This window comes from Cygnus olor, chromosome 16 (assembly GCF_009769625.2).
Source record: "Cygnus olor isolate bCygOlo1 chromosome 16, bCygOlo1.pri.v2, whole genome shotgun sequence".
Lineage (NCBI taxonomy): Eukaryota > Metazoa > Chordata > Aves > Anseriformes > Anatidae > Cygnus > Cygnus olor.
This window is the reverse complement of record NC_049184.1, coordinates 12,834,590-12,895,067: the sequence shown is the minus strand read 5'-3', so window position 1 is coordinate 12,895,067 and position 60,478 is coordinate 12,834,590. Positions and strand designations below refer to the sequence as shown.

At 50.2% G+C, this 60,478-nt stretch overlaps 1 protein-coding gene and 1 long non-coding RNA gene across 4 annotated transcripts; one reads left to right on the top strand and one right to left on the bottom strand.

The window, feature by feature from the left end:
* Positions 1 to 241: 241 nt before the first annotated feature.
* Positions 242 to 14,569, bottom strand: LOC121079143. Of its 2 annotated transcripts, none has more exons than XR_005824897.1 (3): positions 14,500 to 14,569; positions 625 to 769; positions 242 to 310 (listed from the first exon to the last, which is right to left on the bottom strand). It is a non-coding gene; the product is annotated as an uncharacterized LOC121079143 (long non-coding RNA). The 2 variants fall into 2 exon arrangements; XR_005824896.1 differs by lacking the exon at positions 242 to 310 and adding an exon at positions 430 to 536.
* On the top strand, positions 13,264 to 25,843 carry GATA5 (GATA binding protein 5). 2 transcript variants are annotated; one of them, XM_040576026.1, is made up of 7 exons: positions 13,264 to 13,556; positions 14,273 to 14,875; positions 16,948 to 17,114; positions 22,525 to 22,650; positions 23,534 to 23,621; positions 24,138 to 24,262; positions 25,029 to 25,843. In XM_040576026.1, exons 2-7 carry the CDS (start codon positions 14,356 to 14,358, stop codon positions 25,182 to 25,184), a joined length of 1,182 nt encoding a protein of 393 aa, XP_040431960.1. In that variant the 5' UTR covers positions 13,264 to 13,556; positions 14,273 to 14,355; the 3' UTR covers positions 25,185 to 25,843. The 2 variants fall into 2 exon arrangements, with proteins under 2 accessions (XP_040431960.1, XP_040431959.1); XM_040576025.1 differs by having other exon boundaries at positions 14,273 to 14,923.
* The last annotated feature ends 34,635 nt before the right edge of the window (positions 25,844 to 60,478 follow it).

Genomic DNA, 60,478 nt, shown 5'->3' with positions numbered 1-60,478 from the left:
TTTAAGTGCGATGAATGATATTTGGAAACCTCACCACTTGGGTTCGACTGCACGAAGCAGTTTTTGAAAGTGGAGGACAGGGCTGAGCTTGGCTGAGTTTTCCTTGTGGTGCTGCCATGCAGAACTATGTGTTTCCCCACAAACACACCCATGCAGGTTTTTTTCTAAAACTTTGAACTCACCTTTCCTGCAGCTCTCAACGGAAATACTATTTTAACCTCGCACGGGGCTGGGATTAGGGGTGCAATCCTCACTCTGCTGCCCTACGTGCCAGAGGAGCTTCATTCACTCTGATACTCATTGCCTTTTTCTGTGGCACATTATAATAAGAGGGGAAAAAAAAAAAGAGAGAGAGATTAGATTCATAAAAAAGCTTTCATTGAAAATGGGTGTTAGAGAGGTCAGCGGGACATAGGGCCAAGCCCAAAGGGAGCTTGACCCCGTGATACCAATGTGGAAACTGGCCCCAGCTCCTTCCTTCTGGAACCGCCTCATCCTGCCCCGCCCAGACCAGCGCCCAGACCACGCTATCGTCCCTAAAGAAATAAAACCTTTTTTTTTAAATTGCTCTTTGAAGTGATCCTGCTGGGGAGCAGGAGAGCGCCTCGTGTAGGGTCCAGGTACCTTGGCTGCAGCTCTCAGCAGTGGGGAGATGGGCTGGATGGGGCCAGGATGTCCCTCTGGTGCCTCGGGAAGTGGTGATGCCGAGTGTTTCCATTGCCTGATGGACTCAGGGTGCTGCCGGTGAAAGGAGTGATGAGATCCGGGTCTGAAAGGATAAGAGAAAAATCCCACTGGGCCCCAGAGGCAGCTCTGCAAAGCAAGCGAGCGGGGTATGGGCTCCAGTCCATCTCCTCTCATTCACCCCTCCTAAACGAGTCCCTCTGAGCCAAAGCTAAGGGTAATTAGCAAAGCAAATGTGGGCACGTTTCCATTCTTGGTGCCTGGGCTGTTTTGCATAAGTTCCATGGGTACTTCTCAGCTCTGCCAGATCTGCACCTCCTCTCCCAGCAAAAGGGACAGTTTTGGAGCAAGAGAGGAGAGCAGGCTCTCACAAAAGGGTTATGCAATGCGTATCGCTGGGCTACATGTGTTCGGTGATTGCAACAGTCATGAATAAGGTATGAGAAATTGGACATGATATTGCATTTCCTGTTCATGCATCTGTTGGATAAGCTGTTTGGAGCCCGCCGCGTCAGCCAGGGATTGTTTCTTTCCTACATCATGGCAGTCACGGTGTCTCTGCTCAGTTGGGCTCTGTTACGTCTGGTGATGGAATGAGAGAAAGAAAAGAAAAAAGGGACACATTGAAGACAAAAGCATTTAAGCCTAGACATGTCTGTGAGCACATGTGTGACACATTCATGGGCTGGTTTGTCAGAGGCAGGGATGTAAAACCCGTGCCCCCAGTCGCACCGAGCAAATCAAAGGGTGGAAGAGAGAAGAAATTCCTCAGCTCTGGCTCTGCATGCAGATCTTGCCCAAATGTTGCCGTTGTGCCGCTTCCCCTCCCGGCAGCGGGGAAATCTGCCTTACAGACCAGCTCCCTGCGGACTCCACGTCTCTGGTGAGCCCCCAGCCTCCCAGTGAGGGCTGTGCACTGGGACCGGTGATGGTCCTGGGAGGGCTGCAAGTGAATCCTCGATGCCAATGGGAACAAATTCATCCCAGACTGGGAGAGCTCCAGGCTTCTCACCCTGGTATGGGATGCAGCCAGCACGTGGATGGCAGTGGAGAGGAGAGGAAGGGACAACGGGATTTGGGCACGGGTGAGTTTTGGGGCGAGGAGCAAGCAGGGATGCGAAGGGACACTCCTTCCAACGGAGGCACGATGCTGCTCTGTCTCCCAGCCATGCATCAGAGGTGTTTTGATAAACTGATCGTATCCACAGCTCAAGTGGATACAGGTTTCTGGAGAAAGTCCAGTGATTTTCAGCTCCATTTGACAACTCCCACACAGACTACTCCCTTTCTTTCCAACCAGAAGTGTTATCCCACTTCTCTTTCTTTACCTTTTTTTTTTTTTTTTTCTCATAGGGAATTAAAAGATGGAATAGGAAGGAAAACAAACAAACAAAAAAGCCAAGAAAAAAAATTTGCCTTGAATTGAGTAGAAATAAGCCCTCTCCTTTCAAAATGGAACTGAACAGATGAGAAAGATCTGAGAAAATGGGATTTAATGGGAAAACTGCATGAAAAAAAAAAAAAAAAAAAAGCATTTCATTTCATCAGAGATGTTTTGCAGAAACACCTGTGGCTTTTCCAGCAGCCCAGCTCCTGTGCCACCTGTCCTGAACATGGGTGCGCAGGCACAGATGGGGCTCAGCCCACATCTCCAGCCTTGAGATCGCTCTGTGCGGAGAGCTACACACTGTAAACAGCTCCTTAACCTTCCATCAGGCTTGGGCTCGGATAAATATTTCGATGTAAATGGGGTATTCGTTACTTGACGGCTCAGTTGGAAGCACCAATAAGTGGTGTGCATTTCAGCAAAGAACAGAGCGGGAGCACGCTAACCCCATGTCCGACACCGTGTCCATGGGTCAGCAGTCCCTGCTCCTTGGGCACATCCCAGGCACACCCAGCTCCTGCCCCTGCATTTCTCTCTTTCTATTGCACTGAAACCATCCACCCAAGGGCCCTTTCCAGACTGGTTCATTCATTACAGTTTTCATTAAAATCAGTGCATCTTAATACGAGGTCTGCTATAATCACATAAGAATGAGGTACCTGGATCAACACGGTAAAACCGTCTCTTCATTGAAGTCATTATAATGCACAAGTAACCAGGATTAGATCTGCCATAACAGTCCAGGACAATAGTGATTGGGTACAAAATTGAACTAAGGTAAATGTTTAAAACAATGGTTTATACAAGAAGTAGTGGAAATAATATCTCCCAAGAATGTTACCTGAATGATAAATGAAAATGGAGTCTCAAATAATAATAACAATGTAAAACAATTTGTGAAGCCTTTTCTAAGCAGCACCCTGGTTAGATTCCAAAGAAAATACATGCAAAAATATTCAAAAACCCATGCAGTACATTGACTTTGGCCAGCTCCCAGCTCTTGGGTATAAAGCTTTCTCTCAGTGTTTTGCAAGTAAAACAAGTTCTTTGAATGAGGGCCTGATGCAGGCTGCTGAGCATCTTCTCTTCTTACCGGTGCCAAAGTTGTCCATGGTTTGTAGGACAGACTAATGCACAAATCTAGCACAGGCCAAAAAATATTTATCCACTAATGAAATCCATCATACCAAACACACAAAGAAATGAGCCTTTCAGGGTCCACCCCTCAGTTGTGCAATGCCTTTGTGGGCTTTTTTGTTGTTGTTGGTTTTCTAAATGAAAAATAGCAGAGGCTCAGACGCTTCAGGCCCTGCTGGAAACTCTTCCTGCAGCGGAACCGCTCGCCCCGAGCCTGCCCAAGCGTCCAGCCGTGCTCGAGGCCGGGGCCAAGCCCTGTGTGCTGTGCTCGTGGGAGCAGCTCCTGCCTGGGAGCCGCTCCTGGAAGCACCCCTGCCCACGAGCAGCCCTTTTGCCTCCGAGCACGGAGCAGGACTGGGCTCTGAGCCCTTAATCCCCGCGGTAAGAAGTGGAACACTGCACACAAGATGCAGCAACAAAACAGATTTAGTTCAAGGTTAGTCTCAAGAACCCTTATCTGATCACTGACAGTAATTTATCATGCAGAACCCATCATTAGTGTCAAGCTGTTTTATTACCCACTAACTTAACACTGTTTTACCAAGAGTCAAGTGTGATGTCACTCATGTTAAAGTAATTTACAGCTAATAGATATGAGGTAGGAGTCAATGCTGGCTTGCTGAGTTCCTTTCATACCCGGAGCTTGCTACTTTCATTTTGCCCAGTAAGCAAATGAGAGAGCATCGAGAGGCGATAATAAAGGGGAAACATCCACATGCCTGTGTGCCCATGCACACCCAGAGGATCTTTAAAATTTCCCAGCATCTTTTCCCTTCACATACAAGAAATCATCCATATACATGAACTCTGATAATGCAGAGTTTAAGTGGCTGGTAAGATTTAAGGCACAATAACGAATATTTGGTTTTGTGGGAGAAGAAATGGATAATGCTTTGGTCACCTGGAGGCTTCGGCACATGAGTGGAAAGGAAATTTCTCCTGGAGTCACATCGTGTACCCCAAAACTGTGAATTCTGACTCACTGGGAAAGGGGATGTTTGGGATGATTTGTCGTTGCCTTTTCAGCGATCTTAGTTTTCAGGGTGAGAGTTGCCTCCATCCAAGAGTGGAGAGAAGTTACAGAAACCTCGGTAGTGGGTTTTGTTACAAGAAGTGGAGACGGTCGTGTATGAACATTGTTTTCCTTCTCTGCTTTCCCTCTCCCTCCAGCCAATTCTGCTCAGTCCTAAGGTCAGCCCCAGTGCAGGCTGTGTTTATAAGAGAATACATTTCCCATTTCCAAGCACTTGCCATCTTCTCTAATGAATCCTCCTGCTGACGTCTCCAGGATCCATATTCTTAGTCTGCTAGACGTTCAGAGATAATCCTGACTAATGTGTATATATTCAAAGAGGTTTATTGTGGAGAATTGTACGTTTGGGATAAGGGAAAGGGCATCCTATATCAGTTCACCTCCCCGATCTTATATCCATTAAAAAACATTTTAAAATGCTGTATCTGCTGTTATTTCCCCTGAAAGTTCCTAAACTATGGGTTATTTGCATGGAGACTTCAAATGGTCCAGGAGCTGTGACCCCTCAAGACATTGCACTAAAGCCAGAGAAGGTCTCTTGGGATTAAATTTTAACAGTTGTTGGGATCTCAGGTAAATATCTTGCTCTGACAACACACCTGGACTGTAAATCATTGTAGCATCACTTTTGTCAGCCCTGTCAATAACTGTCCCAGTCAGTAAATTGTGTTTGATCAAACAGCTCTCGGAAAAAAAAAACGCTTTCAATGGTGACCTCGGCTTCAACCCGCAGAGCCGATTGTATGCAGATTGCCCTACGCCCCCTGAAAGGAGGACCCCGAGTTTGGCTGTGGGAAGGGCCCAGCTGACCAGATGTGGGGCTGAAGGTTTGGAAACACTGGACAATGGCTAAACTCTAGAGATTGGCCCGGGTACAGTCAGATGGGATATAAACACTCATAATTTTCTTCCTATCCATGGGGAACTGAATAAAGTCTTGCCAGGACTTCTGCTTCTGCATATCTTAGCTTGCTTAAAATCGTTCCAGTGGCTTCTCGTAACACATGGCTTTGCTCAGCTCGTTCCTGTGAAATCTCAGGAGTGAGCAGGAGATTGTGAGTGGCCCCTGGCCGCGTACTCCCCTGTGCACCCCTTGCACCACAGGACCAGGGGGCTTCCACCACGCAAGGAGAAAACAGCTGGGTCAGACCAACTATGGCTGTGCCTAAAACTCATGCGGTGAAAAGCATAGGTTGTGCCTTGGTTTTGTATTTGTGAGTCCAGAAAAGTAGAAAAAAACTTTCTTCCCTCCTTCTCCCCAACTCCAGAGCACTAAAAGATGAAAGCCACCCCATCTCCAGAGCAGGTCGGCTGCCCAGAGAGAGCAAGAGGAGCTTTGCTCCCTGCTCTGGCTGAAAAGGCCACCTCTCCCTCTTCATACCACCTTCCCAACTAATTGGAGCCATGTTTTCATGCCAAAGCAGATGAAAAAATGCAGCCAGTGAGGGCTGAGAGGGTGAAAAATGAGGCTAGGCAAGGTCAGAGATGCAGCCGAAGAGACAGAGAGAAATGGCAAGGGGCGTTTGGTGAAGTGGAGAAGAAGGTTTGCTGGCCAAAGCGAAGGCAGTTGAGGTGTGGCAGAGAAGCTGTGAGAGGGAAGCACAGCCTGTGAACACAGTGAGCAAAGGTAGGAAGATTATTGGACATAGGGGTATTAAAATGAAATGTAGCAAAGCAATGCAGGGAACATTAAATTTAGTTCTACTAGATAGGAAAGGCTGCACAATTCACTTGTCACATCCCTTCAGTACCTTGCTTATGAGAAGTCGCAGTGCCATTTTCCCCTCTTGGAAGATTATTTTTAGACATATAAAATATGTGAGGAGAGAGGTGCAAAACGAAAATTAGCCTATAATGCAGATAGCGTCCCAAATTCATCCCTAGGGCATCTTTGTTAACTTCAGTGGAAGCCTTCCACCAGAGATTAATCCAGACCTGTATTTATAAGCACATATCTGTACAGTGCCAGTGTTTTGAGTCAATAATTTCATACCAGAACTGCAGTGGGAAAAAGAAGTGCTTCTACTTGCAGATACCACAATTAAGCAGAAAATGACTGTTAATATTGCAGCTGACGTTGGTCTGAGATTTTAGAATATGTGAAAGTCTGTCCCCGTTATTGCAGAGCCAAATAAAACGCCAATAAGCAAAATGAGGGGGAGTCACATGTTGGGAACATGATGCCTTCTGGTCCTTGAGAATCAAATCTGCCCAGTCCCCTGATTAAAAACCAGACTTCTGCAGCCACTCAGACTTTGGAAGAAGAAAGCATCTTCCATGAGGCCAGATTCTCAAGTGGCTGGATTTGCTAAGCACTTAACATGCTATTGTTTATTTTAAAATCCAATATTCCTCACCTCTATCCACTCTGTACACATATAAAAGGATGGAAAATTGGGGATCTGGAGTCAGAGTGGATATAAAAGCCCAAGTGGCTTACCCTAGTGAGACGTAGGCTCCTCCTAGCCTGAAGCTGTCTGTAGAAGAGGCAGACAGACCTGCTAACAGTCCTTCAAACCCTTCCCACATGTCCCTGGGAGCAAGCAAGCACAAAGAACCAGAAACATCTCCAGATATAGAAGGGGACTGCAGAAACCAAGAGGACGGTAAGGCAGGAACAGCCTTGCAGCAGAGAGGCTCCTGCAACTGGCCCTGAAGATTCATCTCTGTTCTCTGGGTAATTTTGGAAGAGATGTCTCTAAAAGAGATCCGTGTTCAGGAGCCTGAGACTGTCCAAAAAGTTAAAACCAAATATTAGGGTGAGTGGATGCTCTCTTATTTTCCAGATATGACCTTTAATTTCATATTGAAAACAAAAGTCTTTCCCCCAGGAAGGAGGATTGGAGCAGTACCTAGCTGGCAAGCAGGGCAGAGCGCCGCGTCAGACAGCAACTTCTTGGTCTCCTCTTTTCTCCCAGGTAGACGAAAACAGATTCCACTCCTACAGAGACTGAAGTTCCCCAAATTCAGTAGTGCTTCCTAAAAGTCAAGGCACTCCCAAAGAATAATGAATCTGTCTTTGCTATCTGGGTTTTTGTTTTTTTAATCCTTAAGATCTCCCCATTTTCGTTTCTTCTCTGTAGCCCACGTAGCCAGGTGCTTTGTTTACGTGAACGCTGCTATTAATATTAGATCTCACAGCTCCAGAGTCTGAAGCTTTAGGAAAAACCACCCAGTGTCATGGGACTTGAATTAAAAAAAAAAAAAAGAGCTCATATCCCAGAGGTGTCCAGCTGGGAGATTCCACTTATTTATGGGAACTCCCTAAAAAGATCTCCAAGGGATTTGGGCACCAGTGTCCCATTTCCCAACATTTCGCAGTAACATAACAGTCCCACTTCCCCTGCATGGCACAGGAAGAGCAAGCCCCTTCACATGTTTCTCCCAACCATGTAACAAACAGGTTACATCATGACTTTGGTCGCTGAAGCTCCTCGCTTTCCTCCCTCCCCCACGCCAGGAACAATGGCTAACTGTTCTTTTTCCATCTATAAATTTGTCTGAGTTAACAGTTCCCAAGATCTGGCAGCAAGCTGGAGCTGGGAGTGAGCTGAGAGATAGGAGAGTGACAGTCTGAAATGAAACACAGAGCTGCTGGGCCTGCAGCCGTCAGACAGGAGCCTGGCTCCCTCCCTTAAAGATTAGCGAGACTCCTTCGCTGGAGCCCTCCGCATTCCCCAAAATCCTAGCAACAAAGTGCTGTCTCTCAGCCGCCAATGAATCATGTGAATTTAACCTTTCACCTGGCCACAAGGAGGTTAATATACCAAAATAGCCCCCTTTTTTTTTTTCTTTCTTTCCCTGTTTATTGCCTGTGAAGTGGGGAGCGTGGTGCAAACCCCGCGTTGCTGGCAAGGCTCTGAAGGTGGTGTAGGGCCAGAGGTTTCGCTCGCTGCTCTCCTCCAGCACAGGGCTGGCATCGCCAGCACCAGCCCAGGAGCTCAGAACACATGAGTCATGGTTTATTCAAAGCAATAGTTCCCATTTTCAGCGTATGGAAGATTTCCACTCTCACTTGTATTGAATGATACCTGCAGGGCGTTTCGGCACGGCCAGCGTGGCCGGTGGCGCGCCGTGCCCTCCAGCCTCAGGCCAACGAGCACCTACATGCACAGGAACTTGTAGACACAAGAGGCGTCCCCCCAGCCCGTGCACATGGCCGGATCCTGAGTCACTCCTGGCTCCTGACTGCTCAGCGAAACTCCTGGAGACTTCTCAGGATCCTCACCCCCCAAAAAAAAATTCTGAGTCCCCGGGCTGGGCGTCCTTGTCCCACAGGGCCAGGGCAAAGCTGGAGCTCTTGGAGGGCCCTGCGTCAAAGAAACCTGCAGAGCTGTCTGCCCATCTGCAGAGGTGGTTTTGGCTCTCCTGGTGCACTCCCAGCAGTGGGTGCTGCCCGTGCCCAGTGCCCCTGCCCTCATCCACCTGAGGACTCCCTGCCTGCTCCAAAACTTTCTGTTAAATCAGCCTGGAAGGAAAATGCAATTCAAACAATTAGGATTTTTTAACAATGCATGATAAAAAATGATGCAAACGAAGGTCACTTTTAGGAAGCCTGTGCTAAGTTATCCATCTTTGGGGGGCACAAATTGGCTGCGTTTGGTTCCCAGTAGACACTGAAGGAAGTGGGGTGATTTTTGTAGCTGTTGTGGACTTGTCAGTGGCTGGAGGAACGGCTGAGGCTGAAGCATCCCTGTACAATGGCTCTGTTAGGGGACAGCAGGCAACGTCAGCTCTGTGGAACCTCTGATTTTCCGTGCCAGTGAAATTCTTACAGGCTAAGGAACAAAACAGGATCTCAGAGTAAGAAGGCAAAAGATTTGCAATACTTCCCCCCCTCTCTCTCACAGCCCCCTTCCTGAGAGCCACTGCCACATGCATATAGCAGGAGATAAATATTTTTTGGCGGAGCCTGCTGTTTGTTTAACCCTTTTGAGCCCAAGCCCTCTGGCATCCCCTCACTCCTCCAGGCACAAAACCCTGCTGTCCCTGCCTGCTTGGGCTGGGGCAGCCCAGTCCTTGCCCACGGCCCCTCGCTGGCCTCCCCCAGCCCTGGCCGCCTCCATCCCCTCTCTCCGCAGCGCTGCCTTACGAATCCTCCTGGCCACAGAAGGTCCCCGAAACCCTCTGGGAAGGGGCCAGCCTTGGAGACTGGGTAGGAAGGGGCCGGGGGTAGGATGCAGAGGGCGGCTGGGATACAGAGCAAGGGATCGGGACCACGGCTGCAGACCGGGGGATGCAGAGCAAGGGACCCAAACCCCGCCGGTCCCCTCCCGTCGGTCCCCCCCTTTCGTAGCCCACCCGGGCCGGGGGAAGCAGCCCCCGGGGAGCTCGTCTTCCCCTCCGGGCTGTTCGTTCGGTAACCGGGGGCAGAATCAAAAACCGGCCCGGTGCCTCCCGCCGGGGCCGCAGGGTCCAAATACTCGATGGGTTTCCTTTTGCAGCAGGGTGCCCTGGGGCAGAGGGCTGCGAGCCGCCTCTGAGCCCTGGGGGAGGATGCTGCGGCCCGTGAGAGGTGGGGGGAGAGGGGAGGGGGCTAATTTCATTAATTGCCACCCTCCTGATGAACAGAGAGGGACGTGAACCCGCGATTCCCCGCTCAGGGTGCGCCTCGCGTCTGGTGCGCAGGTCCGGGTACGTTTCTGCCCTTCCCTCTGCACTTTTTCTTTTTTTCTTTTTTTTTTTTCCTTTATTTTTTATTTTTTGGTGTGTGTTGGGTTTTTGTTTGCTTGTTTCTTTGTTTGTTCTGTGGTTTTGCTTTGTGTCTTGTGGTTTTGTTGTTGCTGGAGGGGGCTACTGGCCCCCCTCGGGACCGCGCAGCGCGCTCCCACGCGTCCGCCCCTGCGCAGGGCTCACAAATCAGCCGGAGCGGGATTAGGGCCGAGGGGCCGGGGCGCCGGGCAGTCTGTCCCGGGGCGGGGGAGCCTCACCTGGAGGGGTCAGGCCTCCCCCGGGAGCAGTGCCGTGCCGCGCCGAGCCGCACCGGCCCCGCTGCGCAGCGCCCGGCACTGCTTGGAGCCAGCCGGCGGAAAGCTCTGCCTGGACGGGGGGCACGGGGACCGGGGATCCCTTCCTTACCCCAGGTCCTGCCTCTCACCCCTGCATAAAAGTGGCCTGGAAGAGCAGGGCCAGGTCCCACCCAGCCTGCCCGACGGCAAGGGATGGGGCTCGGGGGGCAAACTCCCGGCGGGTGCCTTCGGGTGGCCCCGGGCTCCCCTGGGAGCCTTTTGCCCGTCCCCGCTCCAGGTGAGGATGGAAGAAGAAGGTTTGGTCTCTCCGAGGGGTCCGGGGAGCACCTGCCCCCGTGCTTCCCTTTGGGTTTCTTGCCTCCGTCCAAGCCTCGCCGTGAACCCGGCTCCGCGGCCACGTCGAGCCACCCCCCACCCCGGGTCTCACCTCGGTCTGGGCACGTCGGGGGGGCCCTCGGTGGAGCAGGGAGAGCCAGGGAGACCCTACACCTTCCCGCGGGGGTTGCCCGCACAGACCGGGCTCCCCGTGTCCCACACCCCGACGTGACTTCCTGGGGGCCGGGCGAGGGCTGCGGTTCACCTAAAGCATCCCCAGGCCCCCCCCCCAAAGCAGGACCCGGGCACCGAGAGCAGCCCAAATTTCTACAAACACCCAAAGCGCAAACACAGGGAAATGTATTTAAGGAGCCGGCTGCGGACCCCCACGCCGGGAGCCTCACCCCATGGTGTCAGCCCCGCACCCAGCGGCTCCCCCGCTCCGTGTCCAGCTGCGGGCTCGCCCCCAAACCCGTACCAAGCTGCACCCACGCGTGAACGTGTCCCCACGGGTGGCAGCAGCCCGGCCCGGTGCCCTGCTCTTCCCGCAACACGCACACAAGGTCTAACCGCCACAGCCTCCGCGGGGAGGCTGCGGAAAGCTGCCTCCGGTTGTGCTGGAAAGCCCCGGGGTGGGAGCACCTGCCCGCAGCCCTGCTGCCGGGGGGGGGTCCCGCGGGACCCAGCGCCCCTCACCGCGGCCTCGGGCGAGAGCCCGGCACCGCCGGGAGCTGACCTAAAGCCTCTGCGGGGAGAAATCGGGTCGAAAAACGGGTAAATCGGTTGTGTCTGAACGCACTCGCACGCGCAACACGTCTACGGGCAGGTTTTGGCGAAGCTCCTCCGGCGTCAGTGCGCTCCCGGGGTAAATCCCTGCGGATTTCGGCAGCGCCTCGGGTCTTTCACCGTTTCCACATTTATTCGAATGCCACAAGCGACCGGAACGGGCGGTCGGCGAGCGTTTCTTTTAACGCTGATTATTTTTTAAGAATAAATTCCAATTAAATAGAGCCTTGAAACGGCAAGGAGCGCGGCTGCGGCACGGGCGAGCCCGACGGCTTCGCCCCGCTTTTCCCAACCGAAACGAAACGAAGGAAACTCCGGCGGGGGCTCAGCCACGGCCCCCGCGGCTTTGGGGCTGGATTCCCGCAGAGACGTTTCTGCCCTTGCCGCTGACCAGCAGCATCCCCGAGCTGTTATTATTATTATTTTTTTTTTCTGTAGTGCATTTTTTTTTAATTTCTTTTCTTTTCGGTCTGAGGACGCAGGGACTCCCCGCGAGCTGCAAACGGCCGCTTTGTCCTGAACGCAGCGAGCAAATAAATACGGATCCCCAGCCAGTTGCGCTGCATTATTCCGAGGGAAATAGCTGGCATTCCTGCCCCGGTTTATTTTGGAGCCGAAATTTCCCACCCTTCCCGCAGCGCCGGTCCTTAGCGGAGCCGGGGCTGGGCGCCGGGACCCCGCCGCCGCTGCGGGGCTGGAAGCGGGCGTCGGGAGCGCTCCCGGGGGCCGAGCAGGGCCTGATCCTGACGGCGGAGGCCCGAGAGCAGAGCGAGAGCCCGGGGGAGACCGAGCACGGCTTCTCCCCGTTTCTCCGAGGAGCAAAGAGCCGGCGTGCAGGGAGCCCCGCGCGTCCCAAGGGCAAAGGAAAAAAAAAAAAAAAAAAAGATATGGCTGAAATGGTTTCCTCGCTCCGGAGACCGGCGCCGCACCGGAGCAGAATTAAATCCGCCAAATTAGCCGGGCCATGCGGACAGCGGGGGTGTAAGTGTTTCGTTTTCCCCTCCTGCCGCCCCTTCCTGGGGTCGCGCCGACGGGGAAAATTAGGGAAAAGTGGTGGTTTTTTTTTTTTTTTTTTTTTTTTTTTTTTTTTTTCGTTTCCCGGCCCTCTGCGGGTCCCCATCTCAAGGCCGGAGCCTCCCGGCCGGAGGCTGCAAGAAGGAGGCCCCGAGCCCCCCGGGGGCACGACCGCAGCCCTGCGAGGGGGCACCTCGGGGCTGACAGGGCCCCGGTGGGACGGTGTGGGGCCGGATAGACGTCCTGGGGCCGGGTAACTGCTCATGGGGCCGGATAGCTGCTCATGGGGCTGGATAGGTGCTCATGGGGTTCAGGGCGGCTCTGCACCGCCGGGAGGCTGCGAGCATCGCCCCAGCCTCGGCAGGGCAAGGAGGGGTGAGAGAGAACCACCCCCCCCCCGCCCCAGCCCCGGGATTATGGGGTTTTGGTGCAAGGGGGGAGAGGGAGAGCTCGCTGGGGGCACAAAACCCCCTCGCCACGTCCCCTGCTACCCGAAACCCCATATAGGAAAGCGTGCCCAGCCTTCCCCAGCCTCAACCGCGGCCGGTTCCTGCGGGAAACCGGGGTGAGACGAGGCGGGGGGGGGGGGGGGACGACGACGACACACGGCACCCCCTCCTCCCGGGCCCCCAAAAAAACACCTGGGGGAGGGCAAAGCAGGGAGCCTCCCCCACCGGGTCGGTCCCCCCCATCCTTACTGGGGGATCAGCCGGGGGGGGTCCCGGGGCGCACCGTGCGGGGGTCGCGCTGCCGGGCTCATGTCCCCCCCCCCCCCGGAGGGAGCGGAGCCTCCGGGCCTTACCCCGTCGTCCCCCCCGGTCCCCCCCCCCCCACGGCGGGAGGAGCCCAACCCCTGCCGGGACCGGGGTTACCCCGCCGGCCGTCACGTGGGGCCCGGGCCCCGCCGTAAAGAGCCGCCGCCGCCGCCCCCGGCCGCCACTTCCCCGCCGGGCGCAGCCGGGGACGCACCCACGGGGGACGGACGGACGGACAGACAGACAGACAGACAGAGAGGGAGGGATCGAGTCGGGGGGGGATAGCACCGGCCCCTTTCTGCTCAGAGGCCGCGGTTGTGGTTTTTCTCCCCTCCCCCGGAAAGTTTATTTAATTTTTTTTTTTTTTAATTTTTATTGTTATTATTTTATTATTTTCCTGGGATTGCCCTGGATGGTCTGAGCGCAGCTTCATGCCCACCCGGCCATGCCCGGCTCCGCTCCCGGCCCGCTGCAATGTGAGTACCTGTCCCGGAGGAGCGGCCCGGAGGGGGGGGGTGGGTTACGGGGGTTGGATGCTCTTTTTGGGGCCTGAGGTCCCCTGGCTCCGTGCGTCGCGGAGGACTTGTTTCGGTCGCTTTATTTCGCTTTTCAACCAAAAATGGGGAGCGCTGGCGGCGGGGGGGCACCGGGGCTGCAGCACGGCCCGCAGCTCCTTGCCTGCCGGGGCCCGGGGCTCGCTCCAGGCCCGGAGCTCGGAAAAAGACGGGAAGGGAAAGATTTCAGTGGAGAAAAAAAGGAAAAAAAAAAAAAAAAAAAGGGAAAAAAAGATTTGTTTTTATTTTTTTAAGGACCCTTGGAAATGCCGGGGCCGGGTGGGCCGTGGAGCGGAGGCCGATTCGCGCCGGGGCTCGGCCGCTGCTCTCGGCCTGGCGCCGCGGGATCCCCCGCGGGATGGAGGGGAGCAGAGGGAAGTTTAAGGGGGAAAAAAATAAAAAATAAAAATAAAACATAACACACCCCCTCCCCAGCTTGAGGCAGGAGAGCGGCGCTTTCACCGCGGGGCCGGAGGCTCCAGGGGTCCCAGCCCCACAGCCGCCGGGCCGGGGATAGGGATGGGGTCAGGGCTAGGGATGGGGTCGGGGATGGGGATGAGGATGGGGTCAGGGATGGGACCGGGTACGGGGCCGGGGCTCCGGCCTCGCTGAGCCGCGGCTCTGGGCTCTCCCTCCAGGTGCCTCTGAGTGAGCCCCTCGGCACCGTCGGGGCGCAGCCGGCCGGGCCCTGAGCAGCAGCCGCAGCCACCGAGGACGGACCATGTATCAGGGGCTGGCCCTCGCCCCCAGCCATGGCCAGCCGGCTTACTCCCACGACTCCAGCAATTTCCTGCACTCGTCGGCCGGCTCGCCCGTCTACGTGCCCACCACCCGGGTGCCCTCCGTGCTGCAGACGCTGCCCTACCTGCAAGGCTGCGAGCCGCACCAGAGCCACCTCGGCAACCCCCCGGGCTGGGCGCAGAGCAGCGGCGAAGCCCCTTCCTTCAACGCCGGCAGCCCCCATCCGCCGTCGGGTTTCTCCTACCCCCACAGCCCCCCGGGCAGCAGCCCCCCGGGCCGCGACGGCGCCTACCAGGGGCCCCTGCTGCTGGCCGGCGGGGGCCGGGAGCAGTACGGCAACGCCTTGGTGCGCTCCGTCAACGGGTCCTACTCCAGCCCCTACCCCGCCTACGTGACCCCCGACATTCCTCCTTCCTGGACGGCCGGACACTTTGAGAGCAGCGTGCTGCACAGCCTGCAGACGAGGCAGGCGGCTTTGCCCGGCCGCAGGTCCACCTTCGGTAGGTCGCCGTCGCCCCTCACCGTAGCCTCCGGGCGTCCCCTTCCCGGTGAGGAAAGGCTCCGTGCGCCCCTCCGGTCCTTGGAGCATCCCCCAGCTCCGGGGTGAGCTGCCCCGACGGGAAAAAGAGGGAGAGGTTTTAGCTGGATGGAAAGCTGGTCCGGGCATGGGGTGCGCGGCTGGCTGCCCCCAGACGGAGGTGTTTTGTTTGTGTGCGTGTGTGTTTGTGTTACACGGAGGGCAAAGAGCACGTTTCAAAGGAGAGCAATTCCCCCCGAGGACAGAGGAGCAGAGGCCGCTCGACACCCCCTTACCCCCTCCTCCCCCCCCCGCGATATCTCCTTCCCACAATATCGACTTTGTGCCTGGGCTTCAATACTTACCCTTGTGTTTAAATTAGCGGGGCAGATTTATAGCTCCCTCCCTTTTAAGTAATTTATTGTGGTAAATGAGTTTATATTCGAACAGACTCTCGGTCTCCTAATTCGCCTTCGCCCAAACAGGTCCGCAGCTGCACCGCTCCGCGGCCTTTGGGGAGGCAGGGAAAGGCAGCCAGGCGTTGAACAATAAACCCCGCCACAATTCGTTCGCATCCACACCGGAGAGCCCTTTTAAACCCAGAGCCGAGCAAACAAAGTTTTCGGGTCTTGATGTAAAAGGACCCTCCGTGTGCGCGGTTTACAGCCCCGGGGATATTTCCCCAGCCTCCTCCGGCGGTGCTCCGCAAAGCCCTTTAAAAGCCACTTCAAGATCTCAGCCGCGTTATCATCTTTACTGCGGTGAACCGAATTATCTTATCTTTACCCCAAGAACAAAGTAAAGCGGGGAGACGGCCCCCTCCCCGCCCAGCTGCCTCCCCGGCTCGGCTTTTCCTCCCACGCCGGGGATGCTCGGGAGCGGTTGGTTTCCCAGATTTTCTCTTTGTCTCGGAAAATCCGTTGTGTTGTGCGGGGACGGATCGCCCCGGTCCTGCCGAGGGAGGTGATGGCGCGGAAAAATCTTCTACGCTTTGAATTTACTGGTTTGGGACCTGGAATAGAGACCGCCGTCCTCTCTGCCGTTTATTTTTGCTCTTGAATAGTGTAAACCGCTCTTAAGTAGCGTAAACTATTCTTGTCTTTCATTTAATGAATTATTGCGACCTTTTTCTTTTTTAACTTTTTATATTTTATTTTTATTTTTTTTTTCATTTTCTTTTTCATTTTTTTGTTTTGCCTTCCCCCCCCCGCCCCCCCCCGTTGGATCATTTTTAATACGATCGCAGATGAAGAGAAAAAAAAAAAAAAAAAAAAGAGCGTATTTTTCTTTGGAAGAAAATAACTTTCGGGACGAAGGAAGTTATATCAAAGAGGGAAAGGAAAGCGGCAGGAGGAAAGAGCCCGACCCGCGGCTCTCGGTTGCGCCCCGGGCTGCCCGTTCGCAGCGCAGCGGCGCTGGGGCCGGGGGCCCCCGGGCACCGTGCTGGGGCCGGGCGGCTCCGAGATTTCCTCGGAGAGGGGAAGAAAAGTCCGGAGGAGCTTGGCTACAGCGGGCTTGGGGCCGGGGGAGGCTGCCCGGCTCTCCTGGGCGCTGCGCGGAGCCGGGTGCGGATCCGGGGATGGTGCGCGGATGGAGCCCCGGGTGCCCCGCCGGGGAGCACCGCGCCTCGCTGGAGATAGGGAAAAGCCCCCAGTTTTGTCCTCCCTCCCCGCTTTATCATCCCCGTAGTGTTCATTAAAAATAGTTTTACCTCCCGGGCTGCGCCCTGCGCGGGGATAATGCCGCGGATGGGCTCCCTGCATCTTCCCATCCCCCGGACAGCTCAGCTCTGCTCGGGGTTTTGGGGTGGGGATGGGGGAATGTGCTGCCTTTGAGCAAATATTGAAGGGTGAGGGTGTGTGTGTGGGGGATAAAGGATTTTCTTCTATGCTGTGCTAGGTGGAGGCAAGCTCCCAGCGGGCAGGGATTGCCCCTTACAGAGGAACAGTGGGGCACAGAGGATTAGGGACCCTTTCCTGCAAGGTCCCCACGCCGCGGGTGGCACGGTGTGGTGGGCACGGCTCCTGACCCGTGTGCCTTGGGTCTCTCTTCCAGAGTATCTGGAAGAGTTCCCCGGGGACGGCCGGGAGTGCGTGAACTGCGGGGCCATGTCCACGCCGCTCTGGAGGAAAGATGGCACCGGGCACTACCTGTGCAACGCCTGTGGGCTCTACCACAAAATGAACGGCATCAACCGGCCGCTCAAGCCGCAGAAGAGGCTGGTAAGAGGGAGACATCCCCTGCTGTGCCCTGGGGTGGCTGGAGGGCAGGATCCAGGGGGCTGGTGCTGGTGCCCACGCTGTTGGGATCTCTGTGTTAGGGTCTGTTTGAGCCTCGGTCCTCCCATGGGTTAAATGCCATCAGTGCCGGAGCTCCTTGTCACGGGTCAGAGCACGGAGGAGATGAGCGAAGCTGCGGAAAATGCTGCTCTGGCACGGCCGATGGCCGGCGTGGAGATGGGGGAGCAGGGACCAGAGGGATCCCGGGCTGTGCTGCATCCAAGCGGGGCCGGACATCCCTGCTTCCTATCTGGGGATGTGAGGGGCTCTGCAGGCTTATCCCAGCTCTGTTCCCACCATAGGCACTTTACTTTCTTTCTATGACAATAATTGGTATGTCCATGCAGCCATGCAGGGTCTAGGCAGAGTAGCTGAAGAGGAGGCAGGGCTGCGATGGGAGCAGGATGGGGCCCAGATACCATGCCTGGAACCCTGCGCTCCTCACGGAGGATTTGGGGTTTGGTAGTTCCCAGTTTCTCTGCAGGTTAAAGCAGTAATTCCCCCCACATCATGGTATTGGGCTTCCTCTAATTGGGATCCCGTCATGAGAGAGGACAGACACCTCCTTTATTTGTACGATCACTTTGGGATGTTTAAATTTGGTGGTAACAGTTTTGGTTTCAGAGCCTGTCATCAGAAGCAGTCATTACAAACAGGATGTTTGTCTGAGCCGTGCTGGGGAACAGCTGGGAGTTCCTTTTGCTTTCACTCTGGGTGTATTCCTGCAGTTATTTCGTGTGTTGCAAAACAAATTGTTAGCAGTAACCCAACAGTGGCAAGTATTGGTGTAAAAAAAAAAATCATAAGAAACAAATTTGGCATTGAATAAATGGTTCATTCTGATTGTGATCCTGGAAATTTGACTCTGTTTGCAAAATGAAATGAGCAGCGGCTCCACAGAAAATCACACTGTTTTGTTCCATGCTGTAACAACACATCGCCAAAATCGATGCGTTTCTGGGAAACATTTTGCAGTATCCTAAAGGATTTGCCCGTCTCACCAAACATTTGTAGTCTCTTTTAATGTAATTACATTAAATCTGCACCCTCAAATCTCCCCTGAGCTGCAAATCTCAGAGTTACGCCGCTGATTTCGTTGGCGCAAATATGAGCTGTGTATTGAAAGACTGGTGCAAAAGCTTAAATCAAACTCTGCATTTTGGAGACTGGCATCAAAATGCAGCTCTGGCTGAATTTCCCGGTCTCTTTAGAGCAGCTTTTCCACCAAAGCTCTGGGACAGGTTTCGCTGTTACTCGGTATTTTATTTCAGTGCATGGGAAAGGAGCCGGCCCCTTTGCATACGTGCTGTGACGGTGGCGAGGCTGCGGCCGGAGCGGTGCCGGTACCTCCCCGTGTGGCTGGGTGTATGTCCCATGGCAAGTAGCAGCACTTGGGGTCCCCGAGCCCCCTGCCTGCTCCTCTGTCACTGCTGGCTCTGCCCCATCAGTAGCAGCCGTGAGGCATTTTTTTTAGTAAACATTTCAGCTGTGTTTTCTGGTGGAGAATGCTGGTTCACGGAATTAAGACTGCTGGCTCATTCCCATGAAACAAATATCAAAGCATTTCCAACTGTTTTATTATTTTGTCTATCAATACAATGATAAGGCCCACATGAAATGGCTGATATCCTTATCCAGGGGAAACATTTCAGTGAGGTTGAAATACATGATGGGATTTTGTTTTATGGAAAAGAGAAGAGGCTGCGTTTTTGACTTTCCGTCCTGACTTTGAAATGAAACATTTCAAAATCTCGGATTTTTCCAAGGTTTTGAAATGCCGTTTTGCAACAAGTTGTGCTCCATCAGAGGAAGGAGGGTCCACTGCTGATGGATAAGAGGGTGCCAGGCATTTTCTACAAACCCACCACCCAGGGATCTACCTGTCCTTGGGATGTTTCTGCCCCCCATAACATTTCCACTGCCGGGAAGGGTTTGGAGCACCATCCCCGCGTAACCCCACCCACGCGGGCAGGGCGGGAGCGCACGGTGCAGGAACAATGAGCCAGGCTGTTTCACAACGCCGTGAAATAGAGGCACAGAGAGGAAAAATGGTGCCTTTCGGCCCTTACGTTATGACCTTTGTTCTGTAGGCAGGCGCTGCGCCGCGGTTGTTCTGACTTGTGTGTTCACAAAGCAAGTCCCGCTGAAAGCCCTGGCAAACGCAACGTGGCACATGCGACCCCGCGGGGATGACGTCCTGTGGCTTGGTAGCGCTCAGCCTGCTTGTGCATGGGAGAGGGCCAGCAACAGCAGTGTAGTTTCCAGTTCATTTTTTCTTTTTTTTTTTTTTTAGTTTGTGATAAGGGCAGCATCCTCTAGGCAGCAGGGACAGCTGTTTTGCTAGAGCCTGCCTCTGGACGCAAAGCACTGTGGCTTTCAGCAGAAAGGATTTACCTTAGAGGAGGATGAGAGCAGTGCTTTCTTTTAGGCTCTTTTCTAGCTAAAGTTTCTCAGCATGTTTCACAAAATTATACCTTAGACCAAGTCCTAGAAGCCGGATCACCTTTACCATCCCAGGGCAGCCCCTGGATGGAGCTGGATGGCTCCACTCTTGTGCATGAAATTCCCCCAATGCAGAAGCAAGTTAGGAGCAGAGCTGCAGCTCGTGGTGCAGCGGGGGGGCAGATGCAGCAGCTGTCCTGTGCTCAGCAGCTCCCATCGTCCTGAGTTGGAGGATTATTCTGGAAATTAAATTTTCAGTGTTTGTGTTTTTTTGTTTGTTTTGTTTTGTTTTGTGGTGTTTGGTTTTGTTTGTTTGTTTGTTTTTCCAGGCTGTCCTCTTTTATAGTTTGCAATACATGGGTTTGGTGATGCTTTTGGGGAAGGTGGGCACAGGACTGATCACAGCCCTGGTGCAATCTGCTGCGATCGCAGAGCCGTGCAGTGTTCATGGTTTGTGCTTTGGCTTTCTCCTGGCCATCATTTCCTGCGGTTCACTTCTCCCCCGAGGTGCCCGGAGCCACAACAGCAAGGCCGTATCTCAGACAATGCTGCTGCTTGTAGCTCTGAACCTTGGAGCTGCCTGCTTCCAGGAGCTGAGCAGGGGAATCTCAGCACATTTTGCTGCAGCCTCTTTCCTACCGACATCGGCTCCCCTCTGTCCTGCTGGCGAGGGGGACAGACAATCATCAGTTAAACCTTCTGGAGGTTCAGAGGCTTCTTTTCCCCTGTGAAACCCCGTGGTTTGTTCTCCACTTCTGAAAAGCAGGCAAAGCAAAGTCCCTTATGGCTTTGGGCCTCCCCCTCGGAGGGACCTGCCCTGTTGGCCCTGAAGTTTTCAGGCTGCCCAAGCAGCGCCCACAGGGGGCTGATTCGATAGGCACCGGCTCCTGATTCCTCGAGCTTATCGGCAGCACTTGGCTGTCAAGCCTGGTCCGTGAGGAGGTTTTGTTTGAGTGTACGGTGCATTTGTATAAATAAACACTGGAGCACAATGTTGAAGTCAACAACTTCCTAGACAAGGTCAGAGTGGTACAAAGGCAGAGGGGTGGAGGCAGGCAGCAATGCACTTTCTTTTAAGGGAACTGCTGGGAAACCAGCAATAACATATTGTACCCTCGTCCTTCAGTGAGCAAAAGTAGCCTTGACTGTCTCTTTCTTGCCAGACTGGCAAGTTGTGGTGTAGGGCCAGGTTCTCACAGGGTTTCTGGGTTTTAAATTGTGATGTCTGCCCATGGAGTATGGCCTCTGCCGTGCCGGGCTCTGCAGGGAGGAGGCAGCCCACAAAACACGGTGCAGAAGATGCAGACGGAGGCAGGCGCTGATGCCCCAGCAGACAGCACAACGTTCTGTGACATCAGGACAGCACGTCCCTTCCTCCCAGGGGCTGCCCAGAAATTTCGGGGCTTTCCAAAGTGCTTTGCATTGGCCTTCCTCCATCCGCAGGTGCTGACAGATCTCACCAGCCTCTGCCAGGCACCGATACCACAGGGCTGAGCGCCTCCAAATTCCCCCTCGCGCCTGTGGCACCCCTGGGGCTGAGGTCCCTACTGGTTTCAGGGATGAATGGCCCAGCCCTGGTAGCTGAAAAGCTTCGAGAAAGCTCTGTAACTGGTCCAGGATCTTGCTGTGGCACCGTGTCCCATGTTACGGACAAGAATTGCTGTAAAAACCTCCTCTGTGCCAAGCTTGTCTGCCCACAGCTCAGCATGTTGTTATTTTTGCCTGGTTATTTCATGAAAAGCAAATCATTTTCCAAGCGATACCATTATTTGCAAATAGTTGCTGAGACCTCTTTGCAACCAGTGAATCAAAGCTCGGGCACGTCACTCGTATCTCTTGAAACTCAAAGCTGATCTCTGACTGCTAACCTTGTAAAAACATTTTATTTTTATCCCTACGCATCCCACTTCATTCATCATATTGATTAGTTATGATATCAAGCGGTAATGGAAAAATAAACAAACAGGGAGTTCGTTATTGCCTGCATCACCTATCATCTGTCTTTGAGAGGAACCAAAGCGATTTTTCTCAGTGCTGAAGAATGTATTCAAATACCTGAATGTGCAGAGCCTGTGATATTACTTACGTCGCTGGTATCTTTGTACTTCTTGAAGCCTCTTATTAAAATAGTTCAAATGTGAAGAGTTTAGAGACATTAAAATGAAATGCTATTAAGCTGACAAGGAGACCTGTGAATTTTCCAGTGGCCCAGAGTACAGTTGTCAGAAATTAGCTTGCAGCTTCTGCCAGAATATTTCCCTTCTTCCTTTGGAAATGCTAACGTTTCGGAGCCAGCAATCACTGCACTCACAAAGTATGTAATTAGTTAATGTTTGCACGGTGTTTCTGCAGCCTGCAAGGGAACAGATTATCTGGGAGACGTGCAGGGAAAAACCCTCCTCGTCCCATCACAGGCCAGTTCAGCTTGCTTCTGCTCAGCTCAGCCAATTGATTCCAGTGTCTTAAAGCAGAGATTAATCGGGACGTTGCTAACATTAGTGGTAGCTCTGAGTGCAGAAGAACAGAAATAAAGTTCAGTTAAAGCAACAGCAGCTTTCTGCAGCAGCCATTGAAGTGCTGAAGGCCTGGCAGGTATTTTCCTTTTCTTTCCCTAAGTCTCCTGGACAGAAGTGCTCTGTGCTGAGATCTGATCGCGTCCATCACACTTGATGGGAGTTTGTGAAAAGGATCAGGAGGACATTTGCTAGGTTTATCGAGCTCAGTAAATAAAGCTCTTGCAAATTAGAGTGTTTGCATTTGAATGTAATTTCTTTCTGAATTTGGCTATCTTTCGTGCTTCACGTTTTCCAGGAAAGCATTGTAAATGGGAATTTTATTTTTGTAGGAAAGGAAACCTCCCATTTTGCCATTTCTGTGTGTGCACTCACGCGTTTGTTTGCTTGCCTTTAAGTCTTCATCCAGACGTGCTGGGCTATGTTGCACTAACTGCCACACAACCAACACCACCCTCTGGAGAAGGAACGCCGAAGGGGAGCCCGTCTGCAATGCCTGCGGGTTGTACATGAAGCTCCACGGGGTGAGGAGCGTGTGCGTGGCGCGAGGGACACGTGGGGTGCTGGGATCCCCCCGGCAGGGCTGGGACACCGGGGCTGGAGGGGACAGCCTCTAAAGCAGACCCAGAAGAGCCAAAAACCAGTGCTGTCCCCTTGGACAAGCTCATTCTACTGCAGTTACCCAAAGTAAGGTTAAGAGGGAAGTGGAATGCTTTCAGGAAGTGCCTGTAGAAGAGATTTCTGGCACTGTGTGGCTTTTAGTTGGCTTTTTTGCCAAGAGTTACTCTAAATAAATAAATAAACAAACAAACAAACAAATAAATAAATAAATAAAAGCCCACCAGACTCCAGTAGCTGGAGACTGAAGCTTCCCAAACGCAGACAGGAGGCAAGGGGCATTTCTCTGCTAGGTGGGGTACTTAAGCAATGTGTGGAGGATGCTAAAGAGTCTGCCTGGAGGTTGGCTGATAACATTCAGCCACAGAGGATGGGAACTGGCGGTAACATGCCCATGATCCAAGAGGAGACTTCACCCCTCCATGCAGGCCTCTTCAAGCTTCTGCCATAAGGGTTCGAGTCTCTCTGTCCCATGACTGCTCCCTCCGAGTCCTGTAGGCCCCAGCTGTTGGAGCAATTTAGTAGGGCCCTGTCATAAAGGTCACCAATAAATCAGGAAAAGGAAAATAGGAAATAAAGGAAAAAACAAAATTTGTGGGAAAGCCTTAGCTGTTAGCCTTATACATCTTCCAGCCAAGGCCTGTCGCAGAGAAAAATAGCACTCAGTGAAGGACAAGGACTTTAGGTGCATTGCATGAAGTACAGCATGAAAATAGGAAGGCAACACGTGTGTGGGAAGGAGATGAGTAAAATACAATATTAATGACTCCAAACCTTATGAATGTCAAGGTACCACGACCTCTGGCCATGAAAAAGGAAAGCATCCAGACAAGGAAAAGGAAGCCTAAAAACATTACCAAAGGCAAAACCTCAACAGGTATAGTGCTGCTACCATCCGTCCCGGGGGCTTGGGGCACAGTTCATCTCACCAGTGCTCATTCTGCAAGAAACTGTGATTAGGAGAAAAACATTTTTTTTTTCCCGACGACTGCTTTAGCTACAGGGCCTTCATTTATGCACAGCCCTCAAGTGAGAGGAGGATGTGGGGTGGGAAACCACATTGGTGTAACATCCCCAAAGGGATCCTGTGCACTGTGGGCACCCAGTTCCAGCCCCGCAGCACCTGGGTTCCAGCAGGTTGAGCTTCAGTAAGCAATGGGATAAAATAGGGGCTGGGAGTGGTGTGGTTAGCAGTTAGGGGGAGGGCTCATGACACATTCAGCATCTGCCCCTCTGGCCTGTGCAAGGACTCGCACAGCCAGGCTGGTAATGGGATCTCCTCCTCCATCAGCATCGTGGCAGCCAAATACAAACCCTTACCCTGATGGAGACGAGGTGAAGAAAGAGAGCAGCATCTCTTTTTCTTCATCGTCCTGTGTTCGTTGTCCTCCAGGATCTACAACTTCGGCCACGAACTCCCCTTCTTCCATTACGAACTCAGACAGCACGGTCACTTTAAAGTCCGAGCCCAGCACGACCTCGCAGTATCCCGGACAAGCCATCGCGGCGGTGTCCCAGGTAAGGCGCAGGGGTTGTCACCCGCTGGGGTGGGTGCTCCACCTGCCTCCGTAATTGCTGGGGACCTTGATGAGGCTGAGCGACTTCCTAATTGCACTGAGGGGCTGCCCAGTGAGCTGCAACCCTGTGGAGTCGGTGTGATCAGCCCTGGGTGGAAACCTCTGTAGTTTTAAAAAAAAGACCTCCTGGCCGTATATTATCTGTTCTTTATAGCCCTGAGCACTCACAGAGACTCCTGAGGGCAAGCTCACACTTGTGCCATGAGCATTTGCTGGGCAGGGTGGTATTTCAGCTTTGTGGGGGAAAAAATGGCCCTAAGTCATCCCGCAGGTGGACATTTTGTGCCCCGTGTTATCTCCGTGCAGGGTCTAAACCCCCTCGAGCTGGACAGGCATGCAGGGGGAGCTTGGCCCCAGAGCCTGAGTGCCAGGCACTATGCCATGTGAGAGATTTTTTGGCTGAAACGGGTAAATGATTTGCGCTGTGCTCTTAAAAAATAGACATGTGCCTAGAGATGTCTGAGCTGGACACATTCAGTCAATAAATAACAGACAGGCCCTGGGATGCCTTCTCCCTGCCTGCTGCTCGCAGGGCTGGGGAAGGAGCACTCCTCCTGGCCAGCCTCCAACGCACGGGGTGAGCCTCAGGGATAAGGCACTGTGTCCGTGACCTGTCACCATCCTACCACTGTGTCAGGATAAGCAGGAGAATTATCCTTAGCTCGTAACAGGCTTTCTAATGGCTTCCCTCTTCCCTCCTGGGGCAGGCGCAGAGCCAGTCGGACGAAGCGTTGGCCAGTGGCCACGGCGAGTTCAAATTCGAGCCCGAGGACTACCCCTTCTCCCCCAGCAGCATGGCCCCGCAGCCGGGGCTGAGCATGCCACTGCGGCAGGACTCCTGGTGCGCCCTGGCGCTCGCCTAAACCCCCTTGGGGCCACCAGCCCAGGCACCATGCATGTGGCTCGCCCCACCAGGAGGACACTGGCTGCCCCGGCCACCGCAGGACAGGTTTCTCTCAGAGGACATGGATGGAAAATGCCAGCTGGATGAGGCACCCAGAGAGCTCTTCCTCAGCTGAAGTGACCCTGAGCGGCCTCCCCGAGGCCGCCTCCGTGTTCCCTGGGAAAGCCTTCCTCCTTTGAGATGCAACCAGCAAATAAATGCATCCCAGAATCTATGTTTATTCGCAGTGATTTCTCCCTCCTATGACTCCTCTGTGTGCAATTTATTCCACTTTCCAATAAAGACTGTAATAACGTGGCACCAAATAACTTAATTTTATTAAAATGTAAACTGTGTGGCCTCCCTTCTGTTTTATTGGCCACAATGGGGAGAAGAAAAAAAAAAAAAGCAATGGTTGTTTTGAACATTTACTGTTTTATATTAAAAATGATCATCTCTATAGAGTGTTAGCTTCTGAAGCATTTAGTGTATCAACACCGAGCTGATGAGTCATACATGAAATAAACACACCGCTCTTCCCGTCCCGGTTCCAAACAAGGATTTTTTTTATTATTATTTTAGGCAAACCACATGACAAATATGGTCAAAACCTCTCAGTAATAAAAGAATACTGAAATGTTGTTTTTCTTTTGTATTTCCTGATTGTTTTCAATATTGCCAACTCCAAGCATTAGAACATCAGCATCAGTCTTCCAAAAGTTAAGAGAAAGGCTTGAGGAACTGAAAAATAAACGCCGTGTTGGACGTACTTTCTGTTTGCATCCAGTTTCAGGCATGTTTTGAATGAAAGATTTCCATTTCAGCTGTGCAGGTCAGATTCCTTTTCCACTTTTTAAGGAAAGCATAGCAGGAATTAATTTCTTGGAGCTGACCTACAGCAGAACATGATCAGTGATGCAAAACCCACTTCCACACTTCCAAAAGCTGGCACCAGCACGTGCCTGTGGTGGTGCTGGGCACACGGGGGTTGTCTCACCTTCCCTGAGCCCCCTCTTTCTGAGCATTTATTGCTGGGATCACATCAGCGCTGCTGAGGGCTTGGTGAGGGTTTTGGGGTTGGGCTTTAAGTGGGGTGGTGAGAGGACAGGGGTCTCTCAGCTGCCCCGGTGAGGTGGGCAATGGGAGAAATGCTCTGCTGGGTGCCCTGAGCAGCTCGGGGTGAGGAGAGGACGGCAGCAATAGGGGAGATGGGTGGGAAATGAAGGGGGAGTGAGGTCATGGAGTTACGTCTGAGGCCTGCTTTATTTGTTATTTCTAAATAAAAACCCCAGCCTGGCTGGACAGCTATTTATGGCCAGGAAGCTGTCAAGTAATAGTTCCTTAATATAGAAGTTGACCTGTCCAGGGCTTCCTGGAGCAACTCTTCCTCTTGTCAGAAGAGATGGATCGCTTGATTTTTATTATAAACAGCTAAAGACGATCGGGGAGAGTGAAATCTGGCATCGGGTCGCAACTCAACTGAGATGGAGGATGGTGCTTGCCCCCATCAGCCCTCGCTGGGGGAGAGCAGATGCTCCAGGCACCGGGCAGGATCAGTCCCCTCTGACACTGACGGAGCTCGGTGGTGACCTCCACGGCCACAATGTGGCTCTGTGTGTGCACAGGGGGTTCAACCCATACTTTCAGCAAAGCCCATGGATGAAACTACCTTTGAGGGGTTTCCTTGTGCCTCCAGAGTCTCATTTGTGGCTTGCATCACGCCAAGCCTGTGATTGTCACGGAGGAGCACCCAGACCCGCTGCCCGCAGTGGCAGGCTCGGCGGCGGCACTGTGTGTTTGCACGGCGGGCTCTTGGTGCTGCTCTGTGTCCCCACCGTTTGTTTTTCCACTCCTTGGGTTGCCAATACCCACAGCACAGCCACGTGCAGCCCTGCAGTGAACAAGCCTGCAGCCTTCTCCCAGCTCCCCAGCTTCCCCAGCTCCCGGCAGCGCTGTGCCCTCAAAAAAGGGAAAGCCCTTGGGCTTTGCACTGCGGAGCTGAGTCTCTGCGGGGAGAGCAGGGTGACACTGACCCCAAATCCAACCCTAACAGTGCCCCTGGGAGTCAGGGAAATGGGTGCTGTGCCCCGAGCATCAGGGAACGTCGGGTGGCCAGCTTGATGTGCCGGGGCATGGGATGGAGGGAGGGGGAGCCCCCTGTGCATTGTGAGCAGCATTCCCGGGCACCTTCCCAAATCCCATATTTGCCGTCACAAAAAGGCAGCCCAAAGTCACGACAAGATGATTTCTGTGGATGATGGCAAGGGGTCCTCGCTTTCTCGTCTGCATGACCCCGAAGGGGAGAGTTATTTTAAAGGCAAACAAGAAGACCCAAACAATGCCAAGATGTTGACACCAGTGGCTCCAGCAGTTTTATTTATTGCCTGTTGGTAACTGTTGGCTGGCCGTCGGGATACGCCGGGGCCTGGTGGCTGACAAAACGAGGCAGAGCGACAAGAAGTGAAACAATCGGGTTGTGTGTAATTTTTCCTTCCTGCTCGCTCCCTGCACTCACTGGACGGCATCGTCCACGAGGCCGGCTTTGTATTTCTCCAGGGTGTCTTCCAAACTTTTGCTCCCATCCCCGAGCCAGGAGCGATCACTGCAGACCCTGCCTCCTGGCCTTCCCTAACAGAAACCCAACACCATCCGTGCAGTCCTGTGGGACAGGGGAGCACCTTTCCTCCTCCAGCCTTGCACCCCGAGAAGATCACCCTGTGCAGGTCCCAGCAGGCATGTCCAGGAGCACCCCTGCACCCTCTACCCACCACCTTCCCAACATGCCAAGACCCAGGTAGGGGTAGGGGGCCTGCATCCATTTGCACCCCTCATTAAGCAATATAAAGGAGCATTTAACCCAATAGGTCCAAAAAAAAAAATACAGGAAATTTTGGGTCTCCCCAGCTCCTGCTATGTCCCCAGTCCCGCTCCCACAGCCCTGCTCAGCCAGCACATTTGTAGGAGTTTGAGTGGTTGGGATGGCAGTGATGGAGGAGATCAGACCCTGCTTGTCCCTGCCTGCAGAGCTCCAAGCAAGGCTGATTTGCAGATGTGCTTCACAGATTGACTTTTATTTCTCCTTCCCAAACCTTTCTCACTCCCCTCGGTGCTCTCCCCTTCCCAGGGATGAGTGTGTTTGCTCTCCTGCAGGTCTGGCGGCTTGTGGACAATTATTATCTTTACTGTTGTTGTACAGCTGCCTCCAAGCTATCAATTGCTCTTGTTCAAAGGTTACCTGCCCAGATGATTTTACAACACAACTACAATGATCTGTTCCATTTTGCACTTTATACTGATGCCACAGTGATTTTTACCAAGTCAGCGAGTGAGTAATGAAGCACTTGAGCCTATAAACACATGTTATTCTTGTTTATGATTATATTAATAGCACAATAAAATCACTGCTCACTCAAGCAGTTGCTTTCAAGAGAAGAAAAAAAAAAGTTTGTTTCTTTTTTATTTCTGCATGGAAAATGGAAAGCTGAGGTTTAATTTCTGCTGGGAGCCCAGCAGCCGCAGACTCTCTAATGGGGTGTCAGTTCTGTGCTGGAGCACCAAGAGCTGTTCTCTTCTCTGCATTGTGCACAGAAATCTCCAGCACGACTTGTGTGGCAGCCCAGCAGCTCTGCCTGAATGGCAAATGCGGCTCAGCTGCAGGCATTTTAACTCTCCTGGATGTTCCTTCGCGTGGCTTGGGGACACACATGTCCCCAGGTGTAGCTGTGCTCCCTAATCAGTGGTGAGGCTGACTGATGCCAGCTGAGGCCTGAGCCCATCGTGGTTATAAGAGAATGGGGGCACATCTCCACCCTCTTTTGGTGCTAGTATGGATCCTGTCTGGGGATGATGGTGTGGATCTGCAAATGTTTTCCTGAAAATAAAGTGGAATCCAGTCTGTGAGCCAGGTACAGTACTGCTATGGGGCTGAAGGGGGGTTTAGGTGTCCTGTTGGTGGTTTTGGAGTGTTCTGAAGTGTGTTGGGGAGCAGAGCTGAATTCACTGGTACTTCCCAGGCCTTGTTCATTGCTCCTCTCTTGTGCTTTTATGGCTATGTTGGTTGTATACCAGGCAGGAAAACAGCCTGTGCTGCTTTCCAGGTCGATGTGCTGCAGTAATTAAGTGCCCAAGCCTCTTACTTCTGCAGCAGTTAAACCCGAGCTGAATATTCAATCTCCCCATTGTATGCATAGGAGCAGAAAACAAACAGCACAGCTCCTTTCATCACATCAGGTGGTCCTTTGTGGAGTAAGCTTTGTGGCCAGGAGGTGGTACCCCCAAGAACCTCTCCTGTTCAGCATGAATTTACATTGAATAGCCCCAAAGCCACTTAATGTGGAGCAGTAACACCTTTTTCAAAGGGATTCTGAAGGAGCTCCTCCTCAAGGGGAGGCTTGGTGAGAAAGAGCACATGCCAGAAAGGCCCTTGTTGAAGGCAGCGCCTTCCCATAGCCTGCTGTTTTCTCCACAGGCCTGATCTTCCAAATGTCAGTAAAACTTCTGCCCAGCAGCATGACCAAGGATAACATGCTGTGGATATGGTATGTGTTGGGCGGAAAGGATAGTAGCAGTGGTGAACTGCCTTTATGGTCAAAATTGGCAAAAAACAGCTTTATCCACAGTGCTCTAAGGCTGCTGGGACTGTAAGCGTTTACTGGCTTTTTTCCTGTTCTTTCAGGCTTTTTTTAACATCATTGGGAAATATATTAATATTGGAATTTAAAGAGAGATTTTTTTACAACCAGTGCTTCCACGGCAGCATTAAATGTGGCCAAGAGCAGACCTTGACTACTATGGTGTTTGATAATGTCAGGGTCTGAGCTGCCTCCAGGGCCAACCCCTCTGCTGGCATGGGGCAGCAGTGCTGAATCTTCCCCATTATACACCTCTAACCTTGTTACCAGGTGCTGTTATATTGGTGACAGGATAAAAGAGGAGGAAGTGGGGAATTGTTATTATTCAGGCCTGTCTGTCTTGCCTCGGGTGCAGAGCTAGCTGCTTCGTGGTGTGAAAGGAGCACTCAGCTAGGGATGCACACCTGGGGAAAAGGGTGGATAGAAAAAAGAATGCCTCTTCTTCGTTTCTTCCTCCAAATGAAGCAAGTGGCTTAAAGCAAACAGTGATGGAAATTTCTAGTTGTGGTCACAGTCTCACCTGTGCTTGCATCTGCCCTGCTCCAGGGCAAGGTGTGGGACTGGGACTGCCCCAGAGTCTGGACAGGAGGAGAGGAGAGGTGGGCACAGATGGATGCAGTGCAGGGCCCCATTGTTGCTGTCGCTTCAGGTGTTGGCATCATCCTTCCCATCTGTTCACTCTTTGATCATAATAAAAAAGAATAGCTCTGGCTTGTGGAATGAATGGAAATGATGGGCATTTAGCTGTAGGAGCCTGCTATTAACACTTAACAGTGGAGCAGTGCTGATGCTCCTTTTTTTTTTCTTGCTCTGGCCTTAGCAAGGTAGGAAAATAGTACTGGAGAAATCACTGTGCTGTGGGAGCAGGACTAAGGTGAGGTGGAATTGGCCATGTTAATCATTTACCCCGAGGCCAATGGAGGCTGTAACAGGTGTTCTGTGTATATAGGGATCTGCAAGCATAAATGTTCGATGGGGAAGCCGCTGCTCAAAGGGCGCTGCAAAGCAGCCTTTTGGGGAGGCAGTTTGCTCAGATCCACCTTTGTTTGCTTTGCGGGAGCGTGGCCCTGTGCCATGGTGCTCTGTCACCAGCGGGGCTGTCACTGTGGGACAGAGCGGATGGGGACCATGGGATGGCTGCCACTCCTGGACCTGGCCTTGACAGCTCTACTCCCTGATTAATAATGCTCAATGCTGAAACGGGACTGGAGAGCTTTCACAGAGGGCAATGGTTCCTGCTGAGCATTCGGGCATAATGATAATGTTTGAGTGTCTCTTCAAGGAAATTCACCAGGAAGGGTGTAAGCTTGTTTTTTCTGCCATCCTACAGTGCTTAAACCTTGCTATATCATGGATGTTTTCTATGTTTAATAATACAGCTACCAAAAGGCTGGAGTTTCAGTTCCACTTGAGATTCACTAGGTTCTTGGATGTAACTGAACATGTCACAATTGTTTTCATTCCACTGTCACATGTGATAAGCACAGGCTGTTGTTCCTCCATAACCCTGTTCATCCCAGCCAACTGCAACTCAAACCTCACTGCCATCAGCTGGGTGCAGTGGTGCTCCAGCAGATGGCCCAAAATGGGCCTTCTCCAGGAGCAAATCCTTCCTGCATTGAGATGTGCTGTCCCACAAGAGTCTGTAGAAAGCCCATGACAAAAGCAAAGGGTAGGGGGATGCTGTTCTTGGACCTGTTTCTCTTGGTGCATTCCAGAGGTAGTGCCAAAATCCAGCCTTGCATCCATATAATAGGGTTTATTAGCACAAGCCTTGTGTGCCAGCTTTGCTCTGTTCTCTGCACTCAGGGAAATGTACCTGCAGTGTCTGTGGTGCCCTGGACAGCCCCAAAGCACAGAAATGCCCTGTGGCCTCTCCTAGAGGAGGCTGGGGTCCCAGTAAACTGCTCCTGAAGTCCATGTCCCTGCAGGAAAACTGGCCTCATCAGTATTCCCTGGGCAGGTTTCGCTCCACACCCAGGAGTGATTGGCAGTGGCTTGAGGTTTGCTTTTAAATCACACAGCTTTGCCTCATATTAAAACATGATTAGAAAGGATTTAGCAGTTTAAAATATTAATAATGGATAACTCATTTCCGAGCAGCAAGTTTTAATAAGTGTGCCTTTTTGGATGGGCTCTGCTCTGAGGTCATTGACTTTGACATTGCTGCTTGCCCTTATGTTTGGATAAAGAAGCAGGGTTTGTCCTCAGGCTGTATACTTTCCCTGCTGCATGGGGCTGTCCTGGGCACCCTTGTTTCAGAGCTGTCGTTCACTTTGAAGAGTGAATGGCTGTAAACCAAAGAGAAGAGCCCCATCTGCCCCCATCACCTTGAGGTCTTGTGGTTGGGAGTGCATGAGCAGCACCCTGGGTGCTCGTGGCAGGGAGTGCGTGGCCTGCCCTTGTCCCTTACCATGGGATCCTGTACCTACATCTGCCAGATAAAGCTGCGGAGGAGAAAAGCATTGCCTCGCATGGTTGTGGTGCTGGTACTCTGCATGGATTGCAGACACTGGTTTGAGATGTTGTCCTCAGGAGCACCAGGCTTCACAAGGTCTCTGTGCTTGCAGAGTGTTCTGTCTTGATTTTTTTTTTTTAAGTCTGTGGTTGCTCTGAAATGAAGATACCTCTTGGCGTTTTCCTTTCTGGCTGGGTTTGTGCATCACCAATCATTTTAGTTACAGTGGTGTCAATGGGGCTTGTAACATAACCACAAAATCAGTTACATCTGGAGTGTGTTGAGCGAGGTCACTGGGGATGGAGTTTCTTTTGTTTTCTAAAGGCAGTCTGAATAAATGGCAACCAAGCCCTCTTGCATTTGCGGGAGGCAAAAGCCAAAAACAAAACCACAATAGTATCCATGTTTTTCAGTTAAAATAGCTGTCATCTGCTCTTGTAATGAAATTCAGTTTCATGTTTTTTTAAAGAAAAACAGGCTGGGGATCAGTCCATAATTAGTAGGAAACTGGTTTGGGTAGAATAGGAATCTACTTATCTCCTCATCAGAAACCAAATCTAAACAAAAGCAGAATCTGATTGAAGGTTTATAAGCTTTTTAACTGAGTGTTTGAATGCTTCTGAATTTCCCACTAGATTCTGAAGTAGATTTTTTTTAATTTCATCGGTTTCTTAGTCTTGCTCAACCAGAAAACTTGAGGACTTCCTTGGAAGACTGACACACATTTTAACCACTAATGTCTTTTTGAAGAGGTACAACTGGGCTGCAGAAAACACCGCAGGCAGGTTATTTTTCCACCCTGGGACAGGCTGGACAAACGTGTTAATTCATAAAGCATGTTGTGTTTCTGCTAATTGCCAGCCTGGGTCTAGGCTTCAGCCAGCTCTGAGTGTATCCTCAGAGCGGAGGCTTATCTCATGAGCTTCCTGAGTCTGCAGAATTGAATGAAAGTCTCACCAGGAAAAGTGGTTTGTTTTGCTTTTAGTTTGTTTTGTAAGAAAGCTGAGAGTTTCCCTTCCCAGCCAGGTCTGAGTGACCACTGAGAAGCTCACATGCTTCAGTGTTTCAGATGCTCAGGCACTCCAGACTCCTGAATACTACATTAAAAATAAATACAAATTAAAAAAAAAAAAATCCAGCTCCCCATTCTAAATCTTCCATTGAAATTGAGTTTTAGATATAATTTGGAAAGAAGCTGTGAATGCACAGTCCTACCAGTTGATTTCCTTCCCTTTCCTAGAGATTTTTGTGCCAAAGTGAAGTACAAGCACAGAATTAAAAATCAAACATCTGTATAGAGATTTGGCAGTTGGATGGTTTCATTACACAGGGCTGTAAGACTGTTTGGGCATTTGGTATACCTGGAGTCAGGTTCAACAGTACAATTTCATTTGTTTAAACAAAATCTGCAAGAAATCCCCCAAATGATAAACATTTGGGGATGAAGATAAATATCAGTATTGCAGCTAAAAGTTTCTCCTGATTTAATACTTGGTTACATCGTCACATGCAGAGTGCTGCTGAGAATAAATGCAGGAAAAAAAATCCAAAGAAACCAAAGGTGTTTGACAAGTCTTTGCTATGAAACTCTGGTAAAATGTTTAATCTCCAACTTCTGGGCTTGGTTCCCTGCATCTGTACCCTGTGGTGATGGGGACACTTCTTGGCATCGTCCTCATGTAAGTGGTCATTTGTCATGCTGTTTTGTTGGTGATGGAGCTGAGCTGCAGTGTGGCAAAGTGACTTGACAAAGGTCCATTGGGAGGTCGGTGGCAGGAATGGCCACAGATTCTGGTCTCTGGATTTTGTCTTGGAATTGTTTTTTTTAAATAAAGTTAAGACACAAGCTTGGCTCGTGTCTGTGAAATGTGGTCACTGGTGGGTTCAGCCAGTGGCATGGGGTAGCCCTGGTGGTGGAAGCAAGTCTGAAAACCTGTCCTGGCCCCTTCTGCACTCCCAAAGCTCACTTGCTCTGTAAAGACCCATAAGACAGTTATATCAGGGAGATGATACCCGAACCAGGGCCTCATCTGCGCATGTAAAAATCCTATAGAGGTAGATGTGTAGTATGTTAAATTATTCCCTACTGCATGGGCTTCCAATACTGTCTTGCTCCCTAAAAAGAAATAGTTTCAGGCAACAAAGGTCCTCCATTTCAGAACAGAGACTTTCTTGGGGAGGGAGGGAAATAAACTAAATTTGGAAAACACTTAATAACAAAGTTGCCTTAATTTAACAACAGCTTTTATTAGATTGCACTTGTCCAGTGAGATTAATGGCCGTTTTCCTTTGAAACTCTGGGAGTCTTTCCTAGACACTGGGAATAAGTGGGCTCCTTCAAATGTTCTGCTTCCTACAGGATTTACTGGTGAAAGATTTAATACAATTCAGCACAAACATTTTAACCTCTCCATCTAAAATGCTGAATTCAACCGTTTCCTGAATGTGTATAATTTAAAGGCTTGTGTTTTCCTGTGTCATGCTCTCTGAAGCATTTTATGTCGCCTTGCTCCTATTGACTTTTTTAAGAAAACACTGTATAAGTATACAGTCACTTTCAGATAACTCCGATGTTTACTTTATGAATGAAGGAGGAAATTGAATACTCAAATAAAGTTATGCATGTGAGTGCCAGAAGCTAACTGCCCTCTTAAATTTGCTTGTCTTCTTGAAAGAGCCTTTAAATACAATTTATGACGTAAAGAGACTTTCCGCAGAGCAGAGGAGAATCTCCGCTGTCTTGGTTATAAATGGATGCTCTCAGCGGGGATCTCCCAGCCAGGGATGCTCACAGGGCAGGGACAAATGCTGTGCCTGCCGGAGCTTGCGTGTATCCCATTCATCTGCTGTGGGATGCAAATAAACAAGCTGCTGCCTGTTTGTCTTGTAGTTAGTAGCACAGGCAAGGCTACAAGTAGATAGAAAATGAAATGATGGTTTCTAACAGGGTATAAACACTGCTGTGCTGAACTTCAGTATTAGGTTTGGATTTTACAACTGGGGGAAGTGGCATGTGGCTGCCTGTGTGAGCAGTGCCATTTGCTGTCCTGCTTCTCCTGTCTCTGGTTTGGAAAAACGTGCTGGGTTTGGGTTTAGGGGTATACCTCAGGTCAGCCCCTAGCTAGGCTTGCCTCTCCAACATTTTAACAACAGAGGTAATTGCTTTTTCCTTAAAATAGTTGGTATGTATTGTTAAATTTGTCCTGAGGTAAAAAAATAAACCCATTCGCCAGTGAATTCACCCTGCAGGCTCCCCCAGCCTTTTTCCCCCCTCCCCTTTCCATCAAGAGAGCATCTCCCAGGATCTCACTGTGCCATGCTAATGAATTGCTGCAGTAATGGGGATATAATTGACATGTTAACTGTCCTTGAGCCAGGGAGATTATGGAATGAACACCATGGGAAGGCACATGTGCCTGGTTTGACTGCTGCAGGCTGGGTGTGTGCCAGGGTGCCAGAAGGGCTTGGCCGCGGCCACCCCATGCAGCATGAGGCTGGGCTCCTTGGCTCATCCTTTGGCAGGGGGCTCCTCAGGTCCACGTCCAAGTACAACACTTGGACATGTATCGCTTTATTTATGGAAAGAGGAAAGGTCTGAGGCCCTCTGGGTCCTGTTGGCTGGGGTTTGATTGCAGGCCACAGGGTTTACTTGCTCTTGTGCGTGGGTCCTGTCGGATGTGAAAGCTTGCTGGCCTTTGGCTCTGTGCTCCTCCTCGGCTCGGATACCAGATCTGGCTCCTCCTTGGAGGAGAGTGACTGAAGAGCCTGTTGCTCTTGTCTGACATCTGTATACAGGAGCAGGGCATTGGGCCAGACCCTGTTTTAGGCACCAGCCTTTGAGCCAGGGACTGGTCTCCGCCACCCTGGAGCCTGGGCAGGGGCTGGTGGTATTACCTGTAATGGGCTACTGGAGAGAGCTGCTGCCAGTGCAAACCCACTCTGGAACCTGAACTGGAGCAAACCAGAGGGTTCTTATGACTACTTATTAGCCTTGGAGTATTTGATTTTTTTCCTTGAGGATTCAGCTTGTGGTTTCATGCTACTGCATCTCAGTCTGCTCCAAAAAGGAGTCGCTTGTTGCTGTGACTGAGGGGCTTGGGTGCTGCAGGTCCAGCAGCTTGAGATGGAGCCTTGGATGCCGGCTGAGGATACCTTGGATAAATGCTGTGGATTTGGAGGGGTGAATCCAGTTGTGGCTCTGAGCTGCCCTGGAGCAGGGTGAGCTCAGGAACATGTCTGTTGGGGACAAGGAAAGTGTCTGGCTTCCTGGGCCTTTTTCTGCACCCAGAAAGGGGAGCAGCGAGGCTGACTTTTCCCTCTAGAGCCACTGCCCTGTGCTGCAGGGAAGCCGTTATTGGCACAATAAAGTGTGGGTATAAGCACTTCCACACCTCCTGTGATTATGCATTAAAAGGCGAGATCCCTGTAAACTCAGGTAGTTGAGCAAATGGAAAATAAGCAGGAACCCAGGTGAGCCTTTCTCCTCGGGCAGAGGAGGGGGAGGGTATGGAAGGCAGATGGGTGGGAAGAGGTCTGGATTTGCATCCAAGCTCCCCTTTGGTGTCACTTCATCTCCCCACCACCTCCCTGTTTTCCATGGGCCTTTCTGCCAGAAGCCCAGAAATATTTTAGGATGCCAAGGAGGCTCAGAGCCCAGACAATCCAAAGGAGCAAGGGTTCCAGACAACCCCTCCCTTCCCAAAGTCACAAATACTGTGTTGGAGCTGGGGTGTGCTCAGGGCTGTGTGGCAGGTGAAAGCAGCCATGTGAGGCAGGCAGAGGTCACCCACAAGGTCCAATCTGTCCCCCCAGCACAGGCTGCACCACCAGCAGGATCCCTATCGCACGCTAATATTGGATTATGATCGTGAGACTCCACAATGTCACGCTGATAACAGCGCGATTTTTCCCCTGTATGAGCCTGTTTCATTTTAACACGTAGGTATGTCAAGTGAAGGGAATATTTTCCCTTCTGCATCAGACTCCAACTTCACCAAGGTCGGTCACAGGAGCGTGTGCGCAAATGTCAGGGCTGGCAAGGAGTGCAGCTGGGGGTAGGGGGCCCTTTGGAGGCTGTAGAGAAAGGAAGGTGTCCCATGGGCAGTCCTCAATGGGAAGGGGGTGCTGTGGGTCAAAAAGTGGGGAAGGAAAGGCTGACATTGAGATGTGCTGGCAGAGTTGCCTGGTTCTGCATTTCAGATGTTAACTGCAAGAACAGTTAAATCAGAAATAGTTACCAGCTTCCCCAAGCTTAGCCAGGCAATGCTTGTAGGGTAGGCTGTAAAAACATCCCTCACTTGCTCAGGTCCTTCTGACATCAGGAAGAGCTTGGCATGGCATGGGAGCATGCATGTGTCCATTTACCCTGTCTGTCAATGACCAGCGTGAGGTGATTTGAAGGCAGAGCTGGACCAGGAGGTGGTGGTGGAAGCAGCTTATCTGGACGAATGACAAGGCTCCCTTACAATTCTGTATAAGAACTTCTACCAGAAGCTGATGTTGTTTTGACAAAATACCCTGGGGACTAAAACATATAAAGCTGCTTCCACTTGAGCATGACTTGCATGCAAAGTGCACCCCTAAACCAAGTCATCTTTGAGGATGGAGAGGTGGGAGTCATCTGAAAGGGAAAAATAGTGACAAAAGAACAGCTTTTTCTTGGGAACTCTATTGTCCAGGGTCAGTTCCCATGCAGGCAATACAATTGCCTTCTTGCCCTTCAAGGGGGGTCCCTGTAAGAGAAGACACAGTGGTACCTGAGGAAGTGCAGCAGCCTCCCTTGGGCTGAGCTCTAACCTGAATTAAATTGCACAAATACATCACAGCTTGTGTTGCCTGGTCACTTCCCAATGAAAAAACATTTCGAAACCTCTGCTGAATCCATATGCATCCACGTCAATATTGTACACTAAAATGTCAGACTGGACAATAGCAGCTAAAAATAGGCAAAGACAGGATTTGACTATAATATTTTTAAACTAGGAGGATGGCGAAGTTATATATAGTGAATACAGAAAAACGGGTTTAGTTCTTTCAGCAAGGAAGACAAAGTATTGTTGTTAGCTGTATGTGGGTTTGATGCAGGTATAATTTCAAAGCCAATTTCAAAGCCAGTAACCCTTTTTGGGCACTGCCTCTTGCTGCACTCCCCTTGGGGCTCTGTGCTTTTGGGGTTATGTCCAGTGCGTAGGCATCCTGGGGGAGCAAATGCTGACTGTGCTGTGATTTTAGCCCCCTCTTCAGTTTATTTAACTGAGTAGGGGATGTTGTGGAGGACAGGGCTCTGATCACAGAGTCAGGGTGGAAGCAGCATGTGCATCAGCTGCTGCTTTCAGCTCCTTGGAGCAAGGTACTGCCAGCTCCTGCCTTCACCTTTTGCTCTCCAGTTTGTGCTGGACTCGGCTGGAAACCTCCTTGCCGGGCTGCTCCTTGGAGGGGAAAGGAGACTTGAGGCTGCTGCTCCCTCTGCTGACTCTGGCTGAGAGCGAAGTGCTCAGCCCAGGGCAAAGCTCCAGGCCTGGAGCCCAGGCAGCATCTGGTCCCTAGCGGGTACCTGTGCCTGCAGACACCGTCTGCACCTCGGGCTGTGAGTAGAGCTGTGCCCTCCTGCACCTGACCTCGCTGCGTGCTTCTCCCCAGTGCTGGAGTTGCTGCTTTGGTGAATGTTCAAAGGAGCAGTCTTGCGTTGCATCAGAAGCAAATGAATAAAAATCAAATATAGGGGGGTTGAGCATCTGTTCTTTCTTTTATGCATCCGTGACAAAGTGTGTGATTTTTATCAAGGAATATCTCAATGATAAAAAGTTCAGTTAGGACCTGTTCTTGAACCAAAGAAAACTTTGCTGTTGAATTTAATGGGAACATGTTACAGTCTGCAGTCTGCAGCTAGAGTTCTTTGCCTTTTTTTTCCTGTACGTCTCTTTAATCCTTTAGCAACTATGTATTTTCCAAAGAGGTCTTCTGTACGTCCCAGGGGCATAAAATCACAATGGGAAAGAAGTGCTCCTCATAAGCTGTGACCGACTGCAATCTCCTTCCAAGCCTACTGGTAACACCCTGTGGATATTTGCTTCTCCAAGATTAGAGGAACAAAGTGAGAAGAGAGCAGTGTTCCATTATGGTCGAGCATATAATATTGTGATTATTACTCATGCCCCTCCGAATAATTAATCATTTAGTGTGTTATTTGAAGACAAACAGGGCCTTTGGTTCATTATCGCTTATACATACACAGAACTGGAGTCACATCAGTGCTGTCAGACTTGGTTAATCCCTGCCTGGGTTTTGTACATGTCTGGGTATCTGAATCATGTACATGGCAAATGATCTACTAATATGTTTGCTTCACCAGTTTGTTCATATGGAGCCAAATATATGAAAGCATTCAAGCTCCGGAAAGTGCAGATACGGTCCTAATGGAGTTGACAAAGGCACCTAATGTTAGAGGTTGTGGAAAAAAAGGGTTGCTGATGAAATGCTCTTTTTTAAGTATTTTGTTTGGATTTTTTATTATTGATTTTTTTATCCTGCTCAACATTTTGAAGTAGGTGACTAGTAAGGAATAGAAAGGAAGTCAGGAAAACTGAGTTCTAATAAAATATTTCGGGGTAAAAAATGTTAATTTAAACTAAAGCAGAGGGAAGGAGTGATAACTAAAGTTCAGTGTCTTGTGGTACCCAAGAATGGGAGCCAGACAGTGAGTTGCTGCTCAGTCAGTCACTGTGATGCTGCAGTGGTGGAATAAATCAGGGCAGCTGCCTAGTTATCCAGGCAGCCCCCATGTGCAGTAATCCTGCCTGCTCTGCCAGGGCAGCTGCCCTCATCCTGCCTCTCAGCACAGAAACCCTTCTTACATTGTTGGCCTGAAAATATGGGCCATAAATTTTAGAATAGAAGCCCTGCATCCTTTTTTCCTCTGCTTGTCTATATGGCTGCCTGTTCTCAGGCTCAGCACTTGGAAGACTTCGCTTTAAGACTGTAACATTTTGATTACAAGTGATATAAAATGCAGTTTGCTTTATTTCCTAATTAATGACAGTACATAAGGCAACAGTAAACTCAATTGCTTCCAACAGCTTTTTATATTCACTTGGAGGCATTTGTAGAAATATGACTCTTGTACCCAGCAAAATCTTTTCTTGACCAGATGTAGAAGGAAAACACTTTTATTGGCTCCATGATAATATCACTAAAGAGGAAACAAGCTATAAAAATAAAAAAAACATTGAATTTGAGAGTTGCTAAACTAAAAGATATAGAAACAAATACGGAGTAGATAATAAGGCCTTTTACTGATAGTGGTGTCCTGTGTAAATAATGCAGACACACTGAATAAGTCCCTCTGCAACGAGACTCATTAGAAATACGTACCTCGGCCCTAAGCAATTACTTTGATTGCTCCTCTGCTGCTTTTCACAATAAATGTCTGCAGACCCACCGAGGCTGCAGCCATTTTGCTGGCTGCATGTCCTTGCAGATATATGGCCATACTGAAAACAGAAGTGCAATGTATTTCCCACTCAGGATTGCAGGCTTGTTGCTTTATACATGAGCTCTTGGGAGAAGTGCTAGCCCAGGATAGATTAAATGAGCCCATTCCCCAACCAAGCATTCACTTCCTTAGGGAATGAGCATGACCAAAGAATATATTGACCCATGGCTGCCTGGCACATAGATCCTACCTTGGGTTTGAGTCTGCAAAGGGTGAGATGCTCCTGAATTGTAATGAAATTGTGTAGACCTTGCCTCCCCAACCTCCAGAGCCCTTCACAAAAAAAAAGTCGTTTAGTTTGATTTTTCAACTTTTTTTAGAATTAAAGATATTGGGTTGGCACCCCGAGAACTCACTAGTAGTTTTTTTTAGAAATGGGGGAGAGATCTGTGTCCCCCTGGAGCACAGGAATGAAGGTCCTGCAGCTCCAGGTAGGAGAATCACATGCTTCCAGGGGGTAGCATGGGCACCGGGAGCTCAGACCCAACTCAGAAAGCACCCAAGAAGGGCATGATTATGCCTTGTGCCATCCAGACACAACAGGACGGGGGGAAAAAGGACATTTCAGAAGAAATCTAAGAGTCTAGTTTAAAGATATGCTGGTGGGTGGCTCAGCTCCAGCAGCTGTTGATTATTGCTTAGTGTCAAGTCCTAGTCTGGGTGGTGAGGTGTTAATAAACAGAAGGCATCATTTTGAGAGGCTGCAGCAGTGGTGGTTTTTAGCTGTTGGATCAGCTTTGACAGCCTCTTTGACTGGCATAGGGCCCTTGTAGAAAAGTTGCCATCAGCTCATCAGGAACACCAGCAATCCCCTCCTCAAGTGATCTTTCTGGAAAATAAGAGCTACGTGTGGTTTTTATGTGCAAAACAATAGGACAGAGCTAGCCACTCTCATTTAAATGAGAGAGGTATAAAATTCAGGTGTTGGTCACGCAGCCAGATTTAATGAAGGAAAATGGAAATATTTTGAATTGTCATTCTTAGACAAAGACATCTAACCTTGCCTTGCAGAGGTGTAGTACAAATACCCACACTACAAAGAACAATTCTCCTGTGGAAGCTGCATGTGCAGAAATCTAGAGAAGGGTTTGACTGAAAGGTGAGAAATGAAGCTAAATTTCCTAAGGTAAATCTTCTTTCATTTTCCTCATTTTAAATATTTTGGCTGGGGAAGGTATAATTAAGAAAAAACACGGGTGAATCATCCTTTGGCAGCATCATAGGGTAATAACAAAAGCAAGCTGAAAGCCAGTCAGAGTGAAAATACATACACTGAGGACACATTTGCCTCTATGTTTGTAATGTACATCAGTAATCTGAAGGTAAAGAGATAAATGATACCAGACAAGCAGAAAGACTAAAGCTAACTTGGAGCCATAAAATTTCATGGTAGCATGGAGAAAGATGAGCAGTGGAAGTTGAGATTGAACAAGGCAGTCAAATAGTAATTGCTTCGAAATTATAGTAACCCCCCTTTCTCTCCTCTTAATGTCTCAAGCTTCCTCTTTCCTCTACATGTTTTATGGAGTGGTTGGACAAAGCCATCCCAAAGCCTTTCTCTAGCAGAAGCAGGGCAGCTGCTGTGTGTCCACCTTCTGAAGGCAGCTCTTTTGTTGTGACCGTCCTGCTATGGAAAAAGAAAGAGGGACATCTTTGGCAAGGCTGGAAAATGGGATCCCAGATACAGGAAAGCATAAAAATATATATTGAGAAAATTGAATCGAAAGCCAAGAGCTAACATTTCCTCAAGTCCTCTTCCTCTGCAACAGTGTAATCCTTACAAATGAATTGGAGCTTGTATTTGCTCAAAAGAGTTAATCTTTATTAACAGCCCCAGAATGCCCTTCAGCTCATGTACAACCTGGTTCAAAGGTTTTCAAGAAAAACAACATACCATAAACCAAAGGGCACCGCTAATTGGAAGCAATGTAAAGTCTTTGAAAACAGTAATACCCTCCTTGTGGGTTAATAACCGGAAATTAAATTTCATGTATGTTAGCATAACCCATCATAAAGCACCAGGTGAAGTAAGGGGCACAGGCAGAAGGGCAGGGCTCAGAGCATGCACAGTTGCTGTCATGCAGTAACCCCAATTCCTTGGCCAGAGTCAGGGTTTCCGGAGGATTAGTCTTCAACCTTGATCACCCTGGCTGAAGGAAACGTTTTGCATGGTGTAGCCCATGTTGCTGCTTCGGTGGTAGAATAAGGCTGGAGGCTCCTTGTAGAGGAGGAACATAAATCTGGCTGTCCTCATGCAATGACAGATGTCCGTCCTGCTTGTGTCCTGGTGTGTGGAGCCCAGTGGTGGCAGAGCATTGCTGTGACTTGTCCCTCCAGTTTGATGTCCCAGTCCAGTGCTCACAGGTCACTGGTGACCCAGAGGAGTGCTTCAGATGACCTTGAGGGCTTGCCTTCTGCGCTGGATATGCAAATGAAAGACTACTCCTAGCAAATGAATAGAGTTTCAATGTTAAAATGTCATGAAATAAAGTGGGTACAAACGCATGCTGGGATTGAGTTGGCTAATAATGGCACTGCCTGAAATGGAAACTCGGCTAATATTTGGACTGCAGGGTGTGCATCTCATAAGGAAATGGCTTAATCTGGAAAAGGAGGCAGAAGCACAAGGTCAGATCCTTGCTCCTCAGCCCTCATTTCCTCTCTGGGCTGTATTGGCTGCCCAGAATCTGCCAAGGAGTCAATAAGTTGATGTCCCTGAGGCCAACCTCTGGGATGTCTCTCACTGGGAAATCCCATGGTGCCAAATCCAATGCAGCCCAGGGTACTGGTGGCTGCTGGGGGTGGGCACCAGGCAGGGACACCAGGGAACCTCTCAGGAACATCTTGCAAGTAATGCAGTCCTGAGGAGATGGATCCTGCCCAGGAGTTGTCCTGACTCTGCACAATATAACAAAGTCATCTGTTGGTCAAGCTGGCCCTCAGGCAGATCACGATGTCTGGGTGGAGATACCACCATGTATTGTCTGCTTGCTGGGGGCTCAGTCTAGACTAAGCAGAGAGGTGGCCTCAGGCATGTATGGGGTCTGCGAAGGCACCTGCAATGCCCTTTGTAACTTGCTAGAGAAACGTGCAGTTATTTCCTTCATTTCCAGCTATTGGTGGTTAAGGCAAAGTATGGGGAAGCCTGAAAGCCAGTGTATGCCTGGGCAAGACAAAAACACCCCAAGTACTGCATGGGCTGCGGGAAGGATGGTGACAAGCAGGAAGAGGAATGACTTTGTGGCTACAAACCATGACCAGGCCCTTCCCCGGCTCTGCTAACAGCAAGCTGCTGGTGCTCGGGGTCTATTTTATTTTTGCCTGTCACAGTGTTTGTGAGACTTTTTGTCTGTAGGCCTCTCTCCCACTGAAGCCATCCATCACCGGCGCTGACAGAGGTTCCTGCTGCCCAAAACGGCCAGGAAGACTCGGTGGAGCCAGAACCTCAGGGGTCAAGTCCAGGTTGTCGTGTCTGAGTGAAGGCTGCTCAGGATATACGTGGCCCGACATCATGTTTGGAAGGCTGCAAAGGACCGAGAGGGAGGAGGAGGAAGGATAGGATGTAATCTTTCATTCTGCAAGCAAGCATGTGGAGTGGGAATGTTTCTTTTTGCTCGGGTTTTGAAACAAATGCTGCTGCCAGTGGCCTGGCTCTGGGTGGCTGGAGAAAGGGAGTCCCCAGCATGGGGAAAGAGTGGCCAAGGTCTCTGTGGCCCTGCCTTGGCCCTCCTGCGAATCTGCTCCTTATTGCTGGCTACAATACAAAGGCAGAAAATGTTGGGCACAAGGTGCTGAACTCAGTGGTGGCTCCTGTGTGGAAGAAATGGGAGGAGGTCTAAATGCCCCTTGCCCAGTGGTTAGGGTTAGGCCCAGTGCCTACATGCAAGCTGAAGAAGGCGGCTGTATGTTATGTGTGGCTCCAAACAGCAGCTCGGCCCTGGGCACAGCCAGAGCCAGCGAGCACCCAGTCACGCTGCATTGTTTCAACACATTTACCTAATTAGTTTATCAAGAAATGTTTGGCCTCGTCTGATACTCGGGAAATGCTGTCTGTCATTTGCAGGCATCCTGCGGGGCCCCGGGGAGCTGACAGACCCTGGCTCCTTCCTATCTCTCCTTAACTCTGTTTGCTGGGCCTATTTCCCATTACTTTTTTTTCCATGTAGCACTCCCTCACCATTTTGGGATTAAAGTAATAGATAACATTATGCCTAAAAGAAGACTGTGATGGGTAGAGGCATAACATGAGTAAGAACTGGGAAGAATATCTGGAAAAATGTGCAATGAATGAAGGTGTGGGAATTCAAAATATTTTTATACCTTTCCAGCTAAATTCTCTGCAGCTTGGAGCCTATTCATAGAAGTGAAGATGAATGAAAAATGACTAATAATGAATAAAATATTCATTCTGTTTCCTTCTGGGCCTGCTTTATCCAGTAGGAGCAGAAGATGCTGTTACCCCTTACAATGTGAGTGTATGAACCCAGCCAGAAGCCAGTTTTGGTGGATAAAACAATTGCAGGGCTCTCCTCTGCTCTGCTCTCCTCTCAGCCAAGCTAACAGCAGGCTCTCAGGCAGCGAAGAAGCTGGCACTCACGGGTATTAACCTACTGTGTCTGGTCTTCTGGTTCCTAACAGCCAGTTAATTACAAGCTGGCAAAATCCCATGGTGCCTTAACTGATGTTTCATGGGTTTAATGACTTTTTCAGCTCCATTCATGTCTTGGGCTCAATTAGATGGAGGCAGCAGTGTGATGCTCACCCAGCAGCCAGCCTGCTGCCTGGCACTGCTGCCACAGGAGCAACCTCCTCACCTGGGCAAGGCTGGGGCAAAAAGGGTCTGAAAAGGGTGACTTGAAAATCAGTTCTCGATGAGGTGGGCTTGATACAGATATACCTGTATTGGAATGAAAGTTTCAAGATAAAATTTAATTTATGCAAACAGCAGAAATATGCAATAGTATGGCTTTTTCTCTCCTGATAATCACCTATTGCTGTTAAGTTAAAAATGGCTTGGGAAAAATCTTATTCTGCTTAGTGTCTGGAGTAGAAACACAGGAGGCATTTTCAGATTAGTTAGCTCTTCACAAAGAATATTTCTCCTGAAGGAGTCTGTGTGTACCTGCGTGGGCACCCTCTGCTATAGCATTGGGGACCTGTCAGCCATCACATAATCGTAATGTTTTGGTCTCCCTGCAGGCATGTTCCTGCTCCCACAGAACCAGCTCCACGGAGAGGCAGGAGAGCTCAGTACGGACCTATAGCTTCAGTGTGCAGCCTCCAAAATCCTGTGGGTACTTCTGATGATCCCAAAAGGGTTTCCTTATTTCTAGTACTATTACTTGGAGCTCAGGCTTGTGGATGTATCACTTCACCTGGCCAAGCCACTGCAGTATCTGCTGAACAGCACAATGATCAGCACAATGCCAATGCTAAAGAACTGATTTCCATGAAAATGGTGTAAAGCACTTCAGTAAGCAGGCACATTTAAGAAAGTATAAGTGATCTGTTCAAGCCAGCAGCAGAGATGTCAAAGCTGCATTCAGGTGGGTCTGGCTGGTGCTTTAGGATGTTGCCATTATGCATCTGCCTATCACTGGTGGACTGGAGGAAAAAAAAAAACAAAACATGTTTAAGAGCTGCCGTTAAATTCTTGGTTATATTGATGGTAACACAGGACAGTAACTCAAGGTACCACAACAGCTTTTTTGTCTTCAGTGTGTTTAACCCCCCATGCTCATTAGGAACCTTGTGTATTGTGGTTTTGCCACCCTGCTTCCACCGGTGCCCTAGAACCGTGCCCTAAACCAGACACAAGACTCTGGATCTCATCCATCCCTGAAGTGGTATCTTTCTCTCCCCTGCAGATTGATGTAATTCCGCTTTTCCTTGTTGGGATTAGGACAAGCATGCTCGCAGGCTCCTGTTATCACAGTGGAGGTAACGTGGGACGGAGCGAGGGCAGGCAGTGCTGAGTGATCTTTGCCAGGTACCCAGCTGGTGCTGCCAAAGCATGCGGGGCTTTCCTCCAAACGCTTCCACCGCAGGAGAAACGTGTCTTCTGCTGCCAAAGGTCTGGGAACGTCACTTAGCCTGGGGAAAGCATGCCATCACAGCATGACAGCCACTTCACCAGTCAGTCCAGTAACGCTCTGTGAAAACAAAAGGTTACGTGCCCCGTGCCAGAAGGACTGTCTTCACTGACAGTGGAACACGTCAGATGTCTGGCAATTCCAGGGAGCCATTCTCAGTAAGAACATGAGGAAACAGGAGTCATGAGTTACATAGCAGTGTCCTCTGCAGTCCGAGGCACATTGACTAAACATATGGCACATTCCTATAGTGCTTCTTAGGATAAATGTTGTATGAGCGATATCAAAAGCCTGGTTTCCTTCCTCTTAAAAAGTTCCTTTGAAATCCAAAGTTATCTGAGTCACTTGCATCCCATTTTTTGTTCATTTCTTTAGCAAATGAATAAAGATGGATTTTTTCTCAGCTGTCACTTAAAATATGCCACCATTCCTTTGACCTACTCCTATCCTTCTTTCCCTATCGCATTATTCTTTAAGCCATGACGTAAGACAAGGTAATTTCATCTCTATTTTATCATTAGAAAGCTTGTGCATTCCTTGTCCAAAAAGGCAGGAAAAAAAATGGGGTGGGGTGGGCACTGAGAAACCACTGTCTCTTAATCACGGGTCTTTAGAAGAATAAATTAACAGTTGGAGCAAGTTGGCACTTCCCACTGGCTCCAAAAAAGGTGGAAAGCAGCATGAAAGCATCACTAAACTTCCCTCTAGGCCTTAGACCAACCCATTTTCTGTCTGAGAAGTTGCATAGCTCTGAATAGAGCTTCTCCTTACGTAGAGAAACATGGATATCACTAAAAGGCATTTCTTTGAGTACAGTGAAATTCAGCGTAGTCAAAGCACTATTTGAGCACTTACTCAAATTCAGAACACAGACCAGCTCCATCCAGGGCTCTGTTATGCTTTAATCAATGTTTGAAGAGTAAACAGTGGTGCCCTTGAGAAGGTCACCAGGGCTCTCTGCTTTTGCCCTCTCATGTCCTGAAGGTCTTCCCATGCTGTGCACGTGCTGCAGGTTTCTTGCTGCCTTGTGGTCCCCTGTCCCAGAGGGATGGCCTCAGTTCTGCTCTGGAGTTGTGGGTAACATCGTTCTTGTTCCTCTCATGTTCCCAAGGGCTAGGAACAGCTTCCACAGATGCATCCTAAGCTGTATTTGAAGGAGTCCCTTCCTTTGCTGAAGGTCCATGCCTGCATCTCAGTAACAAATGTGATGTCCACAGGGCCATGCTGGCCTGCCAAACGTAGCACAAATTTGGCATGGGTCACTTGCCAGCAGAAAAACTTGGTGTTGTGAATCACTTGCTGATGGAGAATTAAAAACCTCTCATTAGAAAGGGTCCTAGGCTTTGTTAGATGGCACAAGAATTACAAACAGAAGGACCTGTCCCCAAGGTGACCCCTAGGCTGTGAATACATGCTTAATTAAGTATGTAATGAAGTGACAGTCGGGATGTAACACGTATATGTCTAGAAAGCACAAAGTTCTGGCTTATCCCTTCCTATATTCCCTCCAAATGGCTCAGGGGGACCACCTGGGTAGCACAACTTGCTGGAGTACTCGGAAGCACACAAGCATACATCAAGCTCATTCCCAGCTCTGCTGAGCAAGTCTGTGAAGGGCAGTTAATTAAAACACTTTGGAGAATCCAGCAATCCGGGCTGGGACCAAGAAAGGAGCCTCAGTCTGCCACCAGTGCTGTGACAGAGGAGCTGTTTGTTGCTAACTGTATTCCACGTTTCCTGAGGCTGTCATACCGCCAAACGCTGCCAGGATCCACGAGTCTTTGTTCGTAGATAAAGATGTGAACTCCCAGCTCTTGTCATAGATAACAGCACAAAGCTCGCAATGACAATGCGAAGACTTGGAGCTCAGCTTCAGATCTGCGGCCGTTTGTTACTGTCCTCGGTGCAACTGCTGGGCTGAGCTGCTGCGGTTGTTCATAACCAGGAAAGTGGAGCTGCGAGGGCTTGTCTCTGTGTTACCCATTTTTTTTATGGATTTTTGTCCCCCCCCCAATTGCTGGACAAGTGCCTCCAGCCATCACCCGCTGCAGGGCTGCCAGAGGGTTGTTCTTGGGTCGGTGGAGGAATACCCTGCTCCAAAGCCCATTGGAAGTGGTGGAAAGGTCACAGGGCTTTTTGGCTCAGGTTTTTCTTACGAGGTGAGCCTTGAGGTTCTTTGTGCATTTCATAAATGCCAAGAGCACCTGGCTCACAGCCGGGCTGTGTGGGTCTCTGCCATGACCCCACAGGCCCAGGGACCTCACGGTGGTGTTTGACTCTGCCAGCGCTGGCACAGCAGGATTGGTGCATGGCGTGGGTGCTGTGCTGCGGGCCCAGGAACCAGCCTGTGGGCTTCTCCCCTGCTACACCGGAGGTCAAGAGTTGAGCCCTCATTTTCTTGTCATAGATGTTTGATCCGTCTCTCACCAGAAAAAAACCTGTAACGCTGGTTCACTTGCTTCATCAAAACAAGACTCTCAAAAAAAAAAAAAAAAGCCCTGCTTCTCTTAAAAAATAAAAAGTTGTTCTGACATAAGTTGTTCAATGAAGACGCATTCAGTCTTCTACTTACAATGGCAGTGAGTATAGGACAATACAAAATGATGGTTAGGGCTGTTCACAGCATTAACTACCACCTCTGAAGGTGGTGACGTGCCCTAAAGTGGAGCTGCACCAATTCTGGCTTGATTTGGGTTACCAATGGTGCATTTTATTGCCTGTCTAGAGCTAGAGAAGCTCCTCGTGCCTCTGTGACTGCTAGAAAACGCTTAGCAATAATTTTTCCTCTCTACCTTGTTCCCGGTGACCTTTTCCCTGGCTGGCACCACCGCAGCCTGCAGCACCTCCGCGGGCACCCACAGCCATGCGGGACTGGGGTGGCAGCGGGAGCCCCGTGCAGGAGGCTGGCGGGGCCGCGGCCGGGCTCCCATTGTTTCCCGGCTGTGAGACAAAGGGTTAAGTAAATGTTTGGAGAAGATAAGGTGCCCTGTTGACAAGCAGCAGGCTCCAGCGGTCTCAGCAGGATCTCTCGCGGTGGTGATAAATGGGGAGGTTTTCAAAGTGGAATCAGCAGACGCCACGGAGAGGGCGGTTGCTGATGCCGTGATTGGCAGCGAGGAAGGAATCTGAAGGTGTTTAATGATCCCACACTCTGCCGCAGCTTTTTTAGAGGCTCTGTGTCTAGCCAGGGGAAAATCCTCTATCAGTCACAGAGGTTCACACTCCCGGGTCTTTACTGTTGTTGTTTTTCTTTTTTTTCCACTAAAACTTGGGAACGTCCACTGAAAGGGATCCTGATAAAGCCCCTCTGGGATTCTTCATCCTCTCACATCGGTTTTGTCCCTTTTAATTTTCTCTTTGAAGTGTTCTGCTTATATTAGGTGGATTGTTTTCTTTGGACAACTTTAGTCAGGAGCTGTGTTCGGGGGGAAATAGTGCATACTAAACTCGTAAGGGTTTTTTTCTCTGCAGAGCTGTGTTATTCCAATGCCATGCCTTTGCTATAGTAAATATATAATCAAATGACACCAAGGGACGGATTTGAACCCCTGGCGTGACATTATTGTATATGTAGGAGGTCAGAAAAGAGTTTTCTTCTCCTTTAAATAGATCCCAAAAGCTGTTCATTAGGCTGAACCCCAACAAATTTTTTCCGGCCAAAAGCTGCCCTGGGCATTAGGTAAGAGCTGTGGTGGGAAACAGGCAAAGTATTTTGGGTTGGGAGAATGGAGCTTTGCTACATGTGCTCATGAACAGCATCCCAAATCCAGATTTCAGAGGGCTGAATGCCCCCTGCGCTCTGCTGGGTGAGGACCAGGCGTAAAACAGTGCCTGGTCTGATGCACACCGCAAGTTGGGTGGGAAAGCTGCTGGCTGAGGGGGATCCAGGCACAGGGAATGAGCTGCTGCTTGGGGCCATGATTGTCCTAGAAGGACCAGGATGGACAGACGGACAGACAAGTCTGGTTTTGGAGAAAGCAGCCTGCCCGGTGCTGCTGCCGCCAAGCTGGAGGGAGCTGCGCCAGTGGGCAAAGATAAAAGGGTCCGGGTGTAACCCAGCCGAGGTACAAATGAGTCGGGACATGAAAAGCAGCGAAAATATCTGAAGAATGTAAACACCAAGGTGGAAGAGGAATTATTTAGCAAGTTACGGGCTTGGCACTAGGTGCGAGGGGATGAATCAACAAGGAAAACTCACCCTTGCTAAGGGGGAAGCCTTGCTGGCAGCTAGGTCTGAAGCTCAAAAGTAAAGAAATGGTTTCAAAGGAGCGAGTCTAGAAATAGGCTTGTGAGGAACCAGCCCCCATTGCAGGAAGGCTGCAAAGCTGCTGCTGCACACATCCCCACCCTCCACCGCCTCCGACCACAAGCCAAGGGGGTCACGGTGAGAACAACGAGGATTTAGTGGTCGTAAGAGGGGAATGCAAAATGCCCAAAGGAATTTTGATTGAGATTTTATAACTTGAAGAAAATCTTTTGCAGATAAATCAGGAGGGGGTTTAATAAACAGTTTGAGAGATTAGTATTGAAACAAATCCCAGTTAAGTCTCGGCGGACCAGGGGGTAGCGGAAGACCACTGCAGTGAGAGGACGTCAGGGGTATTACAGGCACTAAACAGAAGGCTTTCCAAAAATATAAACAATCTGGGGAGGGGGCAGATTGGGAAACCTGTAAAAATAAGCAGAACCACATTAAAAGGCTAAACAGTGGAGCGAAATCAAATATTGAACATCAAGTTGCGAGGGAGCTTTCAGCTGCAGCGTTAGCCAGCTCTGTTCCAGCCAGCCAGGAGCGAAGGCTGGCCCCGAGGGGTGCAAGGGGACATGGGGACACTGCCCATGCCACCACAGGACACCAGCAAGGAGCAGCAGCATGTAGCCTCAGCAACCAGCGTCCTCCTCCAGAGATTGGGTGTGAGATAACACCGGGGAAATATCCCTTTAATGAGGATCCTAAACGCATCAGACACTAAGCAGATGTTTTCCACCAAAGAAGGCGTCTTCCTAATTTCTGAAGTAATAAAAGGGACCTGTAGCTCAAAGACTAAAGCCCTGGAGATCTGCAGGTCAGGGGGATGCAAGAATAGCCAAAAGATCTGTCAGAGAGGATGTTCAGGTGATTTACATGGGGCAAAAGTTGGACCAGCGTCAACTCACTGTAAATAAGCTGCAAAAACAGGAGTGGGTCTGCAGTGATCGTACCCTTTGGGACAAAAATCTAACCACTTTCCACTACAGAAATCTGCACACAGTAATGAGGAGGAGGCTGAAATCTTTAATTTGTGAAATAATTTGAAATCAGTCCAAAAGAAGCGTGTAATATGTCTACAGCTCCAGGCCCCATCTTCTCTGGGGCACCTTTGGATGAGCAGACACCCCGAGCACATGGGAAACCAAACCCCCGTGGAGCTCCTTGCTTGCTGGTGGCTGCTGCACACACGGACACCGCGGGACAGGGGGACACTGTCCCCTGACAGGCTCCGGGTCTCTCACCTGTCAATGAAGCCGTGACCATCCCCAGGGAGACACACAGGGAGCTCCAGCTCAGGACCCTTCATCGGGCACATTGGACGCCCCCCCCAGTCACCCTGTTCCCTGCATCTCCATCCCGCACCACTCACATTCCTGGGTGCAGCCCCTGTAAAATATTGGGCGAGATGGTCCCTGAGGAGCAGCAGCGCCTGACCAGGGGTGTGGAAGGAGCAGGGAAGGAGTCTGTCCCATCCCCTTCCAGGTTTTAAACCCAGCTCTGTGACCGTGCCGCCTGGCCTCAAGCAAGCAGCCCAGGCGCACAGCGCCAAGCCCTGAGGGAGGCTCTGGGTCATCCCTTGTCTATCCAAGGCAAGGCGCCACTAGGAAAAGCAAGGGGAGATGTCCTGCCCTTGGGTGCTGTGATCCCTGCTGAGGGAAAACCCTGGCACAAGCAGGAGGTGACCACAGAGAGTAGCAGAGCCTAAACCACCAGGAGGCTGTGCCTCTGTCCAGCTCTCAGCCTCGTCCCCTGGCCGATGCTCCCCAACGGTGGCCTGGTGACACCCCCATAGGTGTTCATGGAGGGACTATTTTTAATCACCTTCCCACCGGCTTTTTGCAACGCCCCGTTCACACTTGCTCTGTGAAAAAGGATGTCGGAGCAGATTAACAGCTGGTTCCTGCCTGCTCCGACAGCTCTGACAATGCGTCCCTCCTTCTCAAGGTGACAGGAACATGCAGCTGCCTAATGGGTACAGAAGTGTCTATTCTTTCCCAGTGACATTTATTGTGAAATATCTGAGTGGGACTGAGAGACATGCAAGGCTTTCCCTCCCTTATCAGGCGACCCTGGTCAGTGTCCTGCTGTCAAGGACTGAAGTAATTTATGTCAGAGCCGCGAGTGTTTACTTATCTGCCCGAGCGCCCGCCTGGGCCTGGAGCAGCCAGACTGGCTCCGAGGGGGCTCACCAGCCTTTTCCTGCTGCTGGGAAAAACCCAGCGAGTGCAGCAGATGAAAATGTCCCTGCAGCTCTGGCACAGAGGGAAGAAGCACGGCGCTAATGCCAGGGGCAGAGCTGGCGTCCTGCAGCACCAGGGTCCCAGCACACCCCAGCAGCAAGTGGCATCTGCATACGTGGCACTGGGAAGGGTGTGAGTTTAGAGAGGGTTTTGTGGAGTGGAGCGAAGCAGCTTCTGGCCAGCTTGGTTTTCCCTGGGCATCGCAGCTGACAGCATTAGGGAAGGGTGGGAAATCTGCTTGGTGGCTTCTTGCCCTCCTGGTTTCTCACCCGATGGATGTTTGGGGTTTTGTTGGTGGAGTTTGCTTGGACACAGGGGCCCCAGGTAGGCAGAGCTGGCCAGAGCCTCATGGGTGGCTTTAAAGTACTCCTCCAGCACTTCTGTCTTGTGCCACGACATCCTGCGGAGTTTTCAGAGCATCTGGCCCCAAGACTCTCCCTTAGCCTCAGTCCCAAAACCTCCCGGTTCCACGAAGCAGCACAGTGATCCCAGCCACCCCTCGCCCTCCCAACCACAGGCGCTGCTTTCATCTCATCACGGACCACACGTCCTCCATGGCACAGCAGAGACAAGCCAGGGCCTGAGAGCTCCGCTCCCGTGGGGGCTCCCTCCTGACCCGCACACAGATACGTATCGAGCAGCCGCAGTTTCCTCTCCGAAGCTCAGCAGCTCTTGCTATCGGGACGGGAAACCTCTAACCAGCCGGGACGTCACGAGCAGTAGATTAAAGGAGACGGACTATCTCTTGCTAAATGAGCTGTTATGCTAAATTAGCTCCTTCTTATTTTTTTCCAAGCGGGGGCACTCCCCAGAAAAAAAAATATTCCACTGACATTGTATTTCTGCTGACAGCTGCGGCTGCGTGCTGGCTCCTCTCCCCGCCCAGCGGGGCACGATCAAAGGGCTGGTCCTGCACTGAGGGACCCCATGTGTGCTCAGCTATTGCAGCAGGGCCCTGCGGTGGTGTAAAATCCTCCTCCTCCCTCTGCACTCCCCAGGAGCAATGCTGGATGATGCTAGAGGGACGGTGGAGCAAACAGCGAACAGTTTCACAAGGTGCGTTGCACCTGGGAGGGGAAAGTGCATTTGCAGCTAGCAGAGAGGGAGACTGATATCTGCTCATCTTTTTTTCATTTTTTCATTTTTTTCTTTTTTTTCCTTTTTTCTTTTTTCTTTTTTTTCTTTTTTTTTTTTTTTTTCCAAATACCATGAGATTTCTTAGGTCCAGTCTGATCATATAAAGCATGACGCCTCGTATTTCTCAGTCGCAACCCTGATCATGGCAGACAATGACACACAGCCCCAGCACTCGTTCCTCTGCTCTCTAACAGAGGCTCGTATGCAAAAGTACAAAAGCCTTGCTTAAAAAAAAATAAGATATTTATTATGTCTTTGATGTTCCATAAGAACAGTTGTGGCTTCTGCTTAGTCTCCGACATCCGATTGACAATTGTTTATTAGTTTTAAAATAGCTGAAATTCATGTCAAACATTCCGCATGTTAGAAAAATGTTTATGAAGTGTTATCATAGTTTATTTAACTGTGAATGTTTAGGAAACCGGCATAAAATATAATGGACCACACAAGGCTCTGAGCAGCCTAAGGATGGTAGGCTCACTTCGTGGGCCACGGAGAAGAGCAATGCCACCTTCAGCCTCAGCCAGGGTCCAGCTGCCTAAAATGTTCCCCAGGTACACTGTTACAGGCTCATGAGACCAAGCGACCAGGATTTGGGTTTATTTAGTTTTGTCTTAAGGACGTTCCTTCTAAAAAGTTTACTAGAGCAATGCTTGTAATTGCTGCTTTTGCACGACTGGCTTGAGCACAGGTTTTTAAGGCAGGGAGGGAAGGTTTGCTTCCTTTGAGCCACAAAAGCTTGGCTGATGTGCACTATGAGCACCCTGAGACAGATTTCAGATGTAGAGCATTAATATTCATGCATCATGAATAGTTACACTACACAGACATAATGTATTCTGCATTAATATTTATGGTGTCCGAGACACTGCAAGTTTGTCTTTATAGTTTGGGAAAAAAAAAAAAAAAAAAGAGTTTTTTGCAAAGGCAACAGGTTTGGATGAAATTTTAGCTCTTCTTTCTCCAGAGCTGTAATTTCCAGCCCAGGGGTACACTGGCAACTGACCATTTGGATAAACCCTTTATGCTCCTGCCTGCAAACATGAGATGCAAAATACAATCTGAGCTAGCAGTTCCTATCATTTTGGAATCACTCTGCTCTGTAGCAAAGTCAATTCACCTGTAAGAACCAGAAGAGGTGCAGGTAAATATCTAGAAGTATTAAATCAGCAAATTACTGCAAGCAGAAAAAGCTGGCTCAGGAGCAACACAGTACCTTGTCTTCATTCAGGACCCTTGGATGTTAATGCCAGTGAAATATATATGGTAGAACAGTCCCTACAAGTGGGCACCACCAACAGCTGATTGCCATCTGCAGTTGCATATGGGAGATCAGATTTTGGAAATTCAGCATCAACAGCCCCCAGTTTGGGGAGCTTTCCCTTGAAACCCACAGCTTTAGCAGCAGGACAGGGGAAGGAAATATCAGGTTGTTCTTCCCAGCAAGTGACAGAGAAGTGGAACAATAGGAAAGGATATTTTAGTCATTGGGTTAAAATGTTTTTTTCCCCTCACTGATAAAAAATGACCTCATGGGTCTCATTCTTAAGTCTGTGCCCAGATGAACCCCGCAAGACCAGCCACAGGCTTTGAGATCTTTATTCTTTGCCTTACAACCACAAGCTCTGCAAAGATGCGCTGATACTGCAAGCCCTTCCAGGACAACTCTTGTATGACCAGCATCTTCTGTCCAGACATGAACCAACTCCTGCAGACTTCACCACAAAGGTAACACAACGCAGTTTACAAAAGCAAAGCTACAGCAAGCCCTCTCCTAGTAAGAATCCCACCAGCAGCCCAGAGTGGTATTTCTGGAGGCAGCTTCCCAGGTTGGGTGTTACAGCAGTCACTGCAAAGCACCCTCGCTCCTCGCCCAGGGTCAGAGAAGCCCAATCCACACCCCAGCTCGGCCCCCAGATTAATTGCTTTTGTCCCTAACCCTTTTCTGGGAGCAAAGCATTGCTTCTGCCATTGATTTTATTTTTGTCTGCTGGCACACAAGAGGATCTGTTTTAAGCAGCTTTGCTCTCCTGTTGTTTTACAAGAAGACATCCTGGAGCTCTGACCTCTGGGGCCTGACTCTGTTCCCATTTGATGATTCTGTTCCCATTGGACAAACAATTTCCCACTGGTGTCCGTGGGTGCACGCTGGAAGGAGTGAAGGGCTGGCACATGGAGGGCTCGGGGCCCCAGCTCCACAGGGCAGGCACCATGGAGCGCCGAGCACTGCAATTCTGCACTCCTTCTGTTCCCATCACCTTCAGCTGAGCGCTTTTTCCCCTCCAATCATAAAATTTCCACTTCTAATATTTTAAACTTATTTCTCATAAAACCCCCAAGTATGAAAATTTCTTTTAAAGAAATACACTATTAATGTATCTTTATGATGTGCAGCTGATGCTCACAGCATGGGCTATGACTTTTTTATGTTCCCTACTTGTCCTTGAGACATTTTATTTTGACACCATATCCTTATATGTTAAATTAAAACATATTTTTATTATCTGTTATATGCCAGCAGACAGCAGCGCCTTAAAGCTGTTGTACAGCTCCTCGTGTCCATCTCAGGGCACCTTCCCCTCTTCCTCCCCACTTCCCCCCTCCCTCCACCTCTCCAAAACCCCATGGAGCGAGTTATCCCCACTGACAGCAATTTACAGTCCCCATTAACGGTCATATAAATTCCAGTGGATCAAGGGAGCTTCGAGTCTATGATATTCAGACGCAGCTAATAGCTCTGGGATAATTGCCATCTCGTGTTTCTGCACTCCGGGCCTGACTGTTTATATCTGCAGGACAAGCGAGCGGTGAAACAAGTTTCCACGTTCCCCCGAGTCACCCAAGGAGCTGCTGGCTCCAATAGCAGGCGGAGGGCTGGAGGTGGCAGTCATTTCCTAGAGTTGTTGCTCGCTGCTTCTGCAGGACTCCTCTGCTCCCGTAGGAGGTCAGTCCGGCTGCCCTTCTGCATGGGTTGTGCGGGGAAAAATTGGGCAGCTTGGTGTCATCACTGCTATCATAACAGCTTGATGTGGCTTTGGTTCCTGCTGCAAAGGGCTGCACTGGTCTCTTAAAGCACCTATATTAATCTGTAGTTTCAGGGTTTGGAGTTGGTAGCTTGGAAGCTTGATTAATAGGGATATTTACTGTGAAATCCTAGTTGGCTTTGAAAGCTTGGCTAATGGGGTTATTCACTGTGAAATCTTTGCTGATAAATGACCACCCAGCTTAATGGTAGAAGGAAATCGGGACACTGCTCACACCATGGGTGACTGGCGTGTTGGTAGCAGCAAGTAAAGCTGGTCCCCTCCTTCCCCAAGCCCATGGCAGAGGTCATTTGTGTAGGGCCTGGGAGATGCCCGCTGTGAGCCCGGCAGAGCCAGCAGGGGCACGGCTGCATGCAGCTCATCCCGAGTGGGGCTGAGTGGTGGGAGAAGCAGCCCCACGGTGCTGCAGCAGGGTCAGCATCGCCTGAGCAGGCTGTTTGCAGACAGGTGGGGACTTCTCACACCGGAGAGCCACAGTTCGGGTTCACAGCAAGGGAAATGCTCACCAGGTGGGACGCTGGACCTCTCAAGGGAAATAGCCTGAGTTTGGGGGAAAAGTCAGGGCATTTTGCACATGTGCTCTTCCTCTCTCCGGTGATGCTGACCAAATGTTCTTCGATGGACGTAAAACTCAAAAAGTTTGTGACTTAGAACCTGCTCATTTGTGTCTTTCCTTCAGGACTTTGAGGGTGAGGAGTCTGTTTTACTAGAAGAAGGAACAATAATGCTCTAACAACTAACTGTGAATATTAGTTTTTTGATCTTGCTCATGCAAACTGCATCACAGCAAGGCTTTTGGAGCAAATGAGCAGGATGCAGCCCCTGGCAAGGCACCTGGTGGTGCTCAGAGCTCCCTGCGATGGAGCAACTGCTTTGTGTACCAGGGACAGACAACGACATCCTTGGACATATGGGCAGAGCAGGCCCCAAATCAGTAACCATTACCTGGGGGGCAGCTGAAAAAAAGCCATTTTCCCCCATAATCATACCTCGGTGATAATGCTCTGACCCAGAGCCCACACCAGGGGGTTCCCCCCAGCAGCTCTGCAGGAGTGAAGGCCCCCCCGTGTCCCAATCCCACCCTGGTGCTCGGGGCAGCGGAGACGGCACCGCTTCTCCTGCTGCATACCTGCCCACGCTCCCACCGTGATTCCCTGGGCCTCGCGCTTGTTTGCTCACTTGCAAGCCAAGAAAACCTTTTTTTTTTTTTTTTTTTTTGGTGGGAAATTAAGAGGAATCCTCTCTGTCATGCACATTTTTAATAAGTTATTCGCGAGCTCATGCCTTTCATGTCGGCACGGTCTGCCAGCGGTGTTTGCTCGCGATTGATGCATCCCACCCCAGCGGGGGGGGAGATTTGATCACGGCACAATTAAGGCTGACAGGGTTATCAGATGACCTTCTGAAAAATTGCAAAGCACTTTCCATCCTTGGCGAGATGGACAGCTAAAGCTTGAGGTGCTGCTCTGGTGCACCAGCTGGAGAAGGCAGCAGGGGCGCGCTAAGCGGGCAGCCAGGCGGCCGGGCTGGGCGCCCTGCACCAAGACCCCGCTGTTTGCAGCATATTTGTGGCTGCTCCCCTATAAATCTGCAGGGCTGGCAAGAGCTGCTGGCTCTCCGCAGGGAGACATCGAGCATCACTCCAGAAGCACCCCGTTTGTATGGAGCCCTCCTGGACGCGGAGCCAGGGACGCCATCAGATGGGCGTTCCCCAAAATCTGGGCACCTCGTTATCCTGGGGAGGGGGGCAGGAGGATCCCAGGAGTGCCCAAGGAGAAACTCCTCTGTGCAAACCCCAGGGTGGTGCCAGGCCCCTGCCTACACACCTTGTTCTCATGGGTTTCACGTGTTTCAGTGTCATGAGAGTGCCAAACTTGTTGATAGTGGGTGGGAGTTTCGCCCGCCCGCACCAAGCGAGCTCTCCCAAGCTGCGCCTCGCCTTCCTGGAATTTGTTGTTATCCCCAGCTATTTGCTGACTCGCTCGGCTCGGTGGCTTTCATCCTCCTGTTACTCCCGAAACGTTTGCTTTGACTATTTGTAGAGCTGACCGAGCCTTCTTTCAATATACTCTTCTTTTTTTTTTTTTTTTGGTTTGGAAAAAAATGTTTTTTCCGCTATGCTTTAGCCAAACTGTGCCACATTCCCCTGGCTCTGCCAAAACAGTCATCGGCTTTAACCTTAAAAACTTCAGGAATGAGAACAGAGGAGAGGATATTGGGATTTGTTGGTGGGCTGGGTTGTGCTGAACAATGCTCAGCCACTGTGAAGTGACATCTCTGCACCTACTTTTCCGTATTTTATTATTTTGACCATTTGAATCACTACTATGATATCCAACAGTGTTTTGAGCATGCACATTGGCACTTTCCTGCAAATAATATGGCTTCAGGGCAATGAATTTTGCAAGGTGTGGAACACAGATGAAGGTGTGACTCTTGACACCCCTGGGAGGACGTGACCGTCCCCATCCTTGTCCCCATCCCTGTCCCTGCCCCTGTCCCCTGCCAAAAGGCATAAGCAGCAAAGCTGTGGATGCAGAATGAATTCAGGCTTTAACTTTTCTGATTTTGCAGTAAACCTAAGTTCAGTAAATTGATTTTTGTAGTAATAAAAGCTGAACACTCATAACACCCAAAGCGATAAACATTTTACTGCTATTTAGAATTTATATTTTATTTCTAGTCTTTCCTTGGATATGCCCTGAGGGGGAGCATTTTATGTGCAGCTCTAGAAATGAACTGAGTGCAAATATTTTTATTTTCTGCTAAGCATCAAAATTTTGATGCATTCTCGTGAGACCAAATGCACTTCTTAAAAGTACAGTACAGCCAGCAGAGCAACTTGGCTGCTTTTTTAATTTTTTTCCTGAAGAAAAAAAAGTACTATCAGTAAAACTAGGCACCAGGCAAAACAGACTGAACATAATAA

What these genes read in the sequence shown, in the direction of transcription:
- GATA5 (XM_040576025.1), top strand. Translation starts at nt 14,356, where the DNA reads ATGTATCAGGGGCTGGCCCTCGCCCCCAGCCATGGCCAGCCGGCTTAC. An exon ending in TCAAGCCGCAGAAGAGGCTG is followed by an intron (nt 17,115 to 22,524) that starts GTAAGAGGGAGA and finishes CTTGCCTTTAAG; the next exon opens with TCTTCATCCAGACGTGCTGG. An exon ending in CCATCGCGGCGGTGTCCCAG is followed by an intron (nt 24,263 to 25,028) that starts GTAAGGCGCAGG and finishes CTCCTGGGGCAG; the next exon opens with GCGCAGAGCCAGTCGGACGA.